Raw genomic sequence first — 72089 nt, 5'->3', positions numbered from 1 at the left:
AAAAGAGTTAATTGGACCTTAGACCCGAGCCTTAAATAGCGTATTTCATGCCTCAATTGTAGTATATACCATAAATACTTATTTTGTTATAAAATATAAAAGATAGTTATAGAAAATAATATTTTAAAATAATTTTGATTTATAATAAATAGGGTGTATAAAAATTTTCAATAATTTTCTATAAATGACTTCTTGCTCTCTAATGAGTTATTTTTAAAAAGTTGTTTTTTAATCTCTGCCTCCCCCCACCCCCCTCTTTCTCTCTCCTTATTTAAAGCAGATCATTTGAGATAATGGCGTAAATGCAGGGATTATCTTTGTCTTCCTTTTTCAAAATAATGTAATAATTCTTGTTTCATTTTTATCACTTACGTAAAGAATTTTTCACTTCTTGTCACCATATTATTCTACGTAAATCAACATGGAAAAACTGCACGGTTTTCATTTTATCACCGCTTCCGCCTTTTTACTTTCTTTTTTAATATATTCGATATAAATGATGGATACCATGACGTACAATTCGGGGGCAGATGTGAACCGAATAAGAACATGTAAAGCAATTAGCTAAGAGGTTGACAGGACTTACCGAAAATACTATGTACCAAAGAATATTATTACATCCCAAATAATTCAAAGAATCTAAAATGAAGTTAAAAGTATGGATTTTATTTACGTATATTATTCATTCTTCAACTTATAGACAAGATCAATAGATTCCCTTCTAGAACGAAAGATAAGTAGTTACGTTTTAACCGTCAGAATGGTTCTCCATTTATGCTTATACTAAAATGAATATACTTGCCACAGTTATATTAGAAGGAAGCAACATTCTTTAATCTTTATTTAGCTGTTTTCCATTTAACTTGAATGTCGCATCAATGTTTATCTTTTATACTTTACGAGTTTACGTACGGATATTTGCATGCCTACACTAATAGTGAAAATCTGAAGCTGATAGTATGTTGATTTGGTAGCTTTGTTAATTTATATATTATACGTGAAAAATAAATCAACTCATTTCTATAAACGTGATGTTGCGGAAGCCAAATGTATATAGTGTGAATAAGTCACAACTACTATACCAAAAATTATGACAGCCACCAAATAATAAATAAGACAATAAAACAACAATAAAGGAAACACCAGAATTTACGAGGTTCGGCTAATTTTGCCTACTCCTCGGACACAACCAATATTTTATTCCACTCCAAAAATACAAGTGAAATAATACTAAAGAGAGAAGATACAAATGCCTTAAACAGATGAGAAGGCAAATGAGAGGTGTGTTTCAATCCTAAACATTAGGCCTTCTTTTATAGGGGAAAAATCCCCCCAAACTTAACTCCCAACCAATGTGGGACTTTGGCATTTTGCCAAACTTCAACAAATCTCCACCTTGGCAAAATTCCACATTTTCAATTCTCTCTCAATAACAAATTTTGGTTGTGTCTTCATCTTCAATCTTCAGTGTTCAACAATGTTGATCAAATCCAAACAATGTTGAAACTTGACCGCAGTCACCACCTTTGTCAGCATATCAGCAGGATTCTCTGTAGTATGAATTTTCTTCACCGTGACTCCACCTTCTTCTATGATTTCTCGTACGAAATGATACCGAACATCAATGTGCTTCGTCCTTGCATGATAAACTTGGTTCTTCGCTAATTGAATAGCACTTTGACTATCACAAAAAATTGTGATACCTTTTTGTTCAACACCAAGCTCCTTTAGCAATCCTTGAAGCCAAATTGCCTCTTTCACAGCATCTGTAATAGCCATGTACTCTGCCTCTGTTGTAGACAAAGCAACTGTTGACTGCAAAGTAGACTTCCAACTAACTGGTGCCTTTGCAAAAGTAAACACATAACCAGTAGTTGATCTTCGTTTGTCCATATCACCCGCAAAATCTGAGTCACAATATCCAACTACAAACTGATTGTCTTCCTGCTCAAAAACTAACCCGACATCTACAGTATTATGAATATACCGTAGAATCCACTTCACAGCTTGCCAATGCTCCTTCCCTGGATTGTGCATATATCTGCTAATAACTCCAACAGCTTGTGAAATGTCAGGCCTTGTGCAAACCATTGCATACATCAAGCTACCAACAACATTTGCGTATGGTACCTTTGACATATACTCTCGTTCAGCTTCATCCATTGGCGACATAGTAGTACTTAGCTTAAAATGGGAAGCAAGTGGAGTACTAACTGGCTTAGTCTTGTCATCTATGCCAAAACGTTGAAGTACTCTCTTCAAATATTCCTTTTGAGATAAACAGAGTTTCTTTGAACGTCTATCTCTAATTATCTCCATGCCAAGAATTTTCTTTGCCTCACCCAAATCCTTCATCTCGAACTCCTTCTTCAGTTGAATCTTCAACTTATCAATTTCTTCCAAATTCTTGGAAGCTATCAACATATCATCAACATATAGGAGAAGATATACAAAAGAACCATCTTTAAGCTTGTGCAAATACACACAATGATCGTATTTGCTTCTCTTGTACCCTTGCCGCAACATAAACTCGTCAAATCGCTTGTACCATTGTCTAGAAGATTGTTTCAATCCGTACAACGATTTTTCAAGTTTGCACACCATATTTTCTTTTCCAGCAACTTTGAATCCTTCTGGCTGAGTCATGTAGATTTCCTCCTCCAAGTTTCCATGTAAAAACGCAGTTTTTACATCCATCTGAACTAGTTCCAAATCCAATTGTGCTACCAAAGCCAACATAATTCTAATGGAGGAATGTTTTACAACTGGAGAAAACACTTCATTGTAATCAATTCCCTCCTTTTGAGCATATCCTTTGGCCACCAATCTTGCTTTGTAGCGAACATCTACTTGGTTAGGAAATCCTTCCTTCTTTGCAAATACCCATTTGCACCCAATTGCTTTCTTTCCCTTCGGGAGATTGGCCAATCTCCATGTATGATTCTGATGAAGGGACTGTATCTCATCATTCATGGCAATCCTCCACTTATCTTCTTCTGAACTTTGAACAGCGTCTTTATAAGTAGTAGGAACATCATCAGCTACAATTGAGGTTGCACAAGCAACCGTCTCTATGAGACGAACAAGTTTCGTTATTGTTCTTTTTGGCCTGCTGGTTGCTATTGATTCAAGTTGTTGTTGAGATTCCTGAGTTGGAATCTCCTCTACTGGCTCTCCTTCCAGAGGGTAATCTTCATTTGTTTCCTCCTCTGCTTCTTGTGTAGGAAAAATAAATTTTCCCTCAAACTCCACCTGCTTAGAAGCACCTTCATTTTGTTTGGTATCTTCTGTTACCTTATTTACCATAGCAAATTCATCAAAGGTAACATCTCTGCTGAATATTACTTTCTTTGTCATAGGACACCATAAGCGATATCCTTTGACTCCAGAAGTAATTCCCATAAAAATAGCCTTCTTTGCCCTTGGATCCAATTTTGACTCCGTCACATGATAATATGCAGTTGAGCCAAACACGTGCAAAGAGTTATAATCTACAGCAGGTTTTCCGTACCATTTTTCAAATGGTGTTTTGCCATCAATAGCAGCAGATGGTAGACGATTAATGAGGTGGCATGCATATGTAATTGCCTCAGCCCAAAATTCTTTGCCCAAGCCAGCATTGGACAACATACACCGTACCTTCTCCAGCAAGGTCCGGTTCATACGTTCTGCCACTCCATTCTGTTGTGGTGTATGTCTAACAGTGAAGTGTCGGACGATGCCATCATTTTCACAGACCTTATTGAAATGATCATTTTTGTATTCACCTCCATTGTCTGTGCGAATACACTTGATTCTCCTGCCTGTCTGATTCTCCACCATCGTCTTCCATTTGAGAAAAATTCCCAACACTTCATCTTTGCTCTTCATTGTATACACCCATACTCTTCGGGAAAAATCATCAACAAAGGTTACAAAATAGTGCTTCCCACCCAATGAAGGTGTTTTGGAAGGACCCCAAACATCAGAGTGTACATAATCCAAAATGCCTTTAGTATTATGGATCGCTGTACCAAATTTAACCCTTGTCTGTTTCCCTTTAACACAATGCTCACAAAACTCCAAGTTGCAAGCCTTTACTCCTTTTAACAATCCTTGATCTGATAGAGTTTTCAAGGATTTTCCTCCAGCATGTCCCAAGCGCATGTGCCATAGCTTGGTTGCTTCTGCCTCTTTGTCGTCACTGGATGTTACTGTCGCTGTCCCAATAATTGTACTGCCACGATAGCGGTACATATTATTATTCTTCCGATTAGCCTTCATTACCACTAGTGCACCGGAGCATACTCTCATCACTCCATTTTCTGCAATGATTTTGAACCCTTTTGATTCTAGGGCTCCCACAGAGATGAGATTCTTCTTCAAATCCGGTACATATCGAACATCTATCAATGTTCTGATCATTCCATCATGGTTCCTTAATCGTATTGAACCAATGCCATATGAGGTAAGAGGGCTGTTATCCGCTGTGTGGATGACTCCATATTCTCCTTCTTGAAATTCCATGAACCAGTCCCTGTTGGGACACATATGATAGCTACAAGCCGAGTCCATCAACCATATGTCTGATGATGTTGATGACTCTGTTGTAACTAATGAGAAGTCTGAATCATCACAATCAGCTACATTTGAATCCATAATAGCCTTTCCATTGTTATGTTTGGCCTTATTCTTCAACTTCGGACAGTCTTTCTTCCAGTGCCCTTTTTCTCGACAAAAGGCACATTCATCTTTGCTGGGTCTGGATCTTGACTTGGATCTTCCCTTCTTTGTCCTCGTTTGATTTTGAGGACGACCCCTCACAAACAGTGCTTCTCCTTCTCCGCCCTTCTGTTTTTCTCGCTTTCTTTGTTCATAGCTGTACAAAGCTGAACAAACTTCTCTGAGAGAAATTTCGTCATTTCCATGGAGTAGAGTAGTTTCAAGGTGCTCGTACTCATCAGGAAGTGACGCCAACAACATTAAGGCCAAGTCACCATCATCATAAGTTGTATCCATATTTTGCAAATCTGTGACCAACTTATTGAAACTGGTGATATGTTCATTCATCGTGGTACCAGGAACATAGGTGAAGTGAAACAGTCTCTTCTTCATGTACAATTTATTTTGACTGTTTTTCTTCAAAAATTTATCCTCCAGTGCTTTCCATAATTTACTTGCAGAAGTTTCCTTTGTGTATGGATATTTCTGCTCTCTAGCAAGGTAGGATCGAATGGTACCGCAAGCAACACGGTTGATAATTCTCCAATCTTCTTCTCCAATAACATCTGGTTTCTTTTCTTCAATGGCCAGATCTAGCCCTTGTTGAAAAAGGACATCTAGAACCTCGCCTTGCCACATCCCAAAATGTCCGGACCCGTCAAATATTTCGACCGCAAATTTCGCATTTGACACAATTCTTGTCATAAGCGAAGATGCCAATGATGACGTATTGTTGACACTTGATGTAGATTCTTCTTGTTTATTGTCTCCCATCTTTGACACAAATATTATTTAATAGCTGACGACACAAATCAAGATTATTTCCTTTCTGGTGTGGAAGATCAGACTAAGCTGCAACCACAGAGCATACTCAGACAGAACCTTGACTCAGTTACCAAGATAAATCTTTTCTGATGTGGAAGATCAGACTATGCTGCAACCACAGAGCATACTTAGACAGTACCTTGGCTCTGATACCAATTGTTGCGGAAGCCAAATGTATATAGTGTGAATAAGTCACAACTACTATACCAAAAATTATGACAGCCACCAAATAATAAATAAGACAATAAAACAACAATAAAGGAAACACCAGAATTTACGAGGTTCGGCTAATTTTGCCTACTCCTCGGACACAACCAATATTTTATTCCACTCCAAAAATACAAGTGAAATAATACTAAAGAGAGAAGATACAAATGCCTTAAACAGATGAGAAGGCAAATGAGAGGTGTATTTCAATCCTAAACATTAGGCCTTCTTTTATAGGGGAAAAATCCCCCCCAAACTTAACTCCCAACCAATGTGGGACTTTGGCATTTTGCCAAACTTCAACACGTGATATATATTTCAATTAATACCAAAAGTCAAAAGGAGCTTCCTAAAGTGATGAAATATTTTAACTTCTGTAAAAGAATTGTTTACATGATAATATGAAATAACTACATGTAGCTTTTCATAATAGATTGATTAATTAATTAAAAATAAAGAAGTTAATATGATACAGCATGTCAATTAGTGAAAATCTTTTATATAGTCAATATATATAAGTTAAATCTATTATAAATTAAATCTATTATTCTATCCCTTGAGAAATTCGCAGTATTGTTACTTATGCTGCATGATTGAAAAGATGCATGTATTTAAAACCTAAACACGTTGACTCCCACGCATAAAAGCATAAGTTCTGATTCCAAAATTAACAAAACAAAAATATTCGTGATTAGGAAGTCCGCTTATAACATCTACTCATTTATCTTATGAAGATCAATAAGAGTTTATCAATTTAGCGGAGGAGACAATTATTATTATTATTTAAAAGAATATTTATTCTATTTGGTCGCCTAAAAGATAATAATTTAAAATATACTGATAGTTTAATAAAATTCAACACTATCAGCGTATGTATAGGTTAAATCCTATTTAAATGAAGAAACAAATAGTCAAAATGACGTATTAGATCATTCTTCTTCGTCGTACGTCTTCCATCTTCTTCTTCAAGTTTTGATTATCTTCGCTGGTTTAAATAATTAATTATTATTTTCTCTCCTTTTTTTTTTCTTCACGCATAGTATGGAGTAAGGAGACACATCAATTTGAAGAGCCATACTTAATGCATGTGGCGAATCTAAAAGTTATAGGAAAGCTTTTAATTCTTTCACTTCTCTTCGTTTCTAGTACATTCAGTTAAAGAAAGTCATGTTGTGTCACCAACATCACATATGGCACTTCTCGAATATGTAGTTATGGGGTCGATTCTAGCTAATTATTAGTGTAACTACTTTCATAATATTGTCATTTTTTTTTTTTTATGCTTATCGAGGCTTACATGCAAAAGAAATTACATAATGTTTCTTTTCTTAGTTGAGACCGATGGGAGTATGATCTTTTTGCTTTTCATTCTGATTCACTGACCACTAAATTCTTGACAACTTGGCTGAGTTGGCTCAACAGGAGAAGTCATGAGGAAGACAATCCAAGTGGGGCATTAGGTATTTTTGCTTTTCTGAAAGTCGGTGAGCTGCTTATGCTTCAAATAATGAAATGAAAGAAGAGCAAAATCAGATTCATATATGTTGCTAAGAGACTAGACCTTTTTCTTTGTCCAAAGGGAACTTATTCCCATCCTTTCTTATTGGCTTTTCGGTGTTGACATTCAATATGTCAATAATTTGATCACAAGAATAGCACCACTCAACTTTTCTTATCATCTTCTAGGGGCATAAATGCCTCTCTGCTGATGGCCATTTTGTAACTAAATGGGAAAAACAGTTGTCTATTCTTGATATTCTTTCATTCCACGTAAATTTAAAAATTATATTCTCATGGAATTTTAAATACGATGCAAGCTACAAAAAATTAGTGAAAACATGTAGAAACGCATAGAACACTACTTGTTGGAAATCTAGAGATAAACTAGTTATTTCAAAGAATCCAAACTTGTCAACGTGTTTACATAACCTTAAAAAGCAACTTTTGCTGAGAAAAAATTAAAAAATAATATACTCTTATCTGTTTCAAAATATTTGTCAATAACATTTTCTAATGAAGTCAATTATCAACATGCTTACGAGGACTTAATTAAAAATGCAACTTAAAACACATGTTGCTTACGAGCACTTTTAAAGAGTATACTCTTTTATATTGGAACACTTACTTTTTGATAGTCAATTTTGGATATTAATATTCTTGATCAAGATTTCTTCAACATTCAAAATAATTGAACCATAGCTTTTAATTATTGCAATATTTTTCGTGCAATTTGTGTATCTTTATATTTTAGTTTCAACGTCTAACATTGCTCCACATTGTGCTAATTAACTGTAACAGAGAACATAAAGTAACACATATTACGATATGAAAGTAGTACGCGTTGTCCAAAAACTTAAGCATACCCTTTTATACGATCCACTTCTTTATGACTATATAAAAAGTGCAAGCACTAATAACCGGGGAAATGAACTAAATAAACAACGGGGTTTCAGAGTTATAAAAGGTAGATTAATTGAAGTTGAAATGTAGACAAATTCAGGATTTAGAGCCAATTAGTTCAAAAGAGCATAATATTTACCATATGTATACCATGCATTTACTAAGTAAGGTTATGCCCGGGCCCAACGGCATACTATTCAGAAATCTTTTAAAAAAGCTTTATTTGACGTACATTGTTTATTATAGTAATTTAATCATTAATTAGTTTTTAATTGGAGATAATTTAAACATTATTTGAATTTAATTTTAAATTAAAGACTATTTGAGTAATTGTAAATTTATATTATTAATGTAATTCAATTTAATAAAAATCAAAAGAAAAGGTGAATATACTAAAACAATTCAAATATATCATGTAGCATATTATGACCAATATTTTTTTGGTCTTGGTTCTAAGCAAAATGTTAAAATAATTGAAAGTAGTAAAATAACTTAACTCTATCATTTTCTATATTGTTTATGGTGTTAATAGCGTACAGTCGAGTGTTACTATTTAAAAAAAAATTATTAAATGTTTTCTCATTCTTCAATTACGTAATGTCAATTACTAACGGCAAATTTTATGTGTAAAACATGGTCAATAAAAAGATTAGCATTTTGGTTACGAATGTGAAGCGCATTGTGATTCGAATTTTCTAGTGTACTTTTTCCCATGAAAAATCTTTCTAATATTTTAGAAAGAGATAATTGGCTTACAAAAGGAAAGTTATTTTCCCTTCTTATCTAGCACCGGCTCAAGCGACGATCTTCATAATTTATAGTTTTTTTCCTCTATTCTTTGTATTCTTTTTTTTTTTAAATCTTTTTTCACTCTCTTACTTTAGTAAATAATGTTATGACGAATATGATATTTCTCATTAAATAATTTGTTTTATCATAGCTTTTTACTCTTGTATATTCAATCTGTTTTGAAAATGCTTTTCTTTAGTTAAGGGTCTATCCAAAACAAATCAAAAACCTCCTTACCTTACACAAGATAGGGGTAAGGTTTGCGTACGTACCATCTTCCCATATTTCATTTGTGGGTACACACTAAGTACGTTATTGTTATATCTAAAATAAGTCAGAGCAAATTTTTTTATAAATTAAAACGTCTTAATTAATAATTAGTAATAAAAATAACTCAACGTTTTGGGTTTGAGATGGCATAGTAATATTTAAGGAGGAGCCTTTCGTAAATAATTTACAGTGTACAATCATTTAGTTGCTTGTTTATAATAGTTAATATTCTGCTTATTCTTATTTTTAATATCCAATAGAAAATTAAGAAAAAGAATGCTTAGACAATATTAAGCTGGTATATATCTAATCTCCAAAACACTCTCAAATTAATATTTATTAGAAAATATATCCTATGTGCTCTTTTAAGTGCTTATGTTTCAGAAATTTGTTAATTTTAATGTAAAATATTTCACTCTTAAAAATTTGCAATGGAAAAAGATAAGAAAAAACTTGTCCTATAGTTTTTTCCTTTCGACGTAGACCTGTTATATGACTATCTAGTGTCTGGATTTATAGTGTTTAAAATTTTAAATGGCTTAAGCATTAGAGACATCCACAGAATCTCCAGTTCTACACGCAAAAAGGCCAAAAGTGGGTCCCGTGTGAAATGATTGTATTGGGAAAATGTATCATGACATAACTAAAGGGTAACATTGTCAAATACGATATCAGTTTTGAAGGTAACAGTCGTAAATATTTAGTCCGCCAATACAATCATTTTAATTTAAGACAATTACGATAATAACCCTTTTGACCCGATTTTGTACCGGATGCAGCTCATTTTCTAACCGGAGGCTGCTCTCATTCCCCACTTATTAATAGTAGGAATGTACTCTTTGTAGATGTAAACACAGAGGCAGAACCAAAATTTGAAGTTTATGAGTTCGGGATTCGAATTATTTTTAAGTTATTGAGGTCTAAATTAATAATCTGTATATGTTTAATAAATTTCATCAAACAAATACTGGGTTTGAACCAAAGCTATAAGGTTCGGCCGAACCCGTAACTCGCTCTCTATCTCCGTCCCTCTGTATATAGAGTATGAGTTCAGTTATATTCATATTGAGCTGTGGAAACAGCCACTAATATTTACATTAGTAAACTGTATACATCACACCTTTTGAGGTGCGATCCTTTTTTGCACACTACATGAGTACATGATACTTTGTATATTGGATTGCCTTGATTAATTCCGGCTCTAAGTAGAATGGACAAAAAAAATTAAGTTGGATATGGAGGATAATAAAGGATGGGAAAAAGCCAAACAAAGAGCACAAAATGGCACTAAGATTGGTCGGGTCGGCCTTAAAGTCCGGAGGCACATCTGAAACCTTATCTCCAACATCATCTTCAAACCCTCAAAGGGAGAAATTCCCCCAAATTAAAACAAAACCCCCATCATTGCCAACATCAACGTTCAATATTAATCATCCTTTATCCTTAGAATCAAACCCCCCATCATGCCAAATCATTGATGGGTCCTACTTTCTTCTCCCACTTGCTTGACACGTGTCGCTTGATCTTTCTTGAAACCTACTTCAACAGAAGAGTCTGAAACCTTTTTAATATTTTTTTCACAAAAAGCACTTTTGTACTACTTTAAAAAAAAGTTATATAAATGAGTAAAACGCAGTATTATACTGCGAATTACTTTAACGGCAAAATTTCCGTTAAAGTAATTCGCAGTATAGTACTGCATTTTACTTAAAAAATTATTCTTTTTTGTAATTCGCAGTACTATACTGTATTTTACTAAGATGCTGGGCCCAACTATATTTTATTAAAGCTATTCGCAGTATTATACTGCGTTTTACTTAAATATAGCCCATTCTTCTTCCTTGGACCACTGAACCGAAGAAAACCAACACCTTCGATTCTGCTGCCCCCCCCCCCCACCCCCCCCCCCACCCCGTCAAACTTCAAAAGAAAAAATTTTGGGCCCCACCCGTCACCTAAAGAGCAAGGAGTGTAGGTCCCACATACAAGACAAGCTTTGGATTCCTTCTTTCGGGTGCAAAAATTCGATTTCAATCAAATTTAAAAAACTTAAATCGAGGTATTTCAATTTTGTTTATGTCGAAACTCGTATAGTACATGCATATTTGTATTGTTTAATGTGTTTCCATGTTAATTTGTGTTATGTTTGTGTTTAAATTTGTATCTTATTTATACCCGGATTGATTTATTAGCTTTGGTACAAAAAATTGTTAAAATTTGATAAATTATTTGTATTGTTAAAAAATTAATATTATTTATTTTGTTTGTTGTTCATATTTGTATTTTATGTTAGTTGTTTTTATATGTAATAGTGACCTTTTAGCGTAGTAAAATAAATAGCCTTTTAGCGTAGTAAAATATAGAGCCTTTTAGTGTAGTAAAATATAGAGCCTGTTAGTGTTGTAAAATATAGAGTCTTTTAGCGTAGTAAAATGTAGAGCCTTTTAGCGTAGAGTCTATGTAGTTTAAGTATGTAGTAACTGCAAACTCTATCCAATTACACTTTACAAAATTAATTATTTAATTATAACAATAAACTTACAAAAGTAACAAATTCCTATATGTTGTAAAATTAACTCAAATATCGAGCCTGGAACCCATACATAATTATTCAGTCCAATTTTAAACATAATTAATTATTTAATTTATTAAGCTAACACACACAATTAATTTTGTTTAAATTATAGTAGACGACATGGACTTTCCTCCGCCTGCGCATCCCGGACCTGCCGAGGATCAGCTACTAGTGTTGCAGGGCGACCATAGGTCCTCATTTGTATGGGAGGGACAGCTATCGATGCAGCCTCTCCGCCCCAAGAGACCTGACGATTTATGGGAGTTCATCGAGCATCCTTTCCATGCCCGCGTAGTCGCGCGCCTACATGCTACGGGCTTCTATACGATTTTTGAGCTTGGACGGATGCAGCTTGATTGGTCTCTCATCACGGCCTTGGTAGAGCGGTGGCGACCGGAGACGCACACTTTTCACTTGCCCACTGGAGAGGCCACCATCACGCTGGAGGATGTTCAGGTTTTGTACGGGCTGCGCGTAGATGGACGGGCCGTAGCACTGCCCCAGTACATTAGATCCATGACGCGTGTACAATTTTTGGATATGATGATGCATTTTACTGGTTATAGACCTCAGGGTGACGTTGGGGGCAGTCGCGTTGCTTTGTCAGCCATCAGAGATCATATGGCGTTTTTGCACCCAGACATTACCGGCAAGACGAAGGATCTCCATATTGAGAGGTACACGTTGTTGGCGCTGCTCCTGCTTTTCGGGTGTGTCTTGCTCCCGAACACTTCGGGGAGTAAAGTGAGTATGCGATTTCTCCATCATCTTCAGGAGTTGGATGGTTTACCCTAGTATAGTTGGGGTGCTGCTATTCTCGCATACCTGTATAGGAGCATGTGCCGGGCGAGCATGGGCCCACCGGTGGACATATGTGGTTTTCTGCCCCTCCTACAGGTGACAACATTTTCGAATACTCTGTTCATTTCTCCGAATTCTATATGGTCGAAATGACTCATAAATTTTACATCAACCTTTTATCTTAGGTTTGGGCCTGGCAGCGGATCATGCCGTTGCAGCCACCTCTACCAGCACTTACGCCTGGTGAGGCTTATCCGTTTCTCCCTCTAGCTTCTAGGTGGATTCTCCGGCGTGGGAACTACCGAGGGACGGATGCTCATCATAATCTCTCCCTTATCAGGGATGTGCTAGATATGCTGGTGGACGGACAGGTAGATATGTACCTACACTTACTTGTTTAAATTGAGTTGTGTTGCGCATACTCACTTTTATGTTATTATTTGGCAGTTCATCTGGACGCCATACAACGACGAGTTGGTAGCTCAGCTGCCCTTTTATTGCTCAGTCGATCGAATGCTTTGGAGCACCTCCGTCCCGATGATCTTCTTCGATATGGTTGAGTATCATGCCACAGAGCGTGTGCTTCGCCAGTTTCACCGTCCCCAGCCTATACCGAGGGATCCTGGATGGGTGGCTATACACTATCAGCGGGATGACCGTGCCAGGCTGGACGATATATATATGGGATGACTAGAGCAGCAGGTCCTTATTTGGGAGGAGAACCGAGCTGTTGGGACAGGAGATGCAGCAACATACCGACATCCTTGCAATCGTTGACTATGGCCGGCGGGTGGCACAGTTGGCTCGTCGGACCCTGTTTCAGGCGAGAGATGTCGTGAGGTTGGACCACGAGGCTCAGTATACGGCGGCAGAGGACTACCATCGGGGTATGGGTGTCCCACGAGGCAGGGGTAGGGCACGAGGGAGGGGTGCCCCACGAGGTAGGGGTGCTCCACGGGGTCGTGGGGGACGGCGAGGAGGTGGTCCCCAGCAAGGGGGCGTTGAGGTACCTGTCGACCCACCTGTTGAGGGACATGATGAGGACTTTGGAGTTGTGGCGCTTGGAGATAATCAGCCGGGTTATATACCTCGGGAAGATGAGCCTTCCAGCAGCATGCCTTCGTACAGCCTTCAGCTATCTCTGCCAGCATCGTAGGTCACCCCGTCAGGAGCATTGTCGATCACGGGTACATTCGACGGGGATGTAGACCAATACTTTGCATGCCCATCTACCGCAGCTGAGGATCGTCCCACCCGGGACGTGGATGGCGGGCGCAGGTTGAGTTATGCCTCATCCCCGGCGGTTGATGCGGATCTATCACAGGCGCATGTATGTTTGTATTACTTTAAAATTTTAATTTGTTTTTTTTCCTTAATGAGCTGCCATTAATTAATTTTTAACTTTCTTATGAAGGCATCGTCTCAGCCCATCTTTGAGGCCACTACATGTTTTGATGAGGACACCACTGATGCATATATTCAGGAGGCCGACGAGACCACGGTGGGAAAATATTTTTTGACTTAACACCTACAATACAAATATACTTTGTCACATGCTAAGTTTAGTACTTGTTTTGTAGGTTGCTGACGACCCGACGAGCTATTCTTCCGATCCTGCCAGTTGTGGTATCGATGCTGCTGCACATCCTCACATAAAGAGGCAGCTTGATGATGATGATCCAGATAGTGTACCCGGGCGATAGGGGATACGACTCAGGCCAGCAGCAGCACTGAAGCACACAGGCTGCGGGACTCACTGATTTACTTAGGTTTTTAGTTTGTGTAAATAGTGCATTATGTATATAATGATAACAATTATCTTTTAACAACATTTATATTTTAATTGCATTTGAACAACAGTTTTACTTAAACAATACACAAGAAACACAAACATTGCAAAACGTAGTACTATACTAGAACTAAAACCATCACTGCACAAATGATAGCAGTACACAGAAAAACAAACAATAGAACTAAAACCATCACTGCACAAAGGATAACTAAAATCAGTTTTTTTCACATGGTTTTCATCTTTTTCAGAACGACAAGACGACTCCATAAAACGTAGTACTATACTACGCTTTATGTGTTAAATTTTTCTGCAATAAACCAACTTTTTTTCACATGGTTTTCATCTTTTTCAGAACGACAAGACAACTCCATAAAACGTAGTACTATACTACGCTTTATGTGTTAAATGTTTCTGCGATAAATCAGCTTTTTCACATGGTTTTCATCTTTTTCAGAACGACAAGACAACTCCATAAAATGTAGTACTATACTATGCTTTATGTATTTTGTCTCGCCTATAAATAACGGCATCATTATAGTTATTTTGTGTGCTCAAAAATTAGTAAAAGCAAATATTTCATTAAAAGTAAGGTTTTTTTTTACTAAAAGCAAATATTTCATCAAATGGCTCAACCTCTTCGTGCACCAAAGTGCAACTGTGGAAAAGAATGCTCGATGCAAAATTGTTGGGACGACGGTGAAGTTGGACGCCGCTACTGGTGCTGTATAAACCAGTTATACAAGGTTTCCGGCGAACCTATTTGTGATTTTCAGGAATGGGTTGATGAACCATGTTATCAGGAATGCTACAAAGAACAACTGCAGTTTCTTCATAATATGTATTTATGCCAACGGGAAACACAAAGAGAAAGCGATAGAATTATTGTAGAAATGAGGGAAACTGAAGGAGGTGGGAGAAGAAAAATGGAAAGCACAATGGAATTGTGAAGCACAAAAGGAACGAAAAGAAAAATATAAACGGGAACTTGCGGAGGTGAAGGCGAAACTGAAAGAGGTAGAAGAAGAAAAAGAACGAATGGAAGAACGGTTTAAGTGGTTGGAGCGGAGAATAAATGGCAACCGGGACTAAACATTTGCTTGTATGTGTTTAGTGTATTTTTCATATTTCATGTATTTTTATTATGTTGGCCTGTTATGTTTGTGTTTGTGCTGTAGTAATACTTTATTTTAATTGAAGTGCAAGTTAAGTTTAAGTGCTTGTGTTGTTATATGAAACTATCAAACCACGCTTTACATATTACATTTCCTACAATTAAACAGCTTTTTCTTCACTCATTTCAAATTGTGGAACATAATTTTATTTGATATATATTGCAACATACACAAGTAAAAACATGTATTACAAAAAACAATACCAAAATAAAAGACTAGGGGTATCCTTGATAGTTGGGTACATTCGACGAACTTGCACCAGGAGCCGGATTACCACTGCCACGCACACTACCTGAAGGACATTTACGATGGTCGTGTCCTGTTTGCGAGCATATGCCACATTTACGCGCATAAACGGTGTCACCAACATCCATTTGGTTCCGTATACGCGTTCTCTTTTTCACTTGCAGCTTGCGCAAATAGTCCTTGTTACATTCCATCTTAAAAGGTTTCGGCGGCCAATAATGCTCAGCACCTAATGGCTGTAACTTCCCACTATACGTGTCTATGTATGCAGCAACACTGTATTGCCTATCAATATAGTTTGTTGCCCCATATCCAACTTGTTGAAAGCACTTCAACGCATGTGCGCACAACATGTGGTAGATGGTCCATTTCCCACATGAACATAACCTTCTATTTTCATTCACCGTCTGTAGATTATTCCCACGGTGTCCGCGGATAGTGGTCTTAACTTCAAAAATACCCCGTTCATGATCGTACTGAAGAAATGAATGCCACTGTGCTCGCCTCCTGGACCTTTCAAATCTTCTCATGGGTATTGGCATAAATTGAACACCCCTGTCCATCAATGCTGATGCAGCTGCATGCCTTTCAACAAACCTCTCCGCACTCTGTTTGAATGTCATGCGGACCATGGCAGTGACAGGCAGTCCACGGGCAGACTTCAACAAGCCGTTGAATGACTCCGACACGTTTGTAGTGAGGGCTCCCCATCATATGCCGCCATCAGCATGCAATGTCCATATGTGAAGCTCATGCCCCATCAACCAAGTATAGGCTCGTGGTTCTAACTGCCGGATCGCTTCCATGCGCCTCGTGAATTTGCACTGCTAGTGCTCAGTTGCAGCCAGCCACATTAAGTCATGCAATGCCTTGTCAGGATATTTCTTTTGGAAATTGGCCTTCAGGTGACGCACACAGTAATGGTGGTATGCATATGGTTCCTGCCATTCAGGCAAGTGACGTACATAACTTAAAATACCACCATGCCGATTAGATATTAGATAAATACCTGAACGATGTTTGACAACGTGCTGCTTCAAGTGGTTCAAAAAAAGCGTCCATGCCCGTTGGCATCTACTGCAACTGCAATCAAAAGCTTAATATCATACTTTCCATAGACATGAGTACCGTCTATGGAAATAACAGGACGACAATGCACAAAACCATCAATTGCTGGTTTAAATGACCAGAACACATAGTTGAAAATATATTCGGGTCTGTCCGGACTCCGCTCACGCCTCCATTCAACAACAGTCCCGGGGTTAAAGTGTTGCAGTGCGGCCATGTACCTGGGCAGATTTGAAAAAGACTTATCCCAGTCGCCATAAATAAGTTCAAAGGCACGTTTGCGACCGAGATATGCCTTTCTTTTGGTTATAGTACAACCATACTCCTGGTGGACGGCTGTAATACACTTTTTAATCTTGAACCTAATGGACACTTCCAAATATGGAATCAAGACAAGAGAAAACAAGTCCACATCCAAGTTGAAGTTATACTCATTGTATGTGTCCATTTCACATTTGTGCTCGCTAATAAATTTACCCACTTTCCACAAACCTAATTTCTTCTTGGTGGCACACAACATCCAGCGACAACCCATAAAGTCTCTACGGCATACAACCTTGTATTTCTCCCTAGTTGATTCACTTACCGTCATCTCATGGCACTCTCTTATACTGTAGATTTTTACAGCCCTAATTAGGTGAGCTTTATCGGGGAAATACATGCCCTTTGTCAGAACAGCTGGTCTAGACTCATCCCACATCGCTGACCGAAAGTCATCATCATCCCTTGTGAGGGCATCCACGTTCGGCATGCTTGGCAAATTATCAAGGTAGAGAATATTCCACTCATGAAATGGCACGTGGGACTCGTACACTCTTGGTCTAGCTCGAGGTGGAGGAACATGCTCCTTCGTTAACTCAGGTTCAACATTCACTTCCTCCTCCTCATCACCCTCATCATGGAAGGGTGTGTCATCGCCAGACTCATCCGCATTGTTGTCATAATCACAATCATCTTCCTGACTCTACGCATCTGCCAAATCACGAGTAAATACGTCGTCTATGGGCAACTGTGTGAGGTCAGGAGCTTCAAGAAGCTCGTTTTCACTGCACATAAAGAACAAAATGATAAGTTACCCAACTAGATAAATACTTTAGATATAGCTATATCACTTTACTTACAAGTCGTACTGTCTTGACGTTTCATGATGGATATTTTCTTGTTGGTGATGACTCCCAGATGGACCACCATGGTCCAATACTCCAGAACTACGCATATTCCAACTAGGGGCAGGGTCATAACTTGTAAAATTCATATCCGGACGGTACCCCCTATGAAAAATATGAGTGTTAATACAAATCCAATTAAAACATAAATTAAACATCGCTAAAGCGTAGTAAAATTGAAGTTTACCAGTCGTCTTGTTGATTATCTAAAGTCGAAAAATTATTTTGTGGCTGCTCATTCGCCGGTGGTGACAAGTTTAAATCAAGGCAAGCTCTTTTATCACCAATCTGTCCGACAAAAACTGCTCCAGAATAACCACCCGATGACTGGGGGTTATCCCTACTATGCACGCCCTAATTATTGGGAACGTCTTCCACCTTGACGTACATTTCCAATAATTTTATTACAATAAATTCCCTATATTCATCCGGAATCAGCAAAAAATCTCTAAGAGTTTCATCATCCTCGATGTTAAACTCAGAATAATAAGCAAACCCCTGCGGAGTCACTGAATACGGAAATCTACCGGTTATTTTAAGGTTAACCGAACGCCTCCTCTCATTCATTTTTTTACGTAACAACGATATCAATTTATCGTACTCCATAGTAAGCGGCAATTTAACATGACATTGTGGAGGTGAGCTATACCTCACAGAGTTATTCTCCAACACAACCTCACCCCCCAATATAGTGAAACCCTTATTTTTGCCACTTCAGACATTGTAAAAAAATAATTGATAAGAAGAAGAGAGAAGTATGAACGTAAGTTTGAAATAAAGTATTGAATGAATTTTTATAAAATTGAAACGCCTTTAAATAAGGCAAGTCCGACGTTGGGGTGTAGAATTTTTCTATGTAAAACGCAGTACAATATTACGTTTTATGTATTAATTTATTGTTATGTCAGTTCATTATTGGTGGGGGCAAAAACCAGAGTACAACGCAATTATTTAATGTAAAACGCATTATTATATTGCGTTTTACAAATATATCTTAGTAAAACGCAGTATAGTACTGCAAATTACAAAAAAAAAAATTTAAAGTAAAACGCAGTACTATACTGCGAATTACTTTAACGGCAAAATTTCCGTTAAAGTAATTCGCAGTATAATACTGCGTTTTACTCATTTATGTAACTTTTTTTTTTAAAGTAATACAAAGTGTTTTTTGTCCAAAAAATTATTAAAAAGGTTAAACAGAACACCAACAATTAAAAGGTGTTTAAAATAATTAAAATAATTAAAATAGGTGTATGATATACCAGAATATGAACAATACATACCATCCATGTAGTAGATATGGGCTACAATATTATGTGGTTACATATTTAAATTTCTTTTATCACTCTCCATATAAAATCTTGAGATAAAGATAGTAATCAAATCCCATTCATTACATCAGGAGAGGTGAAGGGAAGAGAGAAGGAGCATATTACGCTACTGATGAAATTTGAACCCACCATCCCAACTATAGAAGACAAAAGATTCACCAGGTGAGATACGCCTCAACTCCATCTTAGTATGCATGTGTTATGTAATAGCTCCTATGAATTATTTCAGATGTCTCAAATTATAATTGACGTGCAAACTTGTGCAAGTGATAACAACAACAATAATATACCCAATATTATCCCACACCATGGAGTTCTGAAAAGGATAGTGTGTACGCAAATTTTACCCTTACTTTGTGAGAATTAAGAGATAGAAACCTCGGCTTAGGAATGTGCAAGTTATGACGAGAATATTTTATAAATAAGTACCTCAAATTATAGCCGATGCACAAACTTTTTTAATAATAATTAAAATTGACACCAAACTTTTGGAAGTGGTATGAGGGAATATTACTTGCTCAATTGTTCTTTTCAAATCTGAATTTATGGTTGTACATAGAAAAAAAAGCGAACTAATAGATGAAGGTTGTGGAAGCTTTGCTAATGCCAGTTAGTTTATGTTTAGTTGTTATATTTTTTATCTCAACTATATCGATTGGGCAAGTGTGGGATTATGGAAAGATTAGTTAATATAATCGCAATCATTCCTAGTCATCGTGATGGGAAGTGAGAGAAACTAAGGTGTAATTACAATGTAGATTTCTACAATGCGTCAAAGTCATTGTCCATATATCTATCCACGCAAGAAACTTGTCAATGAAGGCTTGTTTAAATTATTCATCTAATCAAACTTTTTGTAGCATAATGCCCTAATCCTCCACTTTTCATCAATTTTTTTTTAATCTTTACAATCATATTCTTGGAAGATAACAGTAACTTTCAAGACCAAAGTGTATTAAATTATTAAACGGTCAGAACCACATCTTAATGTCATTATCATTAGGTTTATCGATTGGACATAATTAAATTGTCGGCGGATTAGCCGCACCCCTATGGTGTGTAACATCCTCTCTCTTTATTTCTTTCTAGAAAGCAAATTAAAGAAGAATGATCTAACAGTACTCATATCTCAAATAATTCCTTAACAGTTTGGTGTTAAGAATATTATTGATAGAATATAGAAAAAACTAAAGCAATCAATTAGTGTAAAATCAGTGGCAGATGCAGGACTTTTGTTAAGGGGGTTCAAAAAAAAGTTAAAAAATTAAAAAAGAATGTGGCTAGAAGGGAATTGAATTAACGACATTAAAAGATACTAAACCCCCTTGACCACTAAGCTAAGCTTTTGGATTGTGTCAAAGAGATTCAAAATATAAAATATAGAGGTACAAATGTGCCGTGTAATTTTCCGGCGAAGGAAGTTCGGGTGACCCCTTCCACCCCTAAATCCGCCGAGTCCATTACTCAAATGGTCACTCAACTATCTCAAATTATCTCCTAAAGTCACTTTTCTTTCGTTTGTAACAACAAAGTCACTGAACTATGCCTATTGCATTCAGAAGGTCACTCAACTAAATTTTCCAAATTTCTGATTGCCAAATGTCTATTTTACCCTCTAAATTATAAACATTTATCTTCTTTTTATTTTTTTAAACTTTTTAATATTATGATTTTTCCCTTTTTAATTTATATTATGGACTTACCTATAGAATAAATAAATATTATTTATAAATTAAAAACTAAAAAGTATTTAAGCATATATAATGCTGGAATAATAAAATAATGAGCATAGTAAAAAAAATTAATTAGAATAATTTGTTAGTAATAAAAATTTTAGTATTAACAACAAAAATTCAAAAATTTATTTACAAAATTCAGAATGAAAGAAAATAAATGTGGTAAAATATATATTCCATGCACGTAATATAAAATAATTATTTAAATAAAGGTATTTTTATAATATACATTAGATATTCTTGAAAATTATGCTCAATTATATTATTATGTTTCTACCAACTTTCCGACGACAAAGTTATGTCACCGGAAAGCAGGGGGACTATCAGTATAGAGTAAAATATGCTATGTTAAGTCGCGCATGAAATTTATATAATTGAGCATAATTTTCAAAAATATATAATGTATATTATAAAAATACTTTTATTTAAATAATTATTTTATATTATGTATATGAAATATATATTTTACAACTTTTATTATGAATTGTGTAAATAATTTTTTTAATTTTTGTTGTTAATACTAAAATTATTCTTACGAATAAATTATTCTAATTAATTTTGTTACTATGTTCATTATTTTGTTATTCCAGCATTATAGATTCTTAAATATTTTTTTTAATTTATAAATAATATTTATTTATTCTATAGGTAAGTCCATAATATAAATTGAAAAGGAAAAATTATAATATTAAAAAGTTTTAAAAAAATAAAAGAAGATAAATGTTTATAATTTAGAGGGTAAAAAAAAAGGTATTTGATAATTCAAAATTTGAAAAATCTAGTTGAGTGACCTTCTGAGTGCAATATGCATAGTTCAGTGACTTTATTGTTACAAGCAAAAGAAAAATAATTTTAGGAGATAATTTAAAATAGTTGAATGATCATTTGAGTAATTGACTCTAAATCCACCTGATAGTAAAATAGTGCATCAATATTCTTATTGGAGAATGAATCCATGCTCGTGTCAGCTAAACATACTCGCATATGATATACTAATATATCTTCGTCGAAATTAAAACCTTTTAAAAGAAAACTTGTGCAATTGAAGATATTGAATATTTAGTTTCTAATGTAATTACATCAACTAAGACCAGCCAAAAATGATGCCGACAAAACATTTATCCACGTAATTATCTCTTTTATCAATATGTAGTTTCTTTCAACATGCATTTTTTCCTTTTTCCTTTTCGATTAAAACAAATCTGTATGGACCACTTTAGACAAGTCCAATCAAAGATTTAATGCATTAATATTAGTATAATAAAGCCTAATTGTAGACCATATCATTAATTTATTTCTTCAGTATACTCTATGTTCATTACTTTCTACAACCCTAAGGGCTAGAGGCACGGCGAGTGAGGGACCAGAGGATGGTCTAGTTTTAGGAATGAGACTGCAAAAAGACTAATGATAGCAACCTCTTAACATTCAAAACCAGTGCTGCTGCTATATATAACTGTAATAATAAGAGTGGCTTAGGTTGAATGGTCAAATAACTAATTAATACTTTTGCAATTAAAAGCAACACATTGTTTGGCTTCATGCTGAATGATTAACTCGTGCGTCTAGAATCACCGGTGGCCCAGTGGCGGAGCTACAATATTATGGATTCCGATAAATTCAATAGTTTTTCTTTAGATTTGTACTTGTATTAGAAAAATTAGTAAAAAATATAATTATTTAATTTTGAATCCACTAACTATTAAACACATATAATAAATAAAAGAATAGTAAATATCCGAGCTATATAATTTCTCAATTCTAACACAAGGTATTTATTAGTAAGAATGTACTTCTCAGATCAAATAGAATGATTTTGTTGTATCGAGAATAATACCAAGTCATTTCATGAATAACATGTGACAATTATGAATTAACCAACCAATAAAATCACTTGTTACAAATAAGATTTTGTTATTGCATCGAAAGAGATAAATGTTGACTAATCTGGCTAACATTAAACTTGGTAAAATGAAGTGGTTGAGTAATTGAAAAATGATATTATTCTGGAATACACATTGAATATTGAAATTACGTATTGATGGCAATAAACCTACAAACTGCATCTCTAGTTGCTCATATTATCTGTTTTTCCTTAGGTTATTTGAAGAATAATATTTGAATTGAACAAAAAAGCTGTGTGCCTCCCACTTGCATAGTGGAAATATATACAAATCGTACACAAAAGCCTCTACCAGCATATACCACTTTTCTTAGAATGTGTAATAAAGTTTGCAACGCGTAAACCATAAAAAAGATAAGTATGTTTTGCTTTCGAAACGTACTCCCCAGATAGGCTAAAACCAAAATAAATTAGTGTTTCTTTTTTTAGAGGGAAAAAAGAAGAAGAGAGAAGAATATAATATATAAAAAGTGGCACACCATTCCTTTCTCTCGTGTCCTTTGCTTCATCCACTTCCAAGATTATTCCACGTAGAATTTACGTATGTCAGCTATTGTAAAATTTACGTAGAATTTATATATGCTTTATTGGTTATGTACATAAAATATTTACTCTGTGTGTGTGGGGGGGGGGGGGGTATGAATAGTGTTTATCTTGGTCAACCTAAGAAGAGAGAAAGATTATAAAGAGACAACACGGTTTATATATATTTTACTTAAACAAAAAGAAAAAAGAAAAAAGATAATATGCTCATTCTAAATTGGTCCCTTGCTCATTTCTTGCTCTTTAATTAGAAATTTATTATTTATTAATCATCTTTTTCCAAACACTCCTTTCCAAAAGAAATCCGATTCTTTTTCTCATTACAACTAGACCCATAAACCTCGAAACCTTGCTTATATATTAACAATACCAGCGTGTAAAATATTAGTAACTCATTTCACTCAAATCCCAGAAAATGATCTGCAATACAAGGCTGAGTCTAAGCTTATTAGGATCATCAGGAGAATCTACTACTCCTAATGATAGTACTATTCATCAACATAACAACAAGAGAAAATCAAACGAAGATCAAGAATTAGATATTAATCCTCTCCCTTCTTTAACTCTTTGCTTATCATCTTCAGCAGTTAATTCGTCGGTAATAAGTGCTACCGTTTCTTCATTTTCTAACTCAAGTGTCAAAAGGGAAAGAGATGCTAGTTTTGAAGAAGAAGTAGAATTGGATACAAATAAAGTAATTATTTCTCCAAAGTTAGACGATGTTGATCAGGAACAAGATGAAGATCATGAATTTGGTACGAGGAAGAAACTTAGACTTAATAAGGAGCAATCTGCCATTTTAGAAGATAGCTTCAAAGAGCATAGTACTCTTAATTCTGTAAGTCACCTTTAACCTCTCTTTTTTTCCTTCTCTTGTTCATAAATATTTGAATTATTCTGAAGTTGATCCTTTTTTATTTTAAATTCAAATTTTCAGAAGCAAAAGCGAGATCTAGCAACACGATTAAGTTTACGTCCTCGACAAGTGGAAGTATGGTTTCAGAATCGAAGGGCCAGGTAGATAAAATCATAATCAACCCCGCTAGCTTTATTATAATTTGGCTAGTATGTGAATTTGGATCTGTGATTTTGTGATTATAAAACTTTATTTCTGGTTTCAAATTGATTTTTCATTTTATTATTTTTCAAGATGTGTCTGTTTATTGTAGTACATACACATTATATTTACAGAAATTGTTATTCATGCATATATTTAGTGAATTTTTCTAGTAAAATGGTGTCAGATGACACTCTTGTGCCAAGGTGTCTTCGCTAGTGGTGGAATCAGAATTTTATTTAGGGATGTCAAAATTCTAAAAAGTAAACACGGAAGAAAAAAGGGAAAACAATATATAGTATATATACATAAAAAAAATTGACCTAGCTATATATACAGCATAAGGCTAAATGGTGTTAATTAACACCCCTTAGCATAATGACTCCGCCACTGGACTCTTCGCCACTGCTTGTCCAAATGCTTTTTCAGCTTTTCTTGATATATATTCTAAGTTTTCTAATAGAAAATTGTTGAAACTCAGCTCCCATTTCTCCAATATAAAAAAAATTACGTAATTAATAATTGCGCGTGTCATGATCTTCTTCCTTTCAATCTTATAGAAAAAACGTCATTTTGTTTTCTTTTTCTTTGATTGACAACAGGACTAAGCTGAAACAAACAGAAGTAGACTGTGAAATACTGAGAAAATGTTATGAAGATTTAAAAGTCGAGAACAGAAGGCTAAATACAGAACTGCAAGAGCTGAAATCTCTGAAAATGGCAGCACCCTTTCGTGTTCAATTATCGGCGGCCACCCTTAGCATGTGCCCGTCGTGCGAGAGAACCTACGGCGGCGGCAGCGGCAGCGGCGGCGACAACTCAGCCACCAAAATCTCTTTCTCAATCGGAGATCAGAAGCCTAACTTTTATGGTTCCTTCGCAAATTCATCTGCAGCTTTGCTAAGCTAAAAGGATCTTAGTTAACATGAAGACTAGCTAATATAGGTTTATGTATTTATTAATTAGCTACGTATATTGTTAAATCCAATATATGTAAAGTGAGGAACATATATTTCTGTAGTTACGTTCTCTACATACCAAGTATTTTGAATTAATCTTTTTAGAGACTTTGTGCATATGTATATTCTTTAAATGTAGTTATGTGGAAATAAAAGTTCCATCTCTATATATATAGTAATTACTTAAGACTCTATTAGAGCTACTGCTTTGATTTTGACTTTTTGTAATATAAATTTACTAGCTAAACCAAGAATGCTCAGTTTAGGGGGCTATATTTTCATATGTATAGGTAGTGATAGTGTTTTGGATGGTAGTTTCTATATTTTCATATCTATATGTAATAAGATCAGCATTAATAACTGTACACAGGCATATACTAAAATTCTATGGTAACTAAATGGTGTTTCAAGTTTGATTAATCGGTTTTGATATATCTGATCATACGTTCAAGTAATTGTTAGAAAGAGCATAGCTTTATATTCTTAATTACATCTTCAACATTAGGGATGGTTGATATATTGAGTATTTGTTTAACAGTTTGCTAGCAGATACAATGAAAGAAATGTAAATTAAAGCTAGTAATCCTATCAAAATACAACTACCCATAATAAAAATTTATGGACTTATTGATATATACTACTTTGATTAACAAAGGAATTAAAGTTTAAAACAGCTAATATAAGCTATCTGTTACCAATGCGGATCGATAAATAAAAATAAGTTCTCAATTAGGACATCAAACTCATTACTTTGACTTAGGACTTCTCTTGACACATAAACCTTTAAGGAATTTTGTCATGACCCAGATTTCCCACCCTCGGAAGTCGTGATGACGCCTACTCATAGAAGTTAGGCAAGCCACGGAATACGAAAAATTCAACCTTTTTCATTTTAGCCCTTTTAACCAATTAAATTAGCAGGTAATCGGCATTTAAATAATGACGAAAGATGAAATTAAAGCGGAAGACTTAGATAAATATTATACCAAAACCGATACGAATAAAAATCCAACATATATCTCTACCCAGAAACTGGTGTAACAACATTCATGGACTGTCTAGGAATGCTACATAAAAGTGTCTGAAAAAGGAAATATAGTCTGTCTCGGATACAAAAGAAAACAGAACATCTGTCTCGGATACAAAAGAAAAGAGACGTCGGGCCTGCGGACGCCTGCAGGGCTACCTCGGTGTCTCGGTGGACTGAAGGCTGGCTCCCCTACCGCTGCTGACCAAGCGCTGCTCCTGTATCTGCACATAAGTGCAGAGTGTAGCATCAACACAACCGACCCCATGTGCTGGTAAGTGTCTGGCGTAACCCCGGCGAGGTAATGACGAAGCTAGGACCAGACTCCAGATAAACCTGTGCAGATATGTATATATATACAGCGGAAAGATAGACGGAAACAAATAATTAAAACTGGGGAGGGGAAACATGCTTCGGGGAATAACAGATAAGGCAGAATCTCAATAAAATTATAAGGAAACCAAAATTTAACTTCTAACAAGGATAAGGAAAATAAAGGCAAATTTCACTTTCAGTTTACATCTTGTTGCAGGCGTGCAACCCGATCCCATTTCTCATATTTTGTGGTAGGCGTATCACCCGCTCCCATTTCATTAAACCTCGTGGTAGGTGTACCACCCGCTCCCATTTCATCTTATCTTGTGGTAGGTGTACCACCCGCTCACATTTCATCATATCTTGTGGTAAGCATACCACCCGCTCCCATTTCATCATATCTTGTGGTAGGCGTACCACCCGCTCCCATTTCATCATATCTTGTGGTAGGCGTACCACCCGCTCCCATTTCATCATATCTTGTGGTAGTCGTACCACCCGCTCCCATTTACAAGCCAGCACAAAATTACAAGGAATCCCGGCGAAGGAACAAAAGTAATATAATAACTTCCCGGCAAGGGAGCAACAATATCGAAACAATCATCCCGGCAAGGGAGAATCAGCTATAACCAATCCTAACTCAACTTCTACTCAACTCAATTAATACCAATACTCAATCATAAATAGAATCCACGAGAATAAACTAAATCTTTGCTCAATATCGAGAATCATCAATTAAAGCATCCGTAGTAACATTTAAGAACACAACAACTATCAGTTTAAGACTCACGGTCATGCTCGACTCCAACGTATAGATACCCGTCACCATGCCTATACATCGTACTCAACAAAAAGCAATTAACAAATAGCACTCAACTCCTAATCCCTCAAGCTAAGGTTAGACCGAACAGTTACCTCGATGCCTCGAACACAACTCAAGTTTCAATTATAGCTTTACCCCTTGATTACTCCGCCAATTCGCACGTATCTAGCCACAATTTACTTAATTACATCAATAAACGCTAAATGAATCAATTTGAATGCATGAAAATGAGTTTTCCAAAGTTTTACCCAAAAAGTCAAAATCGCCCCCGGGCCCACGTGGTCAAAACCCGAGGTTCGAACCAAAACACGATTACCCATTCCCCCACGAGCTCAAATATGTAATTTGTTTTGAAATCGGACCTCAAATCGAGGTCCAAATCCCCAATTTTTGAAAAACCTAGGTTCTACCCAAAACTCTCAATTTTCCCCCATGAAAGTCATTGATTTGAAGTTGAAATCATGTTAAAAGATGTTAACGATTGAAGAAAACTAGTTAAAAATGACTTACAATTGATTTGGAGAAGAAAGGTTGTTTGAAAATCGCCTCTTATGTTTTTGGTGTCTTAAAAAATAAAAAATAACTGAAAATCCTGTCTAAATATACTGCCCTCAGATGCCCTGTGCGGACCGCACAAAATCAACTGCGGCCGCACATGCTTCATGTGTTCTGCAGTGACAGACCTTAGTATTTTGGCCATAACTTTCTCTACAGATGTCCAAATTGTGATTTCTTTATTTTTCTGGAAATCAGACACGAAGGGCTACAACTTTCGTTTTTTAAGCATCTCAAAATTCCTTGTAGATTAAAAGATATAGGCTTCCGAAGTTGGACTAGTGAATTGTTCTTCACTGCGGACCACACCAAAACTAGTGCGGCCTCCGCGGCAGCAGTCCATATCGTGCGGACCGCACTGGCCTGTTCAGAGGTCCTCCACCTCTCTGAGCCTGCAACAACTCAATTTTTAAGCCTAAGACACCCCGGAACCTACCCGAAACTCACTCAAGCCCTCGGAAGTCCAAACTAAGCACACACAAAACTTCAAAAACATCCTACGGACTTATTCGTGTAATCAAATCATCAAAATAACATTATGAACATCAAATTAAATCTCGAGATCAATGAAATTTTCTCAAAATTTCTTAAAACATCAATTTTGCGATTTAAGTCCGAATCACGTCATATGACATCCGTTTTTCACCAAATTCCACAGAAATGTCTTAAATCATATATAAGACCTGTACCGGGCGCCGGAACCAAAATACGAGTCCGATACCGCCATGTTCTAAGCAAATTTCATTTCAAATTTCTTTAAACAATTTCAGAAAATAATTTTCTTTAAAAAATTCATTTCTCGGGCTTGGGACCTCGGAATCTGATTCCGGGCATACGCCCAAGTCCCAGATTTTCCTACGGACCCTCCAGGACCGTCAAATTACGGATTCGGGTTCGTTTACCCAAAACGTTGACCGAAGTCAAATTTATTCATTTTACAGTCAAAACTTATCATTTTTCACAGATTTTCACATTTAAGCTTTCCGGCTACGCGTCCGGACTGCGCACACAAATCGAGGTGATGCTAAGGAGAGTTTTTAAGACCTCGGAACGTAGAATTTCATTGCAACACGTCACAAATTTGCAACTAAACCTAAATTTTGAGGATCACTCTTTTACGATTTGAGCTTTGCCTCTACGTTCATGCTTAGAATAAACAACAAGACAAGTACACAATTACGACTCGGTCCGGAATAAATTGGGATATCAATATTATGAAGATTCATTATGACTTGGGACTTGATAAATTCTACACAGGTTTTCAGCCTATCGCAACACTCCTCCTTTATCCGGACTTGGGACCGAGAATAATGTAAGCAAACTTACACATGCTGAATGTGTTCACGCTGAGAATTATTGTTAATATATTATTAATATTATTATTGTTAATATATTAGTGAAAATACTATAAGTTGTTCTAGGGACATCCGTGGATAGCTGGTCAATATCAAAACTCGTCACTAATCAATAATCATCAACATCTTAATCTTAATCACCACCCTCTTATCGTCATCCTCCACGTCCCATGGTTGTCCATATACGTCGACCTTTGCACGACCTAAAAGCTTAACCTAATTAATACTTATTTAACATTTTCTTTACCACTAATCAACCTTTAATCTATTCATACTCTTTTAGCGAGTATTCAGTACTTGTTTTTGGACGAACCTCGTTTCTTATTTTGTGCATCTGAAGTTTAGAGATTGGTTATACTAAGAATAGTACATTTATTGTTTATCTTCTTCTCCTAAATACTAAGCACACGTGTCTTAATTATCTTTTGGAGAAAATTAAAGGTCAGCTTGCCCACTTTCTAAACTATTAAACTCAAGAGGATCACAATTTTTTAATATGTGCCCCAAAAAATGAATAACTACGACAATCTTAAACAGCAATACGACAATTAGTTCGGACAATCAGCCCATGGAATTATGAGACTAATTGGAACTTTGGACTAATATAATTGTAAACTCACCCAATGGAGGGTGGGTGGTGGGGTCCTCATCATGGCCATAGAAGGGGTTACTTTTTTAAGTAGTAATATCAATTTTGCAATTATTTTCTTGGTTAGAAATTTAAGTCTAATATATATCTATATCTATTTATACTATATTAAAAGTGGGAACTCCAAAGTTAAATTACTAAATTACCCCTTTAGTTAACCAAATAAATGCCCTAATTGATTTATATAAAAAAGATCTAAAAATACAAAGAGACGCTTGCCTTCGGACACTTAATACGAAGAGATTCCTCTTCAGACACTTTTAATTTAATACCTCACTTATTAACCTAATAAATTAACAAACATCCTATGTAATTTAGAAAAGGAAAATAGCCTACAAAGAGACACTAGGCATCAGACGCATATTTTCAAGAAAACGTTTTTAACATAGATCCGGCGAAGAGTTGCCACTATTTAGTTTTATCCTATCCTCTTTAAAAATCAAATCCCCCGTGGTTCTTTCTACTCACGCTTGGATCTTCTATGTAATGCTTTAGGTTCGACCTCATACTGCTCCTTCACTATACTGATCTTTTTTCTGAGTCATTATTTTCACACTTTTTTTCTCATGCACTTAATCGTTAGATTTTCGGTCCTGGTACTATTTTGTCCATCTACTTTCTTATCTAAAGTGATATTCTCTGGCTAAATATTGACTTGCAACTTCATTTCTACTTAAATTTTGTTTATTACTTTTTCTATAATTGAGTAAAGAGCAAGTTGGTCTATAATGATAAATATCTAAACAAGTTAGTGAACTAAAAACTTGAATGAAATAGATCTGAGGTAAAGGAATAAAACATGGTCTATTTATTAAGATAAGTGGAATTTGAGATTATATATGTTGCGGAAGCCAAATGTATATAGTGTGAATGAGCCGTAACTACTATACCAAAAATTTATGACAACCACCAAATAATAAATAAGACAATAAAGAACCAATAAAAGGAACACCAGAATTTAGGAGGTTCGGCCAATTTTGCCTACTTCCTCGGATACAACCAATATTTTATTTCACTCCAAAAATACAAGTGAAATAATACTAAAGAGAGAAGATACAGATGTCTTAAGAAGATAAGAAGGCAAATGAGATGTGTGTTTAAATGCTAAACATTAGGCCTCCTTTTATAGGGGAACATTCCCCCCAAATGAGGTCCTCTACCGATGTGGGACAATCTTTTGACAATCAACAAATCTCCACCTTGGCAAAATTCCACATCTTCAATTTTCTCTTAATAACAAATTTTGGTTGTGTCTTCATCTTCAATCTTCAGTGTTCAACAATGTTGATCAAATCCAAACAATGTTGAAACTTGACCACAGTCACCACTTTTGTCAGCATATCAGCAAGATTCTCTGTAGTATGAATTTTCTTCTCCTATGATTTCTCGTACGAAATGATACCGAACATCAATGTGCTTCGTCTTTGCATGATAAACTTGGTTCTTCGCTAATTTAATAGCACTTTGACTATTACAAAAAATTGTGATACTTTTGTGTCCAATACCAAGCTCTTTTAGCAATCTCTGAAGCCAAATTGCCTCCTTCACAACCTCTGTAATAGCCATGTACTCTGCCTCTGTTGTAGACAAAGCAACTGTTGACTGTAAGGTAGACTTCCAACTAACTGGTGTCTTTGCAAAAGTAAACACATAACCAGTAGTTGATCTTCATTTGTCCAGGTCACCCGCAAAATCTGAGTCACAATATCCAACTACAAACTGATTGCATTCCTGCTCAAAAACTAACCCAACATCTACATTATTATGAATATACCATAGAATCTACTTCACAGCTTGCCAATGTTCCTTTCCTAGATTATGCATATATCTGCTAATAACTCCAACAACTTGTGAAATGTCAGGTCTCGTACAGACCATTACATACATCAAGCTACCAACAACATTTGCGTATGGTACCTTTGACATATACTCTCGTTCAGCTTCATCTTTTGGCGACATAGTAGTACTTAGCTTAAAATGGGGAGCAAGTGGAGTACTAACTAGCTTAGTCTTTTCATTTATGCCAAAACATTGTAGTACTCTTTTCAAATATTCTTTCTGAGATAAACAGAGTTTCTTTGAACGTCTATCTCTTATTATCTCCATGACAAGAATATTCTTTGCCTCACCCAGATCCTTCATCTTGAACTCCTTCTTCAGTTGAATCTTCAACTTATCAATTTCTTCCGAATTCTTGGAAGCTATCAACATATCATCAACATATAGGAGAAGATATATAAAGGAACCATCTTTAAGCTTGCGCAAATACACACAATGATCGTACTTGCTTCTCTTGTACCCTTGCCGCAACATAAACTTGTCAAATCGTTTGTACCATTTTTTAGAAGATTGTTTTAATTTGTACAACGATTTTTCAAGTTTGCACACCATATTTTTCTTTTCAGCAACTTTGAATCCTTCTGGCTGAGTCATGTAGATTTTCTTCTCCAAGTTTTCATGTAAAACCGCAGTTTTTACATCCATCTGAAGTAGTTCCAAATCCAACTGTGCTACCAAAGCCAACATAATTCTAATGGAGGAATATTTTACAACTGGAGAAAATACTTTATTGTAATCAATTCCCTCCTTTTGAGCATATTCTTTGGCCACCAATCTTGCTTTGTAGCGAACATCTTCTTGGTTAGGAAATCCTTCTTTCTTTGCAAATAACCATTTGCACCCAATTGCTTTCTTTCCCTTCGGGAGATTGGCCAATCTCCATGTATGTTCTGATGAAGGGACTGTATTTCATCATTCATGGAAATCCTCCACTTATCTTCTTCTGAACTTTGGACTGCGTCTTTATAAGTGGTAGGAACATCATCAGCTACAATTGAGGCGTCACAAGCAACCGTCTCTATAAGAAGAACATGTTTTGTTATTGTCCTTTTTGGCATGTTGGTTGCTATTGATTCAAGTTGTTGTTGAGGTTCCTAAGTTGGAATCTCCCTCTCTACTGGCTCTTCTTCCAGAGGATAATCTTCATTTGTTTCCACCTCTGCTTCTTGTGTAGGAAAAATAAATTTTCCCTCAAACTCCACCTACTTAGAAGCACTCTCATTTTGTTTGATATCTTATGTTACCTTATTTACCATAGCAGATTCATCAAAGGTAACATCCCTGCTGAATATTACTTTCTTTGTCATAGGACACCATAAGCAATATCCTTTGACTCCAAAAGTAATCCCCATAAAAATAGCGTTCTTTGCCCTTGGATCCAATTTTAACTCTATCACATGATAATATGCAGTTGAGCCAAACACGTGCGAAGAGTCATAATCTACAGCAGGCTTTCCATACCATTTTCAAATGGTGTCTTGCCGTCAATAGCAGCAGATGGTAGACGATTAATGAGGTGGCATGCATATATAATTGCCTCAGCCCAAAATTCTTTGCCCAAGCTAGCATTGGACAACATACACCGTACCTTCTCCAGCAAGGTCCGGTTCATACGTTCTTCCACTCCATTCTGTTGTGGTGTATGTCTGACAGTGAAGTGTCGGACGATGCCATCATTTTCACAGACCTTATTGAAATGGTCATTTTTGTATTCACCTCCATTGTCTGTGTGAATACACTTGATCCTCCTGCCTGTTTTATTCTCCACCATCATCTTCCATTTGAGAAAAATTCAACACTTCATCTTTGCTCTTCATTGTATACACCCACACTCTTGGGGAAAAATCATCAACAAGGTTACAAAATAGTGTTTCCCACCCAATGAAGGTGTTTTGGAAGGACCCCAAACATCAGAGTGTACATAATCCAAAATGCCTTTAGTATTATGGATCGTTGTACCAAATTTAACCCTTGTCTGTTTCCCTTTGACACAATGCTCGCAAAACTCCAAGTTGCAAACCTTTACTCCCTTTAACAATCCTTGATCTCATTGAGTTTTTAAGGATTGTCCTCTAGCATGTCCCAAGCGCATGTGCCATAGCCTGTTGATTCTGCCCCTTTTTCGTCACTGGATGTCACTATCATTGTCCCAATAACTGTACTACCGCGATAGCGGTACATATTATTATTTTTTCGATTAGCCTTCATTACCACTAATGCACCGGAGCATACTCTCATCACTCCATTTTCTGCAATGATTTTGAACTCTTTTGATTCTAGGGCTCCCACAAAGATGAGATTCTTCTTCAAATCCGGTACATATCGAACATCTGTTAATGTTCTGATCATTCCATCATGATTCTTTAATCGTATTGAACCAGTTCCATATGAGGTAAGAGGGCTGTTGTCCGCTGTGTTGATGACTCCATATTCTCCTTCTTGAAAATCCACGAACCAGTCCCTGTTAGGACACATATGATAGCTACAAGCCGAGTCCATCAACCATATGTCTGATGATGTTGATGACTCTGCTGTAACTAATGAGAAGTCTGAATCATCACAATCAGCTACATTTGAATCCATAATATCCTTTCCATTATTATATTTGGCCTTATTCTTCAACTTCGGATAGTCTTTCTTCTAGTGCCCTTTTTTTCGACAAAAGGTACATTCATCTTTGCTAGGTCTAGATCTTGACTTGGATCTTCCATTCTTTGCCCTCGTTTGATTTTGAGGACGAACCCTCACAACTAGTGCTTCTCCTTCTTCACCCTTCTATTTTTCTCTCTTTCTTTGTTCATAGCTGTACATAGCCGAACAAACTTCTCTGAGAGAAATTTCGTTATTCCCATGGAGTAGAGTAGTTTCAAGGTGCTCGTACTCATCAGGAAGTGACCCCAACAACATCAAGGCCAAGTCACCATCATCAAAAGTTGCATCCATATTTTGCAAATCTGTGACCAACTTATTGAAACTGGTGATATGTTCATTCATCGTGGTACCAGGAACATAGGTGAAGCGAAACAGTCTCTTCTTCATGTACAATTTATTTTGACTGTTTTTCTTCAAAAATTTATCCTCCAGTGCTTTCCATAATTTACTTGCAAAAGTTTTCTTTGTGTATGGATATTTCTGCTCTCTAGCAAGGTAGGATCGAATGGTACCACAAGCAACACAGTTGATAATTCTCCAATCTCTTCTTCAATAACATCTGGTCTTTTTTCTTCAATGGCAAGATCTAGCCCTTGTTGAAAAAGGACATCTAGAACTCCGCCTTGCCACATCCTCAAATGTCCTGACCCGTTAAAAATTTATACCGCAAATTTCGCATTTGACACAATTCTAGTCATAAGCGAAGATGCCAATAATGACGTATTGTTGACACTTGATGCACTACAAAAAAAACCCAATTACCAACAAAAAAGATTTGTTGGTAAATTGATCAAATTGGTTGGCAATTTGAGCTACTAACAGATTACCAACAGATATTGATCCGTTAAAAGGCTCGATGGTAAATTTTACCAACCAGTTTGAATTTGTTGGTAAAATTACCAACTAAAAATCAGTTAGTAAACATCAAATGAATTCGTTGGTAATTTTTGAATCTTAAGTCCAAGATTTCCGTTGGTAAATTTACTAACCAAAATTCGGTTGGAAGTCCGTTAGTAATTTACTAACAGATAGAAAATGGATTAGTAAATTTGGTTTTTCATTATTTAAATTGTGTTTGTAATCCGTTGGTAAATATAGTAACAAGAAAAATTTCGTTAGCAACTACAATAACGGATAACAACTTGGTTGGTAAATCCGATAGTATAATTTAAAAAATACATTGGTAATCGGTTGGTAATTTTATTTATGGAAAATTTCTGTTTAGTAAATTGTTAGTAATTTACCAACAAATTTCATATTCGTTATGAAATATGGTTATTTATTTTTAAATAAAATTTACTAACAAATTGTAAATAAATGTGTTACCAAATGTTACAAATTAAATGGGTATGTTAAAAAATTTATTTTTAATAACTGTATTACTACTAATTTAAAGCTTTAAAAGATCTAAAAAACACTTAAACAGAACAAAAAACATAATAGCACTTTATAAATAATTATAATATCTGTCATGAAGTTGAAAGCAGAATTCGAAACGTGTCTAACATAAAAGAAGCTAAAATAAATCTAAATATTACTCGTGTCATTATTTGACGACGAGTCATGTCTAAGAGAAGGCGGTGTAGGTAAGCCACTTATGAGGACCGACATACGGTTTTGGAGTAGTTGATCAACTTGCTCGCGCACCTCTTGTTGCATTTCGTGTCTCATTTCTTCACGCATTTCTTCTCTCATTTCTTGTCTAATCTCTTCTCTGATCTCTGATCTCATCTCATGCTTCATCTCTTCTTTAATTTCTTGCAAACGATGTCCGACACATTCATTCACCCGAGCATTAAAGTCTAGATCTTGAAGCGGAGATTTCGAACTGGAGGATACACCAACATGCCCAAAGAAAGGAGCTTGAGAACCAAGACCATAAATGCGTGCCTTCTTAACACCAGACTTCGTCCAAATAAATTTGTAAGAAATCAACTTAAGGAGGCTCACTGGACCTATTTCAGGTTGAGACGCAGACGCAATTTTAGACATTATGGCATCCTGAAAGCAAAAAAATAATATAAACTGTATAATAACTTTTGAAAGAGAAAACATCAAGACATAGTCAGAAAGGCAACAAAATTGAAAACTTAAATGTCAATAACAACACCTTAAAAATAATTGTTTTGATGTACAAAACAGTGTTTCTCCCTACAAATTGCATTACTTGTTTGTCATCAACTTGTTAATCTATCAGATAAAGAAGTAACAATTTTCAACAATGACATATTCTATAGCTTAAATGTGCAGATTTATAAAATATCAAAGGTAAAGTAAGATGGAAGTCTAACTCCTGTTCAAAAATCCAATAGGTTTTGTTATTCTATAGATAAAATAATTAGTTAAGGAGCATACAAAGGTTGTGTTACACTCTTATTTTATGATACAATTGTATGAAGAATCGGGCAAGATAGGTTATAAGGTTACTACAGTGAAAATTACTGCTACTGGGAACAATAAGTCACAAAGGAAATGCAGAGAAGATCATATGCCTTTAAGAAATCAAAACTCAGTATTGGACACAACTGCAGAACCTAATATTCTTAATAAAGACTGCAGTTATGAATCTCAGAGGAGTTTCAATCACACAGATAGTATACTACTTTAAAAGGAAAAGGGAAAAGATTATAAACAATATAATGGCAACATACCTTATAAAGCAGATGTACTGTAGATCTAATTGTTGTATTCAAAAACACTTTCTTAGAGGAATATCTATACTCTATAAATCCAAAGGATAAATGAGCACATTTAAATGCAAAAATTCTACAAGAGAAAAATTTAAAAGAGCTCAATGAATCATCCGGCGACAAGAAAAATAATTCATGGAAAAGATGATGTCAAAGACATGAGAAAAGGTTTCTAAAATATAAACTCATTAGCACATCTTCATGTTTTTAGAGGTCACTGCAGAATTGAAGGCTACTTTATTAGCTAAAGATACTACTGAAAAGAGAAAAATGCAGTGTGAAATATTTTTTTTCTTTATTAAAAGTACCAGAAGTTAGTTTCTTTGTATATGACTTACCATGAAACCTTTATTATTATATTTAGTTTGTGTTTCTAAAACTAGCAGCCAAGATAGATGCTTTACTTTTACTTGTCAAGAAATGACAGTCAAGGTAACTTACATATGTGCTCCTAGATTTCTGGTCCACAAACTCCTTGTTCGCCTTGACGTGTGTCGTTCTCGGAAGCTCATGTGGATGTGGTTGTCTTCCTAGTTCTTTAGCCTAAAATTAAAAATCACATTCACTATATTAATACATAATGATTAGCTTTGGAGATATTATAACTTGGCTAAAGTAAAATGAATATACCAGTATTTTTGCATGTTCTCGTTAAAGCCTCCTGTATGGAGTGAGGGACCAGATCCTTCACCACCTTTCTCACTTAGTCGATTCCTTGAGCACTACGCGGACTTGGCTTTAAAAGCCTCAGTCTCCCAGTGAGGCTTCCAGCTCTCCCAAATAGATACTGGAATATGTTTGTGCTTCGTCTCATCAAGTCTTGCTTCAGACAGACCCTTGTATCGTTCTGCACATTTGCTCATAAACTTATCCTTTATGGCACTTTCAATTGCAGTATCCCATTGAAATCGTTTCTGTTTGAGAATATGAAATGAAAAATAACATAAGATGTTGATAACAACAACAACAACATACCCAGTGTAATCCCACAAGTGGGGTCTGGGGATGGTAGTGTACACAGACCTTACCCCTACCTTTAATAAGGTAGAGTGACTATTTCCGTAGACCCGCAGCTCAAGAAAGATAAAGGGAACTCCAAATAGGAATAGCTCCAAATATCTAAAAGGAATTAGAAGGAACTTCTAGCCTAGCTGAAGAAATTTTTTTACTGATCTAGAAATCAAGTTAACAACAGAGATCATCAACCAAAAACTAAGAAAGAACTGTGATCCCTCAAGATAGCAAAAACCTTCGCCCGTCACAATTATTATCAACATAGAGGAGCAAAAGTTTATGCTTATTCCATCCTTACTGTTGTGGTCATTATAAATTTCCCCCAAGTTCTTCTCAGACGCTGGCGCTGTAGGACAAATCAGTCATATAATTGCTCTGTCAAGGTACTTGATACTATCTTGGAATAGATTTATTAATAGACTTAAGCAACTAAACAAATTTGAATGGGTAGGCTATTTATTGGATTGTATTTTCTAAACTTTGCAGCATAATGTGACAATCTCTCTCTTTTTTTAGGACGTTCTGGTAATGTTCCTATTATAGAGGAGTTGGATCTTTTGTAATGGATCTATTCCATTCAAAGAGTGACCTAGACATATATGTTAATTTTGACAACAGTTCAATTAAGATTTCTCATGAGAAGAAGATTCAAACTCTCAGGAAATCTGCAAGGAAGCTATATGCATTTCAAAGTAAATCTTTGAGTTAATTCCTTTTTTCCCCTCTTGATACTGTTTTCTCTTCATGGATTACTTCCTTTGTGTCTCAACCTAACTTTTAAGTACATTTTACATTTGATAAATGAAAATGCTTGGACCAGAACTTATACAGTCATATGTATATTCCGGAAGTTGAAGGAAATATGATATCTTAAAATAATTCATACAGTAGTTACTTCATGCATTTATACATTTGGCAGAACAGGAAACTAACTAGTACAATATTAAGGTATAAAGTTTTCTGTTTTGCATCTTTTTATCTTGCACGACTGATTTGTAGGTAATTATAGCAGCATAAAAGCACTAAAAATAAGAAGTCTTGGACGTTAGAAAAGCTGTTATATATATAAGGATTATGATTTTCACTAATTATGCCACAAAAAAAAGATATTGCAACGAGAGGAATTCAAGTATTGTAAAATTCTGATAAATGTATTACATTTGTAATCAGCAGAAGGATATTATGAAGAAAAAAGCACCAATATGACGAAACTAGAAGGACTTAACCATGATTACAAGGTTTCACAAAGATGTAAGAGATAGGATACCACTTTACTTCTGATAGAATCAATAGCAGTAGATGAAGTATTTAGGATCTCATTCATGATATCATAATTTCTCCCACATTTTAGGTTGGACTACTGAAATTATCTGTACAGAAACTAAAAAAGTAAAGAACTGCATTCTCCCTAGCTAATCATAACCATCCCATGTCTCCTATACATCTCGACATTTAAGACTACTAACCAGATTTTGTTTGGCTACCAACACTAGTATCAATCAAATCAGAGATGCCAGAATCATCGAACCGGTATTTTCTGGAATCCGCACAGAACAGATGAAATACAAGATATTGATACAACAAAAATTTAAAATGTACAAAGTCTATTATTAAAATGATAATTAGTACTATAACTTTACCTTAAACTCTTCCCAATAGAAGTCTCTTGTCTCTGGTATAACAGACTTCCAATTATGTCCTTTATGATCCAGTTTCTCCTTGAAGATTTTTGTGACAGATCGAGCGACTTGATTGCCCGGCTCCACTTGAGTGAATAAAAAACGAATTATTTTCTGACTTTATTCCATTTAAAGTTTTCATATTCTTTCAAGAAGCATTTGAGAAATAACGGAAATTACTTAGTCGGTGCTTAATAATCATCAAGAGGGACATTCTTCTGTCCATCTTCTTACAAGAGTCAATTTATATTTTTTGTGTGAAGTATAAGTAATATATTTATTTTACACAATTACTGTAGTAAATGAGTTGTTGCCTCCTAACTAGAGTTATTTGAAAATATAAAGGAATTAAGCTTTTCTCCATAAGACGATTCCATGAGCATATTCATCTAAAGTCATTGTCTAGTCATATTGAAAAGGATAAGAACTTTCCTGCTTTCTCTAGTTTCTTTGGTAAGAACACCCTGCTATTACAGTAGAAAATCAGATGACATATTCATTTGAAGTTCTTGTCCTACGTACCATATAAAAAAAATTCTCTAGCTGGAATACTATAACAAATTATGCCTCAATGTGTCTGACCCAATAGTATAAATATGTATCTATCTTTCTAGATGCTAAACAATCAGGTATGAATTCACAAAGATGCAATGATACACACGTTATAAGCACAAAATAGAAATGAATAAAAAAAATATAAATGGATGACACTCGTGCTCTTACCCTCCAGGGACGATTGTAATTGGGATACGGGTACCACCAATTGTGTTTGAGGAACTTGCTGACCGGATTTCATCTCCAGGTGCACCAAGATCAGAAGATGAAGATGGTAAGGATCTGTTTATAGTTGCATCTGAATGTGGCATTTCTAGTACCGGAGGTTCAGGTGATAATGGTGATTGATTAGATGTGGGACTCAACATCTCAGGAGATCTCAATGAATTTGCATTTCTATTTTCAGCATATCTACGTGCTCCACCTCCCCTAGGTGCCATATCTGCAATTCCAAAGTCATATGTAGATGAACAAATAACATAATTAATGAATTATGGTCGCTTCTAATTAAATACAGTAATAAGTAGTTAATTGATATATTATTCCAAAAGTAACTAACTTATACATTAGTCCAAGAACAGGATGTTATGAAAAAAATAAGACATACAAGTATTAATCTAGACATAGCAGATTAAAAAGACAAACATCTTAAAAGGAACAAACTTACTTTATAAGTGTTTCTTACTGCACCTAAAGAATACAACTACTTATCCTCACAAAATGAGAGTGAGGGTAACGGGTCAAACAAGCAAGCGAAAGAACTATTAAATACAAATACTTAAGTTAAAAACATCCAAGAACCCATAAAATATGAAACCTAACAACTTTTTCCCAAGAAATGTAAAATCAAATAGTAATAAAAACAAATTATATACTATGTTTCATTCATTCAGACTCTATACTTGAAGAGATTGAAGCATTTTGACTCTATTCACTGCCGTTTTCATCATATGGCTATTCATCCTCATTCTCCTCATCCTCATCCTCATCTTCATCTGATCCAAATTCAACATGAAGTTCTACCTCATTATCTAAATCATGATTCTCGTGGACCTTGTCTCTTATGTTTATGAATTCACCATTTGGATCATTCAGGAGAACAATTTCATTGTCAGGTACCACACCAAATGTTAAACCATCTTCCTCAGATTGGAATGGCTTAACATCATCTTTCGGAGGTGACTGTGAAGATGATGAAGGCATGTCCGTAATATCCCGTGCTTTTATTTTACACACAACTCACCAGTCACTCTTATCACGTCGTAAGCTAGGATAAGTTGCATAATACACTTGAGCCGCTTGCATTGCCAAAACAAATGGTTCATACTTTTTTAATTTCTTTTCATGGTTGATATCCACAAGTTTATATTGTGGGTGAATCTTCATTCCTGCCTTTGGTATGGGATCAAACCACTCACACTTGAATAAAACAGTTCTCTTTATATACTCACTACCCTTATACTCCAATTCAAGGATATCAGTTAGCACACCATAGTAATCACTATCATCTACACTATAATTAGTTCCTTTTATGCATACACCACTGTTGCTGGATGCTCTAGAAGAACTGCGGCTTTTGGTGTGAAATTTAAAGCCATTGACAATATAACCAGTCCATGGTTGTGCTGTTCGACACGGACCTTCTGCAAGGGCCTTGATGAACTGATTATCTATGTGGACTCGTGCTTGTAAAAGAAAAATAATTAGAGTTGCTCATAAGTGAGGTAAGAATAAGTGGAAGGATATTGTACAAGTACTCACATAACTTTTAAACCAACAACAACAACAACAACAACCCAGTATAATCCCACCTAGTGGGGTCTGGGGAGGGTAGTGTGTACGCAGACCTTACCCCTACCCTGGGGTAGAGAGGCTGTTTCCAAATAGACCCCCGGCATCCTTCCCTCCAAGAACTTCCCACCTTGCTCTTGGGGAGACTCGAACTCACAACCTCTTGGTTGGAAGCGGAGGTTGTTTACCATCAGAGCAACCCCTCTTGTCACTCACATAACTTTTAAACCATGATGCAAAATCTTCATCAAGTTTCCTATCCACTTCCTTCTCCGTAATTTGTGGGAAATTTTGATGAAGGGAGTCAATAAAAATCCTTTGAATCACATTCAAGAAAATTATATATTAAGTGTTTTGATGATTTTGCTAATCTATAAATGAAAACAAAAGCTTGAAGTCTTACTCAATATACGGGTGTACTGCACAATTTAATAAAATATAAATATGAGCTGCATCAAGTTCTTCTTCAGTCATATATCTTGGTTTACATCTCCCAAATGTTTTACCTGGATAGGTAAATATCGAAAGATTACCATCGCGTTCATCCCGTTCACTTATACCACCATCATCATTCCGTGAAACTTTCCTATGCCTTGTGTAAGCATGAGGTTCGAAGTAGTGTGAAGAAAAAGATGAAGCTTCCTCAACTAAATATGTATTGCATATGGATCCTTCAACCTATGCCTTATTTCGAATATTGTTTTTTAATTTTCGAAGGTTTCTGGAAATAACACATAAGCTCAAATTGTGAGTCTTTCATGATTATGAAAATGAAGTGATTGAATTAATATCAATGAAATCTTACCTTTCAAACGGGTACATCCATCGATATTGCACCGGACCTGCTATCCTTGCTTCATAAGCAAGATGCACGGGAAGATGTTCCATTGAATCAAAGAAGCTGGGAGGGAATATACGCTCCAATTTACAAAGTATTTCAGGTATTTCTTGTTCAAGTCTGACCATATCCTCTTGCCGAATTGCCGTAGAAGTGAGATCCCTAAAGAAAAAGCTCATCTCAGCAAGTGGTTCCCAAACCTTTTGTGGTAATAGCTCACAACATGCAATAGGGACCAATCTTTGCATGAATAAATGGCAATCGTGGCTTTTCATACCAAATAATTTATGTTTTTTCATGTCCACACACATTCTCATATTTGAGACATATCCATCTGGAAATTTTAGATTTTCCACCCATTCACACAACACTTTTTTTGACTTCTTGTCTAGTGTGTAACAAGCTTTCGGATATTCACCACCAACAACATGTAATTCAGGACATCGACAAAACTCTTTCAAGTCTTCTCTAGATTTAGGATTATCTTTTGTTTTACCATCTATATCTAGCACTGTGTTGAACACATTCTCGAAAAAGTTTTTCTCGATGTGTATAACGTCTAGATTGTGCCGAATGAGATTTGTACTGCAATATGGTAAATCCTAAAATATGCTTCTTTTCTTCCAACCAGAAAACTTACTAATTTTGCCATTAACAATATCAGCCCCAAGCTCTGTTACCTTTTTCAACCCCAATTCATTTATCTCCTTCAAGATATCATCACCAGACCGTATTGGGGGAGGATGCGTTGTGACTGCTTTGTTCTTTCTAAATGAATTTCTATTAATTTTGTATGGATGATCCAGTAGTAGGAACTTACGATGATTGTCAAACCAGGACTGTTTGCCATCTTTTGTCAGAGTAAAAGCATCTGAATTCTCCATGCAATATGGACAGCTAGCCTACCCGCAGTACCCCACCCAGGCAACATCGAATATGCAGGAAAATCACTGATTGTCCACATCAAAGCAGCTCGCATGTTAAAGGTTTGCTTCTTAGAGATATCATATGTGTCCACACGTGTACTCCATAGATTTTTTAGTTCAGCAATCAAAGGCTGCAAGAAAACATCAAGTTTTTGCTTAGGGTTCTTCGGCCCAGGAACTATAACTGACAAAAACAAATAGGACTCTTTCATACACATCCAAGGCGGCAAGTTGTATGGTGTCACAACTATTGGCCAAGATGAATATTGTTGACCTGTTTGTCCAAATGGTTGAAAACCATCTGTGCATAGCCCCAATCTGACATTACGACTTTCAGCTGCAAAAGATGGATGCATCTTATCAAAGTATTTCCATGTGGGTGCATCTGAACAGTGACACATCACACCTTCTTCAACTTCATGCTCGGCATGCCATTGTATGTGTGCAGCAGTCATGTCGGAAGCATATAGGCGTTGCAATCGTGGAGTAATGGGAAAGTATAACATCTGTTTGAATGGTACAAGATTTCTCTTTGAATTAGATATTTGCCTAGTAGGCTTGTACCTGGGATGACGACAAAACTTGCAATGGCTAAGTTCACTGTCTTCTCCCCAAAAATCATACAGGCATTAATACAACTGTGAATTTTTTCTACTGGCATGTTCATTCCCTGCATTAACTTCTTAGTTTCATAGAAATTTTTTGGCATCAAGTTATCACGAGGAATCATCTCATTCACATATTGATAAATGTCATCAAAACATCTATCAGACAAATGGTGTTCAGACTTGATATGCAACAAACGTGCAACAACTGACAATTGAGACTGTGTTTCACAGCCAGGCCACACTTCTTGATTTGCAGAATCAATCATATCATAAAGTTTCTGCGCATTAGGGTTCGGCAATTCATCCATATCACTCGGATCGAATGAGGGGCCAGCAGCGTCAAGGACCATTCTATGGTATGAAGTAGATGATCCATGCTCATCAATTGCACCCATATTTGTTGATGCAGTATTCATAGTCTGATCACAATTTTGTGTCTCTTGATGTTGATCTATATTTCTCGTAACCTCATTTTCTCCATACAAGTACCATATATGATATCCAAGTACAAAGCCATCACGCAACAAATGCTCGTGGACCGTAAGAACATCTTCAAAATTTCTATTCTGACACTTTTTTCGATTACATGGGCACCTTTGTCTCTCACCATCCCTCCCTTCCTGATGATTCTTTGCAAACTCAATAAATTGCTCAACACCCCTTAAGAATGCTGGATTATACAAACCTCTCGTTAACCTTTTGTACATCCACTCACGATTTGAAGTCATTTTTCTGACAAACTTTCTTTCCTGATAATGTAAAAAAATTACAGTAGCATTTACTGATTTCTAAAAATCTTTGAACAATAAAAAAAGAGTACTAATAATCAAATTAGGCCTCAAATTCCCGTTATAATGAGCACAAGCTTTCAAATATTTAGCAAAAAAATGGCAAAATAAATGTTCACATAGAGATTGGAAGAGATAGTTACACGCCAATAACAAAGGACTAAAAAAAAATTTAAAGAATGATCGGATGTTCCTATATTCTTCAAAAAAAGAAACGAGTCCTTTGTTTGAAATCAAGAGAAAAGTCGGACAACAAAAACAAAAATTAAGTGAAGCTCACTAGAAGTATCTGGTATCCTTATATTCTGTCTTCTTTAATCTATATAAGCTATCAACTACAAAATATACGGATTCAATATTTATATAACCAAACAAATATAACATATCAACATATCTACAATATACTGAAAAAATTAGATTGATAAAAAAAATACTTACCACTTAGCCGAATGGATTGTGGAATTGAGAAGAATCCATACGATAGCTTGTGAGAGGCTGCTTGAGATAATCTTTCAGTTGGGAAAAATAATTGCAAGGATTTAGCATATTGTGGTCGTGGGTAGAAGAAACTGAAAGACGCGGGAGTTCTATGTAATTTAGGAGATGGGGGAGAGTTTAGGCGGCATACTTCTTTATTTTTTCTTCTTTTTATTTAATTTCTTCATATTTTCTTTGTCTCTTTGGAAATTTTTCAATTTATATCGCTTTCTCCATTTTTCTTTTTGAGTATTTTAGTAATTTCATTTTAGACTCTTCTACTATGTTCTTAGTAACTAGTCACATGACATATACATGTATCTTTGGTTATTAAATTATCATATAAATTTAATTGCACCAAACTATGTGTATAAAATAATAAAAAATAATTGCACTCATGTTTAAATTACAAAATATAAACTAAGTCCAAAAATATTTTACAGCTAATTATCTACAACTTGTTTGGATGGTTGTTACCTATTGTATTGTATTATATTGTTACTTTAAATACAATATTTCTTTTGATTGTTACTAAAATTTTATCTTATCGTATCGTTAAATCCGTCGTTACTAACGACAAAAAGTGCCACTTTATGTAACGACCGATTTGGTGTGGTCGTGCTGTTACCTTGTCTTTTTCTCTCATCTCACCCTTCATTATTATTAAATAATTTTATTTTATCATTTACCTTACCTTTTTATATAATAATTTTACCCTATATTATAATTTTTCTTTATAATATTGCAAGTTTATTCTTCATATTGCTGGTGCATGATATCATGAAACAATGGTAAACGATACAATTTATCCAAACATTGTATTCATCAAACGATACAGTACAGTAAAATACAATATAATACAATACGATACATTGTGAAATGATATGTAACAACCATCCAAACAAGCTGTTAATGTTCAAATATATAACAACAAACAACAACGACCCAGTAGAATCCCACCAGTGAGGTCTGGGGAGGGTAGACAATATGCAGATCTTACCCCTACCCCGGAGGGAGTAGAGAGACTATTTCTGGGAGACCCTCGGCTTATAGACACTAGATCTGTAATAACAAAAACCCAAAATAATATCAGCAACGTGAGAGATAACAAATAAATGGAAAAGCAGTAGCACAAATAATATGCAAAAGTGTGAAACATCACATAAATCGCTAGCAGTTCTAGACAAAATACTATCATATTCGTCGGAACAAAGAGGAAAACAGGGACAAAAAGAGGAAAACCGCTCGACTACCCCTTAACCTACAACCCTAATGCTCGACCTCCACACCTTCCTATCAAGAGCCATGTCCTCGGAAATCTGGAGTCGCGCTATGTCCTGTCTGATTACCTCGCCCCAATACTTCTTAGGCCGCCCTCTACCTCTTCTCGTACCCGCCAAATCCAACCGCTCACACATCCTAACCGGAGCATCTAGGCTTCTCCTCTATACATGTCTGAACCATCTAAGCCGTGCTTTCCGCATTTTGTCGTCCACCGGAGCCACGCCTACCTTTTCCGGATATGTTAATTCCTAATCTTATCCAGTCTAGTGTGCCTACACATCCATCTCAACATCCTCATTTCTGCTACTTTCATCTTCTGGATATGTGAATTCTTGACTGGCCAACACTTAGCTCCATACAACATGGCCGGTCTAACCACCGCTCTATAGAACTTACCTTTGAGTTTCGGTGGCACATTCTTGTCATACAGGACTCCAAACGTCAACCTCCATTTCATTCACCCCACCCCAATACGGTGCGTAACATCCCCGTCGATCTCCCTATCTCCCTGGATAATTGACCCTAAGTACTTAAAACTTTCTCTCTTGAAGATGACCTGAGAGTCAAGTCTGACTTCCACATCCGCGTCCCCCGCCACTTCGATGAACTTACATTCCGCATATTTCGTCTTAGTCCTACTCAACTTGAAACCTTTAGACTCCAGGGCCTACTTCCATACCTCCAGTCTCCCATTAACGCCATCTCGCGTCTCATCAATCAGAACTATATCATCAGCGAACAACATACACCATGGCACCTCACCTTGTATATGGTGTATCCGTGCGTCCATTGTTAATGTTCAAATATGCAATGAAATTATTACTAATACTAGAATTTATAATTAATATTTTAAAAGGTGTACGCATAAGGCAATGCATTTTGTCTAAACACAGGCGAGACGTAAGCCTCAAGATGCGAAGCATAAGCCCCATGGATAATTAATTTTTAATATTTTAAAAAGTAATACCATAAACATACAAAAAAATAAAAAAATAAAATTACATTAAAATATTAAAAAATCAATATATATAGATATTTGCAAAATACTTTTCTCTTATATGAAAAAGTAAATAACGTAAAGATACATTACACCTATAATATAACTATGATGATACATAACTAGAGTTGTAAAATGATACTCTAGTACCTAATAATTCAAAAATAAAAATAGAAATAATATAAAGTTATTGTTTGAACATCTAAAACTATAAAAAAAATAATCACAAATACAAGTTATAATACAATTAGAACATCTTTTGAAATAAAATCACCATAACAATATCTAAACAGGGTGATACCAAAAAAATTAAAATTAGAGACTAATTTGAAAAGAATACATTAAATAGACTATAAAAACAGTGATGAAGATATGCCTAAGAAGGAAGGTACAAGCTATGGAGAATAATTAAGTACCAGTGTTTGTAATAGTTTAGTAAGTTTAAACAATAGTAATGTCCTACAAGACTATATAACTTTGGCGTAAGTTTTTGCTTATACTAATATATACGCTTCCTTATCGTTCAAAAACAAAAGCTATGGAGGACAAAGCTCTTGGCTCCAATTACTATTTTAGTGTGATTGTGTCACCACCCGTTCTTATCGTGGGTCGTGAAGGCATTCAATGTTGCCATTAAACTAACCAACCATAAATTATCACCACAATTGATCGCCCATAACACTTTAAAAATTAAATAATAAAAATGATTAAGCCGTAGTAGCTTATGGGATCATGATAAAATACTATAATATCTTCATCAACCTACGGAATATAAACAAAACATAAAACAAAATAATGTATAGCAAATACAGCCATGAACATCTGCTTAAAATCCTCAAAATTCGGTGTCTCAAGTGCACTATTAAAAGGCATGCCAAGTCACATTAAATGAAAGAGCCAATAGGACCATGCCACATATCAAAATGACAAAGCATGCCAAGTCATATTAAAAGGCTAATGAATTCGTACCACATGTGCAAGTGATATGTTCTGGCCAATCAGATGTGGCCATATCATACTTAAATTTGATTGGTCGGAAAGAGTTTGTTCTTATTACAACTCCTTCCTTCCACAACTATAAATAGGAGTCTTCATAACTCAGGAAAGAGACCAGAAGTTATAACAAGGAAGCAAGAGAGAGCTCGTGGATCAAACACCGCTACAAGTTTCAAGCTTCAAGCAATCAAGTTCAAGCTCAAGTACGAAGAACAAATCAAGTTCAAGTTCAAGCAATCAAGCTAAAGCTCAAGAACAAGATCATCGTTCGTGGCAACAACTACATATTCAAGATCAAGATCAAGATCAAGATCAAATGCCTTTGAATTTATTTAATATTGAAAAGAAAAATCAGAGGATTCATAGAGATTGTACACTCATATTATTTGAAATCAAATACTACGATTGTTGCGATATTTTTCGATCTTGATTTTATTTTCTCGACGCAATTTATTGTCTACACATTGTAAGTAATATTAACAACTAATTTTAATCTGTTAATAAATTACAAACCACAATCTTAATCTGTTAATAAAATAGTAGTACCACTAATTAGACAATATTGATCAGAAAGTCCCTGTTTCAGAAAATCTCATTTGGCTTTTCAAAAAAGCATAACCGTCATTAAAAAAAATGTAGCAATATATCAGACTTGTTTCAAAAGTTGTTAGTGGATTAAATCAAAATTTGATTTATGGAAAAGTTCATATGATATATATTGAGAGAAAAAATTAAAGGTTTCTACCTCATTTGCCTTTAGTTTCTACAAGTACCAGTAGTTGACAATCTTTGGAAACTGTTGGGGAGTAATTAAACAGCATCAGCGTACGTAGTAGTAAAAAGTGATCACAGATTAATATTAAACCCTGTTTTTTATAAACCGACAATAAATTAATTCCATGTGTAATAAGATGGCTTATTTGTTAGAACATGCGCAGCGGAAGCAAGCATACAATTCAGGCATCAAATACATATAAACTAGACAACACAATAATAAAAATATTAGAAGCACTAACTTCTTGAAATAGTTGCACAAATCTTCCAAACAGCAAGAACCCAGGGTTGCAGTCTTCTGTTATTTGCCTAGTAAAACCTTGGACTATTTTACTTTTGGGTGGGCAAGAACAATACAACTCTAAGAAAGTGAGGTATTGGGTGAAATTAGTCTTCCTTTAATAGAGTTATTTTTAACCGAAAATTCTCCTCCAAAAACGTGTAGGATTCTCATTCTACAAGTAGAATCCTACTCCAACTCTATTAGATGACTTTTCTCCCAAGTCACTTTTTATCCAAGTCTTGTCCAGGTTTTTACTAGGTATATCAGGTACCGCATAAATAATAAGAGGCTACCAATTATAGTATTCATTCGAAATTAGCATGAATTAATTCTTACTATAATTAATTGCAATTTATTCCACTAAAAAACTGCAATTGAACTCCTCAATATGTATTTCGAAAATTCAATAACACTTATTTTAACTCCCCATGTTAAGATCTCAAATACCAGTTAATTAAATTAAATCACTTAAAATTTAATTTAATCAACTAATTAAATCCTTTACAATTCCGTTTAAAACATTTCATGTGACGTATACAAAATTCACCTGCCAGGTTTTCACATAAAAACTTATAAGCTTACATAAAGGAGTATATCAAACTCAAAAACGAGTCATGGATTCTATCAACTAATTATTATTCACAAATGTTATTCGTTATTGTTCAAACTATTAGGCATACACTAACTCTAAATAGAGTCGTACCTTTTGATAAATCAAAACAATAAACAAATTACATTGATCATAATAATTATATCAAGATTAGGAGTATAAGCTCATTTAATGAATTAGAGAAAATATTTTATATATTCAGTACAAAAACATCTTTTCTCTACTTGGTCCGTTCAATATACACTGAGTATACTAACACAAGAAGTTGGAGTAAAACTACTGCCATAATCAAGATAAATTATACTATAATCTTACGCTACAATCATCAAGATATTTTGTCCAACAATATTTTTGATTGTGAACATAGTTTATTAATTATGAGAACAAACAATTTAATCTTATGTGCATGAGCTAAGACTCCATACACTAAATTGTCTACTATATAATTAAAAGGACACACATGTAACATATGATTTATTTAGAATAATACTTTATTGAATTGAATAAATTAAATAAACAATTGTTCCATAAAAAATAAAATATGATACTACATCTAAACCGCATGGTTAATAGTATATCCCAACAATCTCCCACTTAGACTCATAACCATGTGTCTACTACTCTAACACCCATTCCTTCTACATGCTTGTCAAAAATCTTCTGTGCCAAGCTCTTTGTAAACGGGTCTGCCAAATTGTCCTCTGATGCAATCTTCAACACTCTTGCATCACCTCTCTGAGTTATGTCCTGAATTAAGTGATATTTACGCTCAATATGCTTACTCCTTTTATGGCTTCTTGGTTCCTTCGAGTTTGCAACTGCACCACTATTGTCACAATAAAGTACAATCGGTGCTTGAACTGAAGGAACCACATTTGCGAACATAGTTTATTAATTATGAGAACCAACAATTTAATCTTCTGTGCATGAGCTAAGACTCCATACACTATGAAATCTGAAATGGAGTCCATGTACTCCAATCAAATCTGGGATCTTGTAGAACCACCTACTGGAGTCAAACCCATAGGTTGTAGATGGATCTATAAGAAAAAGAGAGGAGTGGATGGAAAAGTGCAATCTTTTAAAACTAGGCTTGTTGCAAAAGGGTTTACTCAAAAAGAAGGGAACGATTATGAGGAAACCTTTTCGCCAGTAGTCATACTTAAATCCATTAGGATTCTCTTATCCATTGCTGCTCATTACGATTATGAGATCTGGCAAATGGATATCAAGACCGCTTTTCTAAATGGAAGTCTTGATGAGTGCATCTATATGGCACAACCAGTTGGTTTCATAAAAAGTGACAATGAGCACATGTATAAATTAAAGAAATCCATTTATGGATTGAAACAAGCTTCTAGGGCATGGAACACTTGTTTTGACGCATCGATTAAAATCTTCAGTTTTGATCAATGTGAAAATGAGTCTTGTGTCTATAGGAAGTGGAATGGAGATAAAGTTACATTTTTGGTTTTATATGTCGGTGATATTTTGCTCATAGAAAATAATGTGAGCATGCTAAATTCAGTAAAGGAATGGTTGTCCTCACGTTTCGATATGAAATACTTGGGATAGGCAGCACATATCCTTGGGATCAAGCTTATGCGAGATTACAAGCAAAGTATATTAGGCTTGTCCCAATCACTTTATATTGATACTGTTCTTACCAGGTTTAGCATGCAAGATTCCAAGAAAGGGTTTCTCCCTTTTAGACATGAAATCTCTCTGTCAAAAGATCAGTCCCCAAAAATGACTGATGAGATAGAAAAGATGAAGGCGGTCCCTTATGCTTCTGCTGTAGGGAGTCTTATGTATGTTATGCTATATACTAGACCTGACATCTGCTTTACTGTTGGCATGGTTAGTAGATTTCAGTCTAACCCTGGTTGAGAACACTGGACTGTTGTTAAGCATATAATCAAGTACTTGAAAAGGACTAAGGATTATATGTTGGTGCATCACTCAGGTAATCTTGCACCCATTGGCTATACTGATTCAAATTTTCAGTCAGATAGAGACTCAAGAAAATCTACCTCAGGATATGTTTTTACCTTAGGAGGTGGAGCCATAAGTTGGAGGAGCATCAAGGAATCAGGTGTTGCTAATTCCACCATGGAAGCCGAATATGTGGTTGCATCTGAGGCAGCTAAAGAGGTTGTTTGACTCAGGAACTTTCTAAAAGAGCTTAATGTGGTTTCTTCGGTTCAAGCACCGATTGTACTCTATTGTGACAATAGTGGTAGTTGCAAACTCGAAGGAACCAAGAAGCCATAAAAGGAGTAAGTATATTGAGAGTAAATATCGCTTAATTCGGGACATAACTCAGAGAGGTGATGCAAGAGTGTTGAAGATTGCGTCAGAGGACAATTTGGCAGACCCGTTTACAAAGAGCTTGACACAGAAGATTTTTGACAAGCATGTAAAAGGAATGGGTATTAGAGTAGTAGACGCATGGTTATGAGTCTAAGTGGGAGATTGTTAGAATATACTATTAATCATGCAGTTTAGACATAGGATTATATTTTATTCTTTATGAAACAATGTTTATTTAATTTATTTAATTCAATAAAGTACTATTTTAAATAGATCATCTGTTATATGTATGTGTTCTTTTAATTATGTAGTAGACAATTTAGTATATGAAGTCTTAGCTCATGCACAGACGATTAAAAGTCATATGATATATATTGAGAGAAAGAATTAAAGGTTTCTACCTCATTTGCCTTTAGCTTCTACAAGTACCGGTAGTTGACAATCTTTGGAAGCTGTTGGGGAGTAATTAAACAGCATCAGCGTACGTAGTAGTAAAAAGTGATCACAGATTAATATTAAACGTTTTTTTTTATAAACCGACAATAAATTAATTCCATGTGTAATAAGGTGGCTTATCTTCTAGAATGTGAAAATCTTCACAAGATCATGATTGCCTGTTCTACTAATTAAAGAAAAGATGGTCAGCTGTCCGCCAAATACCAACAGTTTCCCCAAATATTTCCTAGAAATCTTTGATCAGATAACCTTACTGTTGATTAAAGAAATGGTGTTATCATTTCTTAAAGTTGATCTCATTTTTTAAAATAACAATTGTCCAAACAACGAAACAAAAGTCAATCAAGTTGTCGCTTTTTATGGCCAAGCCTTTTAAGGGCCGTTTGGCCATAAAAAAAATATTTTACTCTTTTTTTTGGGCAAAAAATCACTTTTTTTTTGGAATCAATGTTTGGCCGTGAAATTTTTAAATTTCACTTAAAGTTGAATTTTGAAATTTTTCGAAAATTTTAAAAACTCCAAAAAGGTTTTTCAAAATATTCACTTCAAATTAAAAAAACAGCTCCAATTATATTCATGTCCAAACACAACTCTAATTTTCAAATACCATTTTCACTTGAATTTTTTTTCCACTTTTTTTTCCGGAATTTTACCATTCTTATGTCCAAACGCCCACATAATCTTCTATACTGATTTTTAATATTCACTAACTTTTCAATAATAGGAGCACTGTTATAAAATAAAAGCAATGCAGTAAAATGTAAATAAGAAGAGATAGAAAGAAGGAAGAAGTCTTTTCTTCTTTCACTTTGGTGTATCTTTCCATTGCAATTACATATAGGCATAAAAAGTAAAGATGATGGACATAAAGTAGGAGATTTAATATTTAAGCTATTCACAACATGGGCATCCAATGTAGCATCCAATATACAAACTATGATATTCACAACATGGACATCCATTGTAGCATCCAATGTACAAACTATTTATAACACTCTCCCTTGGATTAATAGTGTGCCTCATTAAGAACTTACAAAAAAAATATTGGGATGTACATAGTTATTTATAATATGCATTGCTTGCTGCCTCATTAAAAACCTTACCAGAAAAACCCAGTGGGACAAAACCTTGATTAAGGAAAAGAGTGCAGCGTGTAGTTACTCCCCCTGATGAAAAATCACTTAATGTCTCGAAGACGACGCATTCCAATCTTATATATCAGCTTTTCAAATATTGAGGTTGGTAATGCCTTAGTGAACAGATCAGCCAAATTATCACTTGAACGAACTTGTTGTACATCTATTTCACCATTCTTCTGAAGATCATGAGTGAAAAAGAATTTCGGTGAAATGTGTTTTGTTCTATCTCCTTTGATATATCCTCCTTTCAATTGAGCTATGCATGCAGCATTGTCTTCATACAATATTGTTGGAATATTCTCTTTCGAAGAAAGACCACATGTTTGCTGAATGTGTTGAGTTATAGATCTTAACCAAACGCATTCTCGACTTGCTTCGTGAATATATGTTTAATACCATTCCAGTGTCTTTGTGTTAGCAAAGAACTAAATCTTGCCAATAAGCTTACTGAGAAAGCTATATCTGGTCGGGAATTATTGGCAAGATACATTAATGCTCCAATTGCACTAAGATATGGTACTTCGGCACCAAGAAACTCTTCATCATTTTCATGAGGTCGGAATTGATCTTTCTTTATATCAAGTGATCTCACAATCATCGGGGTACTCAATGGATGTGCTTTATCCATATAGAATCGCTTTAAAATCTTTTCGGTGTATGTTGATTGATGGACAAATATTCCATCTTTCATATAATCAATTTGTAGACCAAGACAAAATTTTATCTTTCCAAGATCTTTCATTTCAAATTCTTTCTTCAAACAGTCTACTGTTATTGGAAGCTCCCCAGGAGTTCCAATGATATTTAAATCATCAACATACATGGCGATTATAACAAATTCAGATCCAGACCTTTTTATAAAGACACAAGGACAAATTGGATCATTCTTGTACCCTTCTTTCAACAGGTATTCACTCAGGCGATTGTACCACATACGACCTGATTGTTTCAATCCGTATAAAGATTTCTGAAGCTTTATTGAACAAGTTTCTCGAAAACTTTTATATGCTTCTGGCACTTTAAATCCCTCAGGTACTTTCATAAAAATTTCGTTGTCTAATGATCCATACAAATAGGCTGTAACAACATCCATTAGATGCATATCAAGTTTTTCTTGCACTGCCATATTTATGAGATACCTGAAGGTGATAGCATCCACTACAGGAGAATATGTCTCCATATAATCAATTCCAGGCCTTTGGGAAAACCCTTGTGCCACAAGTCGTGCTTTATATCTAACGACTTCATTTTTATCATTTCGTTTTCGCACAAAAACCCATTTATACCCTACTGGCTTTATGCCTTCAGGTGTTCGAACTATGGGTCCGAAGACTTCACGTTTTCCAAGTGAAGTTAACTCTGCCTGGATAGCGTCTTTCCATTTTGGCCAATCATTTCTCTGTCTACATTCATTGACAGATTTTGGTTCAAGATCCTCATCTTGTTGCATTATTTCAACAACAACATTATAAGCAAAAGTGTTATCGATAAAAATATTATTTCGGTTCCATCTTTTCCCGGTTGAGACGTAACTTATTGATATGTCTTCATTCTCATTATTTTTAGGTACTTGGACCTCCCCTAAGGTCTTATCATTTGTTACGTCTTGAGGCTCTTCTTGAGCCACTACCTTTGTGTTATGTTCACTTTGATCACTTGCTCTTTTTCTTCTTCGAGAATTTTTATCTTTAGAACCGATTGGTCTACCACGTTTCAAGCATGGCTTAGACTCATTTGCTTCAATTAATTGTCTGGCCGGGATATCAACTCAAATTGGAGCATTAGCAGCTGGAATATATGTCTTAGTCACCCTTGGTAGGTCAGTGAATGCATCTGGTAATTGATTTACAATATTTTGCGAATGAATAATCTTTTGAACCTCTTATTCACTTTGATTTGTTCGAGGATTTAAATGAGACAATAATAATGCATTCCAATCTATCTTTTTTTCAGTTGCTTATTTTCTCCCCCTAATGTTGGATATACTGATTCATCAAAATGGCAATCAGAAAATCTTGCCGTAAATATATCTCCAGTCATCGGCTCTAGATATTTTATAATAGAAGGAGATTAATATCCAACATATATCCCCAACCTTCTTTGAGGACCCATCTTTGTGCGTTGTGGTGGAGCAATTGGAACATATATCGCACAACCAAAGATCCTAAGATGGAAAATATTTGGCTCCTGACCAAAAGCCAATTGCAATGGGGAGACTTTATGATAACTTGTGGGCCTTATCTGCACAAGTGCTGCTGCGTGCAAAATAGCATGACCTCATACTGAAATGGGAAGTTTTGTTCTCATAAGCATTGGTCTAGCGATTAATTTGAGGCATTTGATCAATGATTCTGCTAGACCATTTTATGTATGAACATGAGCAACCGGATGCTCAATTGTTATCCCAGTTGAAATACAATAATCGTTAAAGGCTTGGGATGTAAACTCACCAGCATTATCAAGACGAATTGTCTTAATTGCATAATCTGTAAATTGTGCTCTTAACTTTATTATTTGAGCCAACAATCTCGCAAATACCATATTGCGAGTTGATAGTAAGCACACATGTGACCATCTTGTAGATGCATCTACCAAAACCATATAATATTTAATGGTCCACATGGAGGGTGAATGGGCCCACATATATCACCCTAAATACGTTCCAGAAATGCAGGGGATTTCATCCTAACTTTAATAGTTGATGGTCTAATAATTAATTTTCCTTGAGAACATGCAACACAAGAGAATTCCTTAAATTGAAGAATCTTCTGATTCTTCATTGCATGTCCATGTGAATTCTCAATTATTTACGCATCATATTAGAACCAGGATGGCCCAACCGGTCATGCCAAATAATAAAATTATCTTGATCAGTAAACTTCTCGTTTACTATGGATGTGTTTCAATCCTGCTAATACTTGTGTAGTATAAGCCAGAGGAAAGAGCAGGTAACATTTCAAGCACATATTTCTTACCGAATATTATTGTAGTAATATAAAGATATTCAATCTTTTCATCATTTGTAGTCTCAATATGATAGCCATTTTGTCGAATATCTTTGAAACTAAATAAGTTTCTTTGAGATTTACTACAATATAGTGCTTCATCAATAGCCAAATTTGTTCCTCCTGGTAGTAATAAATTGGCTCTTCCAGTACCTTCAATTAATCTTGTACTACCGGATATTGTATTAACATTCGCTTCTTTCATTACCAAATAAGAGAAATATCTCTTATCTTTTAAAATAGTGTGTGTTGTAGTACTATCCAGAAGACATATATCATCTTTATTAATCTTGAGTCCAACTGAAGACTGGGGAATTTTCATATTCTTCATAAAAAAACAAAAAATACATCATAAGAAATATGAAAGACAAGCGAAAAAAAACATTAAGAAATACATTAGGAATGTAGAAACTAGCAACACATGATGCATTAGGAAAATACACTCAAGAAAAATAAACTAGTTGCAAACATAAAAATAACAACTTTTATAGCTTCATTCCCCAGTAAGATGATTAGTTCTTCAGTCAATATCCTCAAAGAACTCTCCAGCTTCTAAATGAGTAATATTTGTTATGTCTCCAAAATCATCATCTTTATATGCAAGATATGCCTTAGAATCATATTTGTTTGAGGGACCTGCTTCATCATCATTATTTTGAAAGGATAAGTGTGCCTCCACATTATTTTCTTTTTTTCTAAGGGAGGCTTGATAAAGTTTGACAAAATGATCTGGCGTACGACAAATGTGTGCCCAATGACCATTCATACCACATCGGTGACACATACTAGTTTTACCTTTTGAATGATTAATTTGAGAACCCTTATTTTTTCTCCAATTTATTTCCACCATAATGACGATAATTGTTTCCTCCCCTACCATGTCCACGTTTACGACCATGTCCACGACCACGGTAATTATTTTATTTTCTTTCAAACTTATCATATGCTGCTACATCATTCACTTTCGGAAATGGAGCTGACCCAGTGGGACGAACTTCATGATTTTTTATTAATAGAGTATTAGGAAAATACACTCAAGAAAAATAAACTAGTTGCAAACATAAAAATAACAACTTTTATAGCTTCCCCTGAAACTAGCAACACATGATGCATTAGGAAAATACACTCAAGAAAAATAAACTAGTTGCTAACATAAAAATAACAACTTTTATGGCTTCATTCCCCAGTAAGATGATTAGTTCTTCAGTCAATATCCTCAAAGATGTCTCCAGCTTCTAAATGAGTAATATTTGTTAGGCCTCCAAAATCATCATCTTTATATGCAAGATGTGCCTTAGAATCATATTTGTTTGAGGGACCTGCTTTATCATCATTATTTTGAAAGGTCAAGTGTGCCTCCACATTATTTTCTTTTTTTCTGAGGGAGGCTTGATAAAGTTTGACAAAATGATCTGGCGTACGACAAATGTGTGTCCAATGACCATTCATACCACATCAGTGCCACATACTAGTTTTACCTTTTGAATGATTAATTTGAGAACCCTTATTGTTCTCCAATTTATTTCCACCATAATGAAGATAATTGTTTCGTCCCCTGCCACGTCCACGTTTACGACCATGTCCACGACCACAGTAATTATTTTGTTTTCTTTCAAACTTATCATATGCTGCTACAACATTCACTTCCGGAAATGGAGCTGATCCAGTGGGACGGGCTTAATGATTTTTTATTAATAGAGTATTATTCTGCTCTGCCACAAGTAGGTATGTGATTAACTCAGAATATTTCTTAAAACCTTTTTCACGGTATTGTTGTTGTAGCACCATATTTGAAGCGTGAAAAGTAGAAAATATTTTTTCCAATAAGTCCTCATCTGTGATAGTGTCTCCACGTAATTTTAATAGAGAACTTACTTTAAAGATAGCAGAATTATACTCACTTGCGGTTTTAAAGTCTTGCATCCTTAAATGTATCCACTCATACCGAGCTTTCGGTAATACCGTAAGTTTTAGGTGGTCATACCGATCCTTCAAATTAATCCATAATTCAAGTGGATCTTTTACGGTTAAATATTCAGTTTTTAAACCTTCATGTAGATGATGACGAAGGAAAATCATGGCCTATCCTGATTTGATGCTTCATTTCCTTGTATAATAGTATTTCCAAGTCCTTTAGCGTCAAGGTGAATTTCAGCATCAAGGACCGATGATAAATAATTCCTCCCGGTTATGTCAAGTGCCACAAATTCAAGTTTTGATAAATTTGACATAGTGAAAACTATCATAAAAGATGAATAAGTTAGAGAAATAATTATAATAATAAATAATTAATAAAAACAAAACGATTAAGGTAAAGAAATTATATCATGTTAATAATCTGCTATTTCATTTTATTCTTGCCATAAAGTAGAAATTACATACTTGTTTTATTTCACTTTATATTATTGATATATATGTGTTAATAGAATTGAACGTGACTAACATTTTTTATATGTTCCAATAAATATAACGTAATTAAACTATAAAATTATTGCTTGTCAATTCATTTCTCACAGTTCTTCAAAATGCCTTAAAGATATGTTTTGATCCAGGGAGTCCATGAATATTATAAGTATGTTATTAGTGCATAGCTAGTTTGATGACTTTGAGGTCCTCTAAGAGTTTAGCATGGAAGGAAATAGTTATTTTATCACTCCAATGTACTTAAACTATTTAAGATGCCCAAGAGCACAAGTAATCTGCAAACAATGAGCATATGATATGTACTGCCATAAATAAAATGATTATAATGATACATACCTTAATAAAATATGGCTCAACTTAGCGGGAGTTAAGAATAAAATTAGAGCTTCGTGCTGATAACGTGTAATAAAATAAAAGCAATGCTGTAAAATGTAAATAAGAAGAGATAGAAAGAAGGAAGAAGTCTTTTCTTCTTTCACTTTGGTGTATCTTTCCATTGCAATTACATAGCCTTTTATAGGCATAAAAAGTAAAGATGATGGACATAAAGTAGGAGATTTAATATTTAAGCTATTCACAACATGGTCGTCCAAAGTAGCATCTAATGTACAAACTACGCTATTCACAACATGGACATCCAATGTAGTATTCAATGTACAAACTATTTATAACAAGCACCACGTTTTACATATCTCAGATAAAACTAGTGGAGCCAGTTTGGGTCCTAGCTGTTATTTGGGCCGTCCTCTGTGTATGGATCAAGCTATAACGGATCATACAAGACCAAGTGCACAAATATGATAAAAATTGCACGGGGCACCCTATTTGGTTTCTCCTATTTAACTTATACCGATTTTTTTAAAAACTTTTAACTTGTACCCATTTTTTAAATAACTTCCGCCCCCTTTCTCCTCCTCCTCCTCCTCCTCCTTCTTTCTTCTACTGCTGTTTAAAAATAAATTATAAATAATTAAGTGAGCTGGTATAAACAAAATGATAACAATTGATAAACATCTATCTAATTACCTGAAATATGTCAAATGCTGACATCACAATGAAAAGTGATGTCTTGATATTTTATTGCATGTTTCAGGGAAGAGGCACTGCAATCACGAATTGGAGTTTGTATGTTTATAATTAGTAGTTTAATGACAAAATATTCAAACTACAATTGAATTTGGGAAGTAGGTAATTCATGTACGTACCAATAGCAGTTTCATTTTTAAAGTGCATGATTTGGGTAACGTCTTGCCAGATCCCTGCAACTCGTCATAGGTTTAGATAGCAAAAAAAGAATTGATGAAAAAATTGAATTTAGTTCATTTTACAAATGAACTAAAATGAACTACAATAACTTCAACTCTAGAGCTGAAGTTCGCCAGTTACAAAACAAAAACTTCAGCTCTAGAGCTGAAGTTCGCCAGTTACAAAAACAAAAACTTCAGCTCTAGAGTTGAAGTTCGCCAGTTACAAAAACAAAAACTTCAGCTCTAGAGCTGAAGTTCGCCAGTTACAAAAACAAAAATTTCAGCACACTTGGTTCAACACACTTGCTACTTCAGGTCTGTCTACTAGAATGCTGAAGTTATGCGAAAAAGCGGGTACACTTACAATTTTTTTACAAATCAGGCACAAGTTAAAACGTGACACAAAAAGCAGGTATAGATACAAATACCCCACAAATATGAGCTCAGAGTCCATCTATTAAAATAATTACCTAACTAATAAAGGTAGAATTCTTGCAATACAAAGAAGACCGGTCAATCATAGTAGATGGTTGGATATTATGTGTGACTTCATCTCAAAGTTTTGTGAAAATTGTAAGCATTAGAGACATAACATTTCCATAGGTTTCGAGTTCAAATCCCGATAACGGCGCAATCCTTAATAGAGAGTGTTTCAAGGAAAGTATACTACATGATTTTTTATCCTTTTTAAATATCCATGAGAACTTTGGTGAATTCAAGAAAAGTATAGTTAGTTGACTAGTTGATGCTTTCTGAAGTAGGGAAAGTTGGGACTATTGTCCAAACTTTAGATTTTGATTTTGTTTATGTTTGAGCTGTATATAGAAGTACTTTGGTATATAAAAATTTTTAATTACCAAAAATAAAAGGATTGGCATTTCTACGTACATATAAAACTGCACTAAATGCTATAATTAAAGCTCTTATATATTAATCTCACAACCACACTAGCCTAAAAGGAAACAGTATGATGATGAAACAATTCTATCAATGCTTGATAAATCTTTGGGAGGATCCTAAATTAGATATCAATAAGATTAAAAAAGAGATTCAACCAAGAATAAAGAAGATACATTTGCATGAGTGCTGACATATTGCTACAAAAAAGTCAGAAATGACAATAATCTTATGTGTAATTAGATGGTTCTTGTTATGTTCTAGAATGTAGAAATCTTCACAAGATCATGATTGCCTGTTTTACTAATTAAAAAACATAAATGGTCGGCTGCCTGTCAGATACCAACGGCCTTCCCAAACATTAGCTAGAAATCTTAGATCCCTGAAGACTAAATAAATGTTTATCATTTGTTAAGTATGTTCTCATTTTTTTAAGTAAACACAGTCAATCAATTTGTCGATTTTTAATCTTCTTTTAATCTGCTGAACGGATTTTTAACATTTGCTGACCTTTTAATTATAGGACTATTACATACCTCAGATAAAAACTTGTCCAGCTTCTAGCTGTTATTTTTTTACATGTTCGGCTGCGTAAGATCTAAGAATAAAGCCAGCACAGGTGAAGTCGTTGCCCATGACTGCATATTGACTCATGGAATCAATAATCCTAAGACCCATTAAAAGAGAAGCGTTTTTATTCCCTTCATTCAACCCTTTTATGGTTTTTTGTCAAACCTTTTCTTGAGTGCGAAGTTGATGTTCTAATCCAGTGGACTCATATGGGCCGCTAGATATCAAGATGAACTGTTCTAATCCACTATACTCGAATAACCAACTTTAAATTCGAAGTAAATACTACAAATATATTCTACATGTTTAGCATATATATTTTCATTTTGATTCTTATTATTATTTTTCATATATCTGTGAATAAAAAAAAAAGACTTGTGCTAGAGTAAACCTCTTTAAATGCGGCTTCCACTTCTAGAAATGGAACATCAAAAATTGAATGGAAAGGTTAATTATAAAAAAAATATCCAATGTAATCCTGTAACATGTTAACCAGAGATTTCTGTATTATTGTGCTGAATTTAATTACTAATCTGATGGTCTACTTCCATTTGGTTATCTCTTTTTTTAATGTTATATCTTCACCATAACATTAAACGCAAAATTGCGATTAGCTAATCATGTTCTTCGATACTGGAGCAAAGGAAAACAATTTGACAAAATGAATACAGCTGACCACGTGAAAATTTTATGCAATCCTCTGAATTGTAATTAAGATCATGAGCACCAAATTTTCTTTGTATAGAATATTTTCACAAAAGTTAACAATGCACAATAATAAAAGAGTACTCCATTTTCGATAATACCATGGTATTCCTAATATTTGTACCAGGACTTCTAATAATATGTAGCATATGCAATCACTCACACTTCCCTTTACTTATGCCATTCTTCATATATTCATAACAAAAACAACATGCTCATAACAATTCTAGCCTCAAAAGCCGACTCAATATCACAATGCACACATGGCTTGAACACCCAACGTGAGAAGTCTAATAATATTATCTATCCCTCTTAAAACCATGTGCCCTTACAATAAAAACAAGAGAGTAAGTTGAATCCATACATTCGAATCTCATGATCAAATATAATTTAAGGACTCATATATATCAAAGAAATCTCTCACTCCCACAAAGAAGTCACATGCATGCAAAAAGTACCATATGCTTGTCCATAATGTAAATCTCCACTAATATAGGTGTCACGATCCAAAACTCATCCCGTCGTGATGACGCCTATCGTAGAACTAGGAAAGCCTCAACTCAACGCAATCCGAAACCACAATACTATAATCAAATCATTTGCGGAAAAACTTTCATCATTTTAAATAAATCGTTTAAGACATAAAAGAAAGATTCATATTACGATATAACCATCCTAAACCTAGGGTGTCACGGAATACATGAGCGTCTAAGGTGAATACATAGTGTATTAAAGTGTCTAAAGAGGCAACTATAATACAACTGAAAAATGAGAAGGAGAGCACATGCCTGCGAACACCATGCAGATACCTCAGCAAACTCCACAGCCTGCAACCTCAATCAGCGACTACCACTGGAGCCAAAAGTACCTGGGTCTGCACACAAGTTGCAGGGGGTAACGTGAGTACACCAATTTAGTAAGTAACAAGTCCAACCTTCGGACTGATAGGTAGTAACGAACGCAACCTCAACAGAAAATAGAAATAAGTTGTTTAGTAAAGTAGGCATGCTGTTCTTTTAGGAATACAGTTCAACAGTGAAATAAATACAGGTTTGGACAATGTAAAATATAAGGCTCAGCTAACCCTGCATGCCAATGCACAGAATGTATGAAATGTACCATGTGCTCCCACCCTCAACTGCTCAATCACTCGGTACTACATATGGCCATCCGGCTGTAACGATCCGGCCGATCATTTTAAGAATTTACTCCCCGATCCCCTATTAACTGCATTCCCCATATATGTTTCTGCTATTATGAGTTGCCGGGAGGATTTATTTGGAGTTTCGGAGAGTTTTGTGACACTTAGTCCCTAAATGAGAGTTTAAGTTGTAGAATTTGGGCCGTAGTTGGAGTAGTGTAAAGACAATCTCAGAATGGAATTCCGACGATTTTGTTAGTTCCGTTGGGTGATATCGGGCTTAGGGGCATGTTCGGATTGGGTTTTGGAGGTCCGTAGCTAATTTAGGCTTAAAATGCTGGAAGTTGAATTTTTGAAGTTTCCGGTTCGATAATGAGATTTTGATATCGGGGTCGGAATGGAATTTTGGAAGTTGCAATAGCTCCGTAGTGTTGAATGTGACGTTCTTGCAAAATTTCAGGTCATTCGGACGAGGTTTGATAGACGTTTTGATCGAAAGCATAAATTGAGAGTTTTTTGGAGTTCTTAGGCTTGAATCCGATGTTAAATTGGTGTTTTGATGTTGTTTTGAGCGTTCCGAAGATTGGAACAAGTGTGAATGATGTTTTAGGATTGGTTGGCATCTTTGGTTGAGGTCCTGGGGGCCTCGGGTGTGCTTCGGATGCTCAACGGATCATTTTTGGAACTCAGAGAATTGCAGAAAAAGTTGTAGCAGTCAGTTCTGGTTTCTTCTTCGCGTTCGCGAGTGGGGTCTTGCGTTCCGAAGAGGTGCTGAGGCTGGTAAAGGGTTAATAGTTCGCGTTCGCGAGGCTGTGGGATCTTATACCTACGCGTTCGCGAAGGTAGTCCGCGTTCGCGTAGAAGGAGGGAAGTTGGTCATCGCGTTCGCGACTTGGGCATCGCGTTCACAAAAGAGGAAAGCTGGACCAAGCGGAGTTGTGCTTCGTAAATGCAAGGGTCCTTCCACGTTCGCGAAGATGGAGTTAGCTGGGCAGAATATAAAATTTCAAAGTCGAAGATTTAGTCATTTTTTGTGAAAACTAAAGCTTGGGAGCTCGGATTTGAGCGAGTTTTTGAGGAATTTTCAGAGATATCGATTGGGTAAAGATTCTTAACTCCTTTTCTTATAACCCATTAATCTAAACATGAATTCATCATTTAATTTCGGAATTGGGATGAAAATTGGAGAAAAGTCCTTAGACATAAATTTTGCGTTTTGATTGGGGATTTGATATTGGATTTGGATAATTTTAGTATGGTAGACTCGTGAAAGTATGAGAATTCTGAAAATGTAAATTTTACCAGATTCCGAGATGTGGGCCCGGGGGCATTTTGGTCATTTTACCTAATTCCGCGTATTAGCTTAGAATTTATTTGTGGAATCAGTTACTTGAAGTGATATTTACATTATTCAATTGAATTGAATAGATTTGGGCAATTTGAAATCGAGTACTCATGGCAAGAACGTAGTTTCGGGTTGATTTTGATCCTGTTCGAGGTAAGTGACTTGCCTAACCTTGCGTTGGGGAAACTCCCTTTATGATTTGGTATTATTGATATTTGAAATGCGTTGTACGTGAAGTGACAAGTGCATACTTGTGCTAATTGTTGAAAATTTCCGGTTTTCATTAAGTAATTATAATTGTGTTTCTTTTCCTGTTTATATTACTTGCAATTTAAGCCTGTTGTTAGCTTAAGGAAGCATGCCTAATTGACTTGATTGCTTTACTTGCTCAAACTTCCTTATTTGGATTATGTGTAGCATGCCAGGCCAGAAATACTTATTTTACGTTGGCATGGAATTTGAATTGAATTGTCTTTCTTCGTGTTGTTGTTGTGTATTTACTTTGGGACTACGAGACGGTATCCCGGGAGATCCTTCCTGTGTGTTTACTTTGGGACTACGGATTGATATTCCGGTAGATCCCCCTTCACATTTACATTGGAACTACGGGACTGCACCCAGTATATTCCCCCTGTACTGGATATTTACATTTGGGACTACAGATCGGATTTCTGGTAGATCTCCGCGCATTATGAGTTGGACTACAGGACTGCACCTGGGAGATCCACTAGATATTTATATTTGGGGACTACAGGATGGTATCATGGGAGATCCCCGGTTGTTATCTCTGTGTTGAGCTATACTCCTTTCCGTGATTATTTTGTCTCTGTTATAGTTGATGGTGTTCTTTCTATTCTGTGTTCTTTCTTACTGTTGCACTTAGTTGTACGGTCTCATTCTATATTGTTATATCTTATATTTCTTTTAATATCAGTAGGGCCATGACCTTCCTCGTCACTGCCCGACCGAGGTTAGGCTTGGCACTTACTGAGTACCGCTGTGGTGTACTAATGACCTTTCTGCGCATGTTTTTCATGTGCAGATCCAGGTACTTCCACTCAGTCTTATTACTCTTGAGGCAAGGCGCTTTTGTAGAGGCTTCGAGGTATATCTGTCGCGTCTGCAGACCAAAGAGTCCCTTTCTATTCTCAGTACCAGTATAGCCCTTATGTATTTTCCTTGTTGATAGATATTTCTGGAGTTAGAGCTTTTTATGTAAACTCTTATCTTGTGATTCATGGGGTTCCGAATTTTGGGAGCGTTAGGTTGAGATTCCATTACTGTTATATGCCAGGCAACATCTTAAACACTATTTCATTTTGCTATATCGGTTTTTAATTATTTTCTTTTCGCAATTGTTCTTTTTCCGCATTTGTTAGGCTTACCTAGTCGTAGAGACTAGGTGCCGTCACGATAGTTCACGGAGGGCGAACTGGGGTCGTGACAAGTTGGTATTAGAGCTCTAGGTTCATAGGAGTCATGAATCACAAGCCGGTTTATTAGAGTCTCGCAGATCGGTACAGAGACGTCTATACTTATCTACTAGAGGCTATGTAACTGTTAGAAAAATTCCACTTCATTTGATTTCCTTGTCGTGCGAGATTTTTGATATCACAATTCTAAACTTCTACCTTCTATTCTCTCATAGATGGTGAGGACATGCTACTAGAGATGATCAGGCACCCACGTCCCCTACTGGAGCCGTTAGAGGCCGGGGCCGGGGTAGAGGCTGAGGACGTGCACGCGGTACAGCCAGAGCACCCGCGTGAGCTGCCACTAAGGTACCACCGGAAGTTCTAGCTGGAGTCTAGGCACCTGGTACGCCTATTGCTACTACCACTTCAGCGCTTTAGGAGACACTTGCGCAGTTCATGAGCATGTACACTACTCTGGCTCAGGCAGGGTTGCTTCCCTTTGCTGTAGCTACATCTCAGGCCGGGGGAGGAGCACAGACTCCCGCCACCCGCACTCCTGAGCAGCGAGTACATGTTGATCAGGTTCCAGAGATTATTCCTGTACAGCTTGCAGTACCAGATAAGCCCGAGGACATGGCAGCGGTTTTCGAGGATGAGCAACTAAGGCTTGAGAGGTTCAAGAAGTACAAGCCTTTTGTATTTAGTGTTCTAGCATCAGATGATGCTCTGGGATTTCTAGATAAGTGCTACCGTATTCTCCATACCATGGATATATCAGGATCGAGCAGGGGTTCCTTTACTACCTTCCAGCTTCGAGGAGCCGCTATGAGTGGTGGCACATCTATGAGTTAAATAGTCTGGATGAGGCTGCTTCCTTGACTTAGACTCAGTTTTCAGATATGTTCCTGAAAGAATATATTCCTCATAGCATCAGGGACGCATGGCGTACAGAGTTTGAGCATTTTCCACAGGGTACTATGATTGTCTCGGAGTATGCCGTCCGTTACACTAGCTTGGCTAGAGATGCCCCACCCTTGGTTTCTACTATTCGTGTGAGGGTTCGCCGGTTTATTGAGGGGCTTATTCCCAGCATCAAGTCTAGAATGGCTCGTGATTTGGAGATGGATATTTCTTATCAGTAGGTGGTGAGCATTGCTAGGAGGATAGAGGGTATGCATTCTAGGGACAGAGACGAGAGGGAGGCCAAGAGGTCTCGAGAGTTGGGCTATTATTTTGCTGCCCGTGCTCCAGCTGCAGGTCATCATGGTAGGGGTTATATGAGTCGCCCTATTTATTTAGCTCTTCCAGCAGCCAATAGTATTCCAGCTCCTCCTAGGCCTCAAGAACCTTATTATACACCTCTAGTATCTAGTGCGCCTCCTGCGCGGGGTGCTTTTAGTGGTCGGTCCATCAGACTTGGCCTGAACCAGTCACAGCCGCCACATCCTCCCAAAGCTTGTTTTGAGTATGGTGATACATGTCATATGGTGAGGGATTGCCCCAGACTTAGGAGGGGTGCACCTCCACGGACTTCTCAGCCACAACGTGCCCCGCAAAGTTCTCAAGCTATGGTTACAGCTCCAGTTGCTACCCCACCTGCTCAACCAGGTAGAGGTAGAGGTGGGGGATATAGAGGTCACCCTAGAGGGGGAGGCCATGCCAGATATTATGCCCTTCCTGCCCGTACCGAGGTTATCGCCTCCAATTCTATCATCACAGGTATTGTCCTGGTTTGTCATAGAGATGCATCGGTTTTATTCGATCCAGGCTCCACCTATTCTTATGTGTCTTCTTATTTTGCTTCGCATTTGGGTGTATCTCGGGATTCTTTGAGTTCCCCTATTTATGTTTCCACTCTTGTGGGAGATTCTCTTATTGTGGACCGCGTTTATTGGTGGTGTGTGGTTGCTCTTAGTAGTTTTGAGACCAGAGCTGATTTATTATTGCTCTGTATGGTAGATTTTGATGTTATCTTGGGCATGGACTGGTTGTCGCCCTATTATGCTATTCTTGATTATCACGCCAAAACTATGATACTGGCTATGCCAGGTGTACCGCGTGTTGAGTGGAGGGGTGCTTTAGATCACACTCCTAGTAGAGTTATTTCTTTCCTTAAGGCTCAACGAATGGTTTAGAAGGGGTGTGACACATATCTAGCTTATGTGAGAGATGTCAGTATTGATACCCCTATAATTGATTTAGTCCCAGTAGTATGGGAGTTTCCTAACGTGTTTCCAGCTGATCTTCCAGGCATGCTACCCGATAGAGATATTTTTGGATTGATCTGTTGCGGGGCACTCAGCCCATTTCTATTCCTTCGTATTGTATGGCCCTTCCTGAGTTGAAGGATCAGTTACAGGAATTGCTTGATAAGGGTTTCATTCGGCCCAGTGTATCACCTTGGGGTGCTCCTGTCTTGTTTGTGAAGAAAAAGGATGGTTCTATGCATATATGTATTGATTATTGCCAGTTGAACAAAGTTACAGTGAAGAACCATTAACCTTTACCCCATATTGATGATTTGTTTGACCAACTTCAGGGCGCACAAGTGTTTTCTAAGATTGACTTGCGCTTAGGTTACCATCAGTTGAAGATTCGGGAGCCAGATATCCCGAAGACTGCTTTGAGGACTCGATATGGTCATTACGAGTTCTTTGTTATGTTATTTGGGCTAACCAATGCCCCAACAGCCTTTATGCATTTGATGCACAGTGTGTTCCGATCATATCTTGACTCGTTCATCATTATTTTTATTGATGATATTCTGGTGTATTCTTGGAGTCAGGAAGATCATGAGCAGCACCTGAGGACTATGCTTCAGACTTTGAGGGAAAAGAAGTTATATGCAAAGTTCTCAAAGATTTTTGGTTAGATTCCGTGGCATTCTTCGGCCACGTGGTATCGAGTGAGGGTATTCAGGTGGATTCGAAGAAAGTGGAGGCAGTGTAGAGTTGGCCCAGACCATCCTCAACTACAGAGATCCGCAGTTTTCTTGGCTTGGTGGGTTACTACCGTCGTTTTGTCAAGGGGTTTTCATCGATTGCAACCCCTAAGACCAGGCTGACCCAGAAGGGTGCTCCATTCCAGTGGACGGAAGAGTGTGAGGCGAGCTTTCAGAAGCTCAAGACAGCTTTGACTACAGCCCCAGTTTTGATCTTTCCTACAAGTTCAGGGTTTTATACTGTCTATTGTGATGCCTCAAGGATTGTCCTTGGAGCGGTATCGATGTAGGACGGTAGGGTGATTGCCTATGCGTCTAGACAGTTGAAGGTACATGAGAAGAACTATCATGTCCATGATCTCTAGTTAGCTGCTATTGTTCATGCCTTGAAGATCTGGCATCATTATTTGTACGGTGTGCCTTGTGAGATTTATACTGATCACCGGAGTTTGTAGCATTTGTTCAAGCAGAAGGACCTTAATTTGTGCCAGAGGAGGTGGTTAGAGCTGCTGAAGGACTATGATATCACTATTTTGTATCACCTGGGTAGGGCTATTGTGGTGGCCGATGTTTTGAGTCGCCGGACAGAGAGTTTGGGTAGTTTGGCTTATTTACCAGTAGCGGAGAGGCCCATGGCGATAGATGTTCACGCCTTAGCCAGCCAGTTTGTGAGATTGGATCTTTTGGAGCCCAGTCAGGTTCTAGATTGCGTGGTTTCTCGGTCTTCCTTATTTGATCGTATCAGGAGAGTCAGTTTGATGACCCTCATTTACTTGTCCTCAAGGACAAGGTGTTGCACGGTGATGCCAGAGATGTGACTATCTATGATGATGGGGTATTGAGGATGCAGGGTCGGATTTGTGTACCCAATGTTGATGGGCTTCGGGAGTTAATTCTAGAGGAGGTCCATAGTTCGTGGTATTCCATTCATCCGGGTGCCACAAAGATGTACCAGGATTTGAGGCAGCACTATTGGTGGAGGTGGATGAAGAAAAATATAGTTGGGTTAGTATCTCGGTGCCTCACTTGTCAGCAGGTGAAGTATGAGCACCAGAGACAGGGTGGGTTGCTTCAACACTTAGAGATTCCAGAGTAGAAGTGGGAGCGGATCACCATTGACTTTGTAGTTGGGCTCCCACGGACTTTGGGGAAGTTCGATGACATTTGGGTAATTGTGGATCGACTGACCAAATCCGCGCATTTCATTCCTGTGTGTACTACCTATTCTTCGGAGCGTCTGGTGGAAATTTATATTCGGGAGATTGTTCGTCTGCATGGTATTCCAGTTTCCATCATTTCAGATAGAGGTACTCAATTCACATCACGGTTCTGGAGAGCCGTACAATATGAGTTAGGTACTTGGGTGGAGTTGAGTACAACATTTCACCCTCAGACGGACGGACAGTCCGAGCGCACTATTCAAAT

The 72089-nt window shown here is 36.0% G+C and overlaps 1 protein-coding gene and 1 long non-coding RNA gene across 6 annotated transcripts; one reads left to right on the top strand and one right to left on the bottom strand.

Moving 5' to 3' along the window:
- Window positions 1-23700: 23700 nt before the first annotated feature.
- Window positions 23701-25733, top strand: LOC104232026 (homeobox-leucine zipper protein HAT22-like). Its single transcript, XM_009785118.2, has 3 exons — window positions 23701-24363; window positions 24463-24542; window positions 25185-25733. The coding sequence occupies exons 1-3, from the start codon at window positions 23941-23943 to the stop codon at window positions 25489-25491; spliced, it is 810 nt and encodes a 269-aa protein (XP_009783420.1). The 5' UTR covers window positions 23701-23940; the 3' UTR covers window positions 25492-25733.
- Window positions 25734-36181: 10448 nt separating this feature from the next.
- On the bottom strand, window positions 36182-46263 carry LOC104232025 (uncharacterized). Of its 5 annotated transcripts, none has more exons than XR_011406968.1 (8): window positions 46084-46263; window positions 43291-45606; window positions 42992-43206; window positions 40863-41136; window positions 40101-40225; window positions 38077-38360; window positions 37888-37989; window positions 36182-36757 (listed from the first exon to the last, which is right to left on the bottom strand). It is a non-coding gene; the product is annotated as an uncharacterized lncRNA (long non-coding RNA). The 5 variants fall into 5 exon arrangements; XR_011406969.1 differs by lacking the exon at window positions 42992-43206 and having other exon boundaries at window positions 43291-44380; window positions 44464-45606; XR_011406970.1 differs by lacking the exon at window positions 42992-43206 and having other exon boundaries at window positions 43291-44380; window positions 44524-45606.
- Between the last annotated feature and the right edge of the window lie 25826 nt (window positions 46264-72089).

This window comes from Nicotiana sylvestris, chromosome 4 (genome assembly GCF_000393655.2).
Source record: "Nicotiana sylvestris chromosome 4, ASM39365v2, whole genome shotgun sequence".
In the NCBI taxonomy this organism is placed as follows: Eukaryota; Viridiplantae; Streptophyta; class Magnoliopsida; order Solanales; family Solanaceae; genus Nicotiana; species Nicotiana sylvestris.
Note: the sequence above shows the minus strand (reverse complement) of the source record. Positions and strands in the feature narration are given on the sequence as shown.

What these genes read in the sequence shown, in the direction of transcription:
- LOC104232026 (XM_009785118.2), top strand. Translation starts at nt 23,941, where the DNA reads ATGATCTGCAATACAAGGCTGAGTCTAAGCTTATTAGGATCATCAGGA. An exon ending in AGCATAGTACTCTTAATTCT is followed by an intron (nt 24,364 to 24,462) that starts GTAAGTCACCTT and finishes TCAAATTTTCAG; the next exon opens with AAGCAAAAGCGAGATCTAGC. An exon ending in TTTCAGAATCGAAGGGCCAG is followed by an intron (nt 24,543 to 25,184) that starts GTAGATAAAATC and finishes GATTGACAACAG; the next exon opens with GACTAAGCTGAAACAAACAG.